This window comes from Oncorhynchus kisutch, linkage group LG15, assembly GCF_002021735.2.
Source record: "Oncorhynchus kisutch isolate 150728-3 linkage group LG15, Okis_V2, whole genome shotgun sequence".
In the NCBI taxonomy this organism is placed as follows: Eukaryota; Metazoa; Chordata; class Actinopteri; order Salmoniformes; family Salmonidae; genus Oncorhynchus; species Oncorhynchus kisutch.
The window spans coordinates 85,327,691-85,394,295 of record NC_034188.2 but is presented as its reverse complement, the minus strand read 5'-3'; the positions used below and the strand labels follow the sequence as shown (position 1 = coordinate 85,394,295).

At 46.5% G+C, this 66,605-nt stretch overlaps 3 protein-coding genes and 1 pseudogene across 3 annotated transcripts; 2 read left to right on the top strand and 2 right to left on the bottom strand.

The window, feature by feature from the left end:
* Positions 1–23,416: 23,416 nt before the first annotated feature.
* On the top strand, positions 23,417–28,244 carry LOC109904921 (extracellular calcium-sensing receptor-like). Its single transcript, XM_031791222.1, has 8 exons — positions 23,417–23,881; positions 24,064–24,150; positions 24,387–24,653; positions 25,066–25,272; positions 25,423–25,695; positions 25,840–26,067; positions 26,340–26,463; positions 26,556–28,244. The coding sequence occupies exons 1-8, from the start codon at positions 23,573–23,575 to the stop codon at positions 27,467–27,469; spliced, it is 2,409 nt and encodes an 802-aa protein (XP_031647082.1). The 5' UTR covers positions 23,417–23,572; the 3' UTR covers positions 27,470–28,244.
* Positions 28,245–28,814: 570 nt separating this feature from the next.
* Positions 28,815–34,253, bottom strand: LOC109904920 (extracellular calcium-sensing receptor-like; annotated as a pseudogene).
* Positions 34,254–52,926: 18,673 nt separating this feature from the next.
* On the top strand, positions 52,927–59,718 carry LOC109906122 (extracellular calcium-sensing receptor-like). The gene is made up of 9 exons (XM_020503784.2): positions 52,927–53,175; positions 53,590–53,884; positions 54,066–54,152; positions 54,407–54,673; positions 55,036–55,242; positions 55,371–55,643; positions 55,818–56,045; positions 57,899–58,022; positions 58,115–59,718. Exons 1-9 carry the CDS (start codon positions 52,964–52,966, stop codon positions 59,026–59,028), a joined length of 2,607 nt encoding a protein of 868 aa, XP_020359373.2. The 5' UTR covers positions 52,927–52,963; the 3' UTR covers positions 59,029–59,718.
* Positions 59,719–59,805: 87 nt separating this feature from the next.
* Positions 59,806–66,312, bottom strand: LOC109904919 (extracellular calcium-sensing receptor-like). Its single transcript, XM_031791221.1, has 10 exons — positions 65,925–66,312; positions 64,975–65,183; positions 64,682–64,785; positions 63,727–63,906; positions 62,788–63,519; positions 62,155–62,364; positions 61,958–62,081; positions 61,644–61,837; positions 61,284–61,565; positions 59,806–61,180 (listed from the first exon to the last, which is right to left on the bottom strand). Exons 1-10 carry the CDS (start codon positions 66,257–66,259, stop codon positions 60,758–60,760), a joined length of 2,793 nt encoding a protein of 930 aa, XP_031647081.1. The 5' UTR covers positions 66,260–66,312; the 3' UTR covers positions 59,806–60,757.
* Between the last annotated feature and the right edge of the window lie 293 nt (positions 66,313–66,605).

Below are 66,605 nucleotides of genomic sequence, written 5' to 3'. Positions count from 1 at the left end.
AAAACAATAGTGAGATGGTGTTATTAACTAAACACAAAGATGAAAATATTTGGACATCATATATTTCTTGGTGGTTTCTAATTTGACATAATGTGTTTCTTGGTGGTTTCTAATTGGACATCATGTGTTTCTTGGTGGTTTCTAATTGGACATCATGTGTTTCTTGGTGGTTTCTCATTGGACATCATGTGTTTCTTGGTGGTTTCTATTTGGACATCATGTGTTTCTTGGTGGTTTCTCATTGGACATCATGTGTTTCTTGGTGGTTCTCATTGGACATCATGTGTTTCTTGGTTGTTTCTAATTGGACATCATGTGTTTTTTGGTGGTTTCTAATTGGACATCATGTTTTTCTTGGTGGTTTCTAATTGGACATCATGTATTTCTTGGTTGTTTCTCTCTGGTCTCAGGAAGATGATGTAACACTTCGGAGCGAAGCTGCAGAGCAGTAACCCAAAGCTGGAAGCTAAGATGTCGAATATCGCCACAGCGTCTAAGTATCTACCAGGAGAGCTGACGTAGTCAGGGACGAATGAAATCCACACACCACAGAAGATCAGCATGCTGAAGTTGATGAGCTTGTCCTCGTTGAAGTTGTCTGGGAGTTTCTTGGCCAGGAAGGCTAAGAGGAGACAGAGGGAGGCCAGCAGGCCAATGTAGCCTAGCACCAGAGAGAAACTGACCACAGAGCCAACCTCACACTCGAGGATGACTTTTGACCCCTTGAGGCCTAGGTCACGGTAAGGCAGGGGAGGCTCACGGACAGCCACACGGCACAAATGATCACCTGTGTTTACAAACACAATTACAAACACAATTTATTTATCTTATAAGTTATTGATTAGTTAGAAACAGGAAGCTCAGCTCCAAGTTTTTTGCCCACACCTGGAAGGGTTACACATACATGGTACCGTATAAGAATACTCAATATGATCCCATTTAACACTTTAATAAAGATCTTACCAGAGGGGTGTTGCGGTGGTACACAAAGAACATAAACACAGCCACTGTTGACACAGCGCCGCACACGGCAACAGTGGTCAGGGTGACGCCCATGACGTCGTTGAAGGAGAGGAACTCGAGCTGACGAAGGATGCAGGCGGTCCGATGGCTGTTGGACCAGAACTCCAGAGGACAGTGGTCACATTGCATAGAGCCTGCGAGATTTAACTCACTACTATAATGATTGAAAAGCATCATTACTCATTCAGTGTAATAAGTCTTAACCTGCTGAGTGTAGGGGGCAGTATTTTGATTTTTGGATGAAAAACATACCCAAATTTAACTGCCTATTTCTCAGGCCCAGAATCTAGAATATGCATATAATTCAGATTAGGATAGAAAAGACTCTAAAGTTTCCGAAATGGTCAAAATATTGTCTGTGAGTATAACAGAACTGATAATAGAACTGATAACAGAACAAAACCTGAGGAACATACAACCAGGAAGTGGCCTCTATTTGGAATGCTCCAATGTTCCATTGAATGCCTTCCCTCCATTTAAAGGGATATCAACCAGATTCCTTTTCCTATGGCTTCCCCGTGTTGTGAACAGTCTTTAGACATAGTTTCAGGCTTTTATTTGTAAAAATTAGCGAGAAAGATCACTTCGCGTCAGTGTATAGCTGGGTGTCACCAGAATTTTGCTTGCAAAACAGTTTGGAGCAGCCATTGTGTCTCTCTCTTTTATTGACAAAGCTAAAGTCCCGATGATATATTGAAAAAACAACCTGAGGATTGATTATAAAAAATGTTTGACATGATTCTGTGGACATTACGGATACTATTTGGAATTTTTGTCTGCGATGTCGTGACCGCTCGAGCCTATGGATTTCTGAACATAACGCGCCAAACAAATGGAAGTATTTTGGATATAAAAATAATCTTTATGGTACAAAAGGAACATTTATTGTGAGTGCAAACATCCGAAGATCATCAAAGGTAAGCGATTTAATAATTTATTGCTTTTCTGACATTCGTGACAAATCTACTTGGCGGCTAGCATTTTGTAATATTTTGTCTACTGAGAGAGATGTTCTTACATAAACGCTTGAAAATGAACTAATTTTAGTAAGTTAATTTGAATTTGGCGCGCTGCGATCCAGCTGATGTTGACGTAAATGATCCCGCTAACGGGATGGGTGCATCAAGAAGTTTTAAGTAATCATTAACACACGACAGACTGTGGGAATAACCACACACCTCAGTGATGTGAGATGGCCGATATTCTGTACACTGACCTGTGGTGTTGCTGACCTCTCCCTCAGCACAGGAGATGCAGTCGAAGCAGCAGACAGGCTCCCCCTTCCTCCTGGCTACACGGGTGCCTGGGGGACAGCTGTCACTGCACACTGACACAGGCACCTGTACATGCCATGTAAATAATTTCATTTGAACAAAACCATTCACTTCATGTTTTAAAAATGGTCTTTCTTACCGTATTAGATACTGTGTTCCACTGGATGGCTGATTGGTTGATGAGGAGATTGGACCCGTCTACACAGCCAATTGTGACAAGTTTGAGCAACCCCTGGGGCGTGGCCTGCCAGGTCAGAAGGTCGTACACAGCAGGGACGTCCGTGCCCCGGAAGTAGAACGGCACCCCAAGTAGAGTGGTGAAGTTAACTTGGTTCAGGTGCTGCAACAGCTTGGAGGAGTGGAGACACAAACATGACCATTACACTGTTAATATGATGTAATAACTCAAAACATATCCCCATAGTGACTATTAAGTGGACATGCATTTTTATGATATTAAATAACAAAAAGGATTACATTGGCATGACGAATTCAATGCAGCATACACAGCCAGGTACACGTTATAGGTTATTCTCAGCTGGGAGGTGTCTGTGAAGGGGCACTGTATCCCCTCCAGAGTCTCTGCCCAACTGCAGGAGGCCAGGCATGGACGAGGGGAACTGGAGGTGGGAGGAGGGGTGTGTGGTAGTGACACAGAGGGGTTTGGAGGAAGGGGAGAGGGAAGCAGAGAAGTGCAAGGGCATGTGCTGCTCCAGGGCTACACCCAATCTCCGTTTCCCAGAGTTCCATCAACAGGACATATCCGGGTGGAGAATTCGAAGGTGAGCAGCAGACTTCGTGAAAATTAATATTTGTGTCTCAAAACTTTTGGATACGACTGTAAATTCAATTCTGCATTTATTTTTTTTGTAAACTGAGCAAGAATTTATAAAGTCAAAGTTAAAATTAGAAGTAAAACTAAAAAATACTTTCATGGCCAGACGATTGTAGTCATTGTCTACAGCGATAGCCCCAACACAGGTCCATGAGTGTACAAAATATTAGGAACACTTTAAGTTGGACCTCCTTTTGCCCTCAGAACAGCCTCAGTTCGTTGGGGCATGAACTCTACAAGGTGTCGAAAGATTTCCACAGGGATGCTGGTCCATGTTGACTCCAATGATTCCCACAGTTGTTCAAGTTGGCTGGATGTCCTTTGGGTGGTGGATCAGTCTTGATACACATGGGTAACTATTGAGCGTGAAAACCCCAGCAGCACTGCAGTTCTTGACACAAACCGGTGTGCCTGGCACCTACTACCATACCACGTTCACAATCTTTTGTCTTGCACATTCACCCTCTGAATGGCCAATATACACAATCCATGTATACATTTTCTCAAGGCTTATTTTTTTAAATCATTCTAACCAGTCTCCTCCCCTTCATCTACACTGATTGAAGTGCCATCAAGAACAGATCTTAACTTTCACTTGGATTCACTTGGTCAGTCTATGTCATGGAAGAGCAGGTGTTCCTAAAGTTTTGTCCACTCAGTATATAACCTGGTTGTTGAGAGAGAGACTAAGGACACAATGACATCAATATGTTTCTTATGAAGTACTAAATAACCTCAAAAATGGTCTCAGTAAATACTAGACTATCTGAAATATGATCAATTAAAGTTTTATGGCAATTGTTCTAGCCATTGCACTTCCAGGTTGTGTGGAGAGAGACTGACCACAGGCACAGAGTGGCTGATGAATGATGGTGTCACGACTTCCGCCGAATTCGGGTCCTCTCTTTGTTCGGGTGGCGCACGGCGGTCGGCGTCGCCGGTCTTCTAGCCTTCGTCGATCCACTTTTCATTTTCCATTTGTTTTGTCTTGTTTTTCAACACACCTGGTTTCAATTCCCTCATTTACTTGTTGTGGATTTAACCCTCTGTTCCCCCCATGTCTTTGTGTGGGATTGTTTATTGTGCTTGTGCACGTTCCCCGGGAGCGCACAACGGATTATTTTGTGCCCATTTTCTTTGTTGTTCTGGATGCAGTTGGTTTTGCTTAATAAATCTCTGGCTATTACCCAGTTCTGCTCTCCTGCACCTGACTTCTCTGCCGCAAATTACTCACCCCGCTACAGAATCCCACACCTCAACATAAGGGTCAGCAGGAGCAGGTGCCCCTGTAAAAGGGGTGGGGGATCGCATCCGGGGGCATGCGGCGATGCGCCACCATTTCGGCGGCGCCATGGACCGCGTTGTCCAAACCATGGACTGCTGGGATAGAGAGGGAGTTCCTCCAGCACCTCCGCCAGCACAACCGGGGTCTCCACTACTCGCTCCCCCTTCAACCGGTCCCAGTGGGATTCGTCTCACCCTTCACAGGGAGTATGATGGGACGGCTGCACGCTGCCAGGGTTTCCTGTTGCAGCTCGACCTCTACCTGGCAACCATCCACCCGGCTCCTTCAGGCCGGGGAAGGTGGAAGGGCGAAGTGCGAGACGAAGGGGGAAGGGCGAGATGAAGGTGTCCGGGGGAAGGGCGAGACAAAGGTGTCCGCCCTCGTCACGTGCCTCTCTGGGAAAGCCTTGGATTGGGCCAACGCCATGTGGGGAGCAGGAGATGCGGCGCTGGACAATTTCTAGGATTTCACTCCCCGCTCCCGGGCAGTCTTCGACCCGAGGGTAGAGTGGCGGGTAATGTCTCTTCCATCTGAGGCAGGGGACGAGGAGCGCCCAGGAGTTCGCCATGGATTTTCGGACCCTGGCCCCCGGCGCGGGATGGAACAATAGGGCCCTGTTCGACCACTATCGCTGCAGTTTGCACGAGGACGTCTGCTGGGAGTTGACCTGCAGGGACACCACCCTCACCTTCAACCAGCTGGTGGACCTGTCCATTCGGCTGGATAACCTGCTGGCTACCCGCAGACGTCCAGTTCTGTTGGTTCCATCCCCCAGCACCACCGCTTCTGTGCCCATGGAGCTGGAAGGTGCTGTGCGTAGGGAGACAGGAGAAGGGAATGGACATGGCTGGGAATTTTATAGACAGATCGTTCGCCCTTAGTTTGGGGATCCCCATTGTTCCCGTGGCTGTGCCCTTCCACGTTCACACTTTAGACAGTCAACCATTAGGGTCAGGGTTGATTAGGGAGGCCACCGCTCCTCTGGGTATAGTGGCGCAGGGGGGTCACATGGAGAGAATCAGTCTCTTTCTCATTGACTCTCCTGTGTTTCCCATGGTGCTAGGCCTACCCTGGTTAGCTTGTCATGACCCCACTGTTTTACGGCAACAGAGTGCTCTCACGGGGTGGTCACGAGAGTGCTGGGAGAGGTGTTAGGGATTTCCGTAGGTGCTACTATGGTGGAAAGACCAGACAAGGTCTCCACCGTGCGCATTCCCCCTGAATATGCCGATTAGGCTTTCGCCGTCTCCAAAAAGAAGGCGACTAAATTACCACCCCATCGACGGGGCTATTGTGCGATAAATCTCCTGGTAGACGCTGCACTTCCCAGGAGTCATGTGTATCCCCTGTCACAGGCAGAGACGTCGGCTATGGAAACATATGTCTCCGAATCGCTGCGTCACGGGTACATTCGGTCCTCCACTTCACCAGCCTCCTCAAGTTTATTTTTTGTGAAGAAGAAGGAGGGAGGTCTGTGCCCGTGTATTGACTATCGAGGTCTAAACCAGATCACGATGAGGTACAGTTAACCGCTACCGCTCATCGCCACAGCGACGGGGTGGGTTTCTTCACCAAAGTAGATATCAGGAGTGCTTACAACCTGGTGCGTATCAGGGAGGGAGACGAGTGGAAGACGGCGTTCAGTACGACCTCAGGGCATTATGAGGACCTCGTCATGCCGTACAGGTTGATGAATGCTCCATCAGTCTTCCAAGCCTTTGTAGACAAGATTTTCAGGTTCCTGCACGGGCAGGGTGTAGTGGTGTATATTGATGACATTCTATACTCCGCTACACGCGCTGAGCATGTGTTCCTAGTGCTCAGGGTGCTTGGTTGACTGTTGGAGCATGACCTGTACGTCAAGGCTGAGAAATGCCTGTTCTTCTAGCGGTCCGTCTCCTTCCTAGGGTACCACATTTCCACCTCGGGAGTGGAGATGGAGAGTGACCGCATTTCAGCCGTGTGTAATTGGCCGACTCCCACTACGGTAAAAGAAGTGCAGCGGTTCCTGGAGTTTGCCAATTACTACCGGTGGTTTATCCAGGGTTTTGGTCAGGTTGCAGCTCCCATTACCTCACTGCTGAAAGGGGGTCCAGTACGTTTGCAGTGGTCGGCTGAGGCGGACAGAGCTTTCGGTTACCTGAGGGCTCTGTTTACCTCGGCTCCCATGCTGGCCCTTACGGATCCCTCTTTGGCATTCATAGTGGAGGTGGACGCGTCCGAGGCTGGGATAGGAGCTGTGCTCTCTCAGCGCTCGGGTACACCAACGAAGCTCCGCCCCTGTGCCTTCTGAAGGAGTGGAGACATTGAGGGGGCTAAACACACTTTTCTCATCTCGACGTACCACCGCAATCTGGAGTATATCCAGGCAGCGAGGAGATTGAACCCTCGCCAGGCAAGGTGGGTCATGTTTTTCACCCATTTTGTTTTTTCCATTTCCAACAGACCAGGTTCCCAGAACGTGAAGGCAGATGCACTGTCCCAGCTGTATGACACAGAGGAGTGGCCCATGGATCCCACTCCCATACTCCTGGCCATTACGTGCACCTGCCCAGAGGGAAGCTACACCCCTTACCCGTTCCACAGAGGCCTTGGTCGCACCTGTCGGTGGATCTCCCCCCTCACAGGGAAAACCACGATCCTGGTTGTTGTGGATCGGTTCTCTAAGTTCTGCCGTCTCCTCCCTCTGCCCGGTCTCCCTACGGCCCTACAGACTGCGGAGGCCTTGTTTAACTATGTCTATAACCATCGTTGATCCACTTTTCATTTCAATTTTTTTGTCTTGTTTTTCCACACATCTGGTTCCAATTCCGTTAGATTTGCTTAATAAATCTCCGGTTATTACCCAGTTCTGCTCTCCAGCGCCTGACTTCTCTGCCGCCAATTACACAACCCGCTACAGATGGTCTGAGTGGACGATGCATCACCAATGACCAGAGGAACAGGGCAGTCACTAGATGGCCATGCTGGACAGGACAGAATACCCATAACATGGTTGTTTAATCAGAACTACATGATACCAAGTACATGAATTACAGTATTTGTTATTAATTTACTGTAGGATCTCCACAATATTAGTGGCTCTTTGGCAAATACATTTCAATACATTTTAATGTTAGGTAAAGATGAGGTTGAGGTTAGTGGTTAAAATCACATTTGAGGTTATAAATCTCTGTAGTTTCTGATGTTCCCCCCTGACACCAGGTACAGTGCCCCTCACAGGCTCCAGGGGTGCTGACTACAGCTGTCCAGGATACGGTAGCCCAGCCGGACCCAGTAGGAAGGGGTTACATCTATGACTAATTGCCCACCACTCCACCATGGACTTGAACAGCCTTTACGACCAGGTACATCTCTACAAGGCAGCAATCCCAACTTTTGCCAGAACCCTGAAGGACATAACCCTAAACCGTAGTCCCTGCACCTCATACAGGAGCAACAGAGAAACGGACACCCCGCCCAGACGAGCGAGACACCCTCCCAGACCTGCAAGTCCCCCTCCCGAAGGACCTGCAGTGAGAGAACCCACACCAAGAGGACCTACACCCAGACCACAGCATCACCAGCCACACCCCAACCAGCTAAGACCACCCCAAGCAAACCCTGGCCAAACCCTATAAAGGACCCCCTATATCATACCTATGCCCCTTCTACCCACCCCATGCCCCTGCCCCTGAGGCAAGGATCTCAACATGACAGCAGACATATGCCCAGACAGACCCAACCCCCACTATTACACCAGTCCAAGCCACATCCTGCAACCTAAGAAGTATGTATCCGATGCTCAACATTCTTTGCTCACACCTACTGTGATGGTTCGGACCTTAACCACAAAAACAGCACTAGACACTATGGAACACAAAGCTTATACTGTCTCATCCTGGAATATACAAGGTCAGGTCAAAGAGAAGGAACCAGACATTGTCATCCTACAAGAAACATGGTTTAAAGGAGACCGAACCACTGGTTGCCCTCTAGGTTACAGAGAGCTGGTAGTACCATCCACCAAACTACCAAATGTGGAAGAGACTAAGGGGGTATGCTAATTTGGGGGAGTGTGCAAAGCTGTCATAAATGCAAAGAGTGGCTACTTTGAAGAATCTCAAATATAAAATATATTTTGGGCGGCAGGGTAGCCTAGTGGTTAGAGCGTTCAAATCCCTGAGCTGACAAGGTACAAATCTGTCGTTCTGCCCCTTTTTTTAAATTTGTAATTTTCTTTTACCTTTATTTAACCAGGCAAGTCAGTTAAGAACAAATTATTATTTTCAATGACAGCCTAGAAACAGTGGGTTGTTAACTGCCTGTTCAGGGGCAGAACGACAGATTTGTACCTTGTCAGCTCGGGGATTCAAACTTGCAACCTTTCGGTTACTAGTCCAACGCTCTAACCACTAGGCTACCCTGCCGCCCCGCTGAACAGGCAGTTAACCCACTGTTCCTAGGCCGTCATTGAAAATAAGAATTTGTTCTTAACTGACTTGCCTAGTTAAATAATAATGTAGTTTTGATGTCTTCACTATTATTCCACAATATAGAAAACTAGCAAAAAGAAACAAAAGCCCTTGAATGAGTAGGTGTGTCCAAACTTTTGACTCAAATACAAATCTTAGATTCAGCTATTAAAGACTACCAGAACCAACTGGATTCTCCAATTACATTAAATGAACTACAGGACAAAATACAATCAATAACAACCCAAAAAGGCCTGCGGGGTTAATGGTATCCTAAATTAAATTATAAAATATACAAACCACAAATTCCAATTGGCTATACTTAAACTCTTTAACCTCATCCTCTGCTCGGGAAAATTCCCCAATATTTGGAACCAAGGACTGATCACCCCAATCCAGAGAAGTGGAGACAAATTTGACTCCAATAACCTCTCTAGGGTATGTGGGATGCTACCATCCCACCTGGCCAACATCCGGTGAAACTGCAGAGCGCCAAATTCAAAAACAGAAAAAACATACAAGTGTTGTGCATCGGCATAACTTCTTGTTAATCCAACCGTTATGTCAGATTTCAAAAAGGCTTTACGGCGGAAGCATACCATGTTATTATCTGAGGACAGCGCCCAGCAGACAAAACATTACAAACAGTTACCAGCCAAGTAGAGGAGTAAGAAAAGTCAGAAATAGCGATAAAATTAATCACTTACCTTTGATGATCTTCATATGGTTGCACTCACAAGACTCCCAGGTACACAATAAATGTTTGTTTTGTTCGATAAGGTCTTTCTTTATATCCAGTAATCCATTTGCGCAAAGGCAGTCACAACAGGCAGACGAAAAATCCAAAAAGTATCAGTAAACTTTGTAGAAACATGTCAAACAAAGTTTATAATCAATCCTCACGTTTTTTTTTGTCACAATAACCGATAATATTGCAACCGGACAATAGCTTCGTCAATATAAAAGAAAAACAAGAATGGCGTGCTCTCGGTAGTGCGCAGCAAACAGCTTTGTGACTTCCCAGGGTCCACTTACTAGAGTGGTCTTACTCCCTTGTTTTTTTGAATACAAGCCTGAAACAATTTCCGAAGACTGTTGACATCTAGTGGAAGCCATAGGAAGTGCAATCTGAGTCCTAAGTCATTGGAGTCGGTATAGGGAGTCAATGGAAAACTACAGACATAAAAAAATCCCACTTCCTGGATGGGTTTTTGTCAGGTATTCGCCTGCCAAATCGTTTTGCTATACTCACAGACATTATTTTAACATTTTTTTCTATCAAAATTGACCAATTAAATGCATATCCTTGCTTCTGGGCCTGAGTAACAGGCAGTTTACTTTTGGCACGCTTTTCATCCGGATGTCAAAATACTGCCCCCTACCCCAGAGAGGATAACGACCTTAGGATATGCGTCAACAGCAACGTTGGGTCAATCCTGCGCATTAGCATAAACAGCAGACTCGTCCTACATAAGGGACACCGATGGCATTACCCGTATGGTTGATGAGGATCTCCATTTTGCAAATCTAAGGTCCATTACTAGACGTCTGCGAGTGTTATTAAAATAGGCCGATGGACTCAGGTTGTGCCCCAGTGCCGGATCTTCCGGGAGTCATCCAATAAAGTCTCTCGGACATTTAGTTTTAGTTTAAGTTTTAGTTTTTAGACGAAACTCGGTGAGCACAGGTTTGGCCAAATGGGCTTTTATCCCAGAAACAAGATGGCATCAAGGCCTCAACGCTTTTTGAGTTAACTTGTTATGGCTCCAATCCCGCTAACGGGATCGATATGACAACTACCAGTGAAAATAGAGGGCACCAAATTCAAACCACAGAAATCTCATAATTACAATTCCTAAAACATCTAATAGAATTTTAAAATTAATCTTGTTGTTAATCCCACCAAAGTGTCCGATTTCAAATAAGGTAAATGCCCATTGTAAGACATTGCAAATGGACAGCAGTGCACCTGGTAACGTGAACAGGTTACTAGGAGAAAATATTTTAACTGTTTTTTTAATGCCTTTAGGGGGGTGCAAGGGGTCCATGGCTGGGTAGGGAGCATTTTGGACATTTTTCACAAAATCTTTAAAAAATGACAAAGTCCCACTTCTCTCTCATTGCACCAACGAGCAATGGAGAGGAACCATTATCACTGCCCGGCCATCCCGAGTTCAACGGGCCAGTCAATTGGGCATTTCCAGCAATAAATTAGAACATGGCAAATTCTTGATGGTCAATGCACATTGTAAGACATCTTTAAGAGTGTGTGTTTTCTTACTGTCGTCCAGTCCCTGCTGCGAGGCCACAGAGTTAGTGAAAACAACCAGGTCTGACAGATCTCTACTCAGCTTCATTGTCTTCCTCTTCCTCCCTCCCCTACAGCAAGATGAAACCACAGAAAGAGTATGAAGGAGGAAGGAGAAGTAGAATGGGGAAAGAGGCATAGAGTAGAATGCAGAAAAATTCATAGGGTAGAATGGGGAAAGATGCAGAGAGTAGAATGGGGAAAGATGCAGAGAGTAGAATGGGGAAAGTGGCATAGAGTAGAATGGGGGAAGAGGCTTCGAGTAGAATGGGGAAAGAGGCATGGAGTAGAATGGGGGAAGAGGCTTAGAGTAGAATGGGGAAAGATTCATAGAGTAGAATGGGGGAAGAGGCATAGGGTATAATGGGGGAAGAGGCATTGGGTAGAATGGGGAAAAGAGGCATAGAGTAGAATGGGGAAAGATGCAGAGAGTAGAATGGGGGAAGAGGCTTAGATTAGAATGGGGAAAGAGGCATAGAGTAGAATGGGGGAAGAGGCATAGTGTAGAATGGGGAAAGAGGCAGGGGGTAGAATGGGGAAAGAGGCATAGAGTAGAATGGGGGAAGAGGCATAGGGTAGAATGGGGAAAGAGGCAGGGGGTAGAATGGGGGAAGAGGCATAGAGTAGAATGGGGGAAGAGGCATAGAGTAGAATGGGGAAGAGGCTTAGAGTAGAATGGGGGAAGAGCCATAGGGTAGAATGGGGGAAGAGGCATAGAGTAGAATGGGGAAGAGGCTTAGAGTAGAATGGGGGAAGAGGCTTAGAGTAGAATCGGGGAAGAGGCTTAGATTAGAATGGGGAAAGAGGCATAGAGGAGAATGGGGGGAGAGGCATAGGGTAGAATGGGGAAAGAGGCAGGTGGTAGAATGGGGGAAGAGGCATAGAGTAGAATGGGGGAAGAGGCTTAGAGTAGAATGGGGGAAGAGGCATAGGGTAGAATGGGGAAAGAGGCATAGAGTAGAATGGGGGAAGAGGCATAGGGTAGAATGGGGAAAGAGGCAGGGGGTAGAATGGGGGAAGAGGCATAGAGTAGAATGGGGGAAGAGGCTTAGAGTAGAACGGCGAAGAGGCTTAGAGTAGAATGGGGAAAGAGGCATAGAGTAGAATGGGAAAGAGGCATAGGGTATAATGGGGGAAGAGGCATTGGGTAGAATGGGGAAAAGAGGCATAGAGTAGAATGGGGAAAGATGCAGAGAGTAGAATGGGGAAAGTGGCATAGAGTAGAATGGGGGAAGAGGCTTCGAGTAGAATGGGGAAAGAGGCATGGAGTAGAATGGGGGAAGAGGCTTAGATGAGAATGGTTGAAGGAGGCATAGAGTAGAAAGGGGGAAGAGGCTTAGAGTAGAATGGGGGAAGAGGCTTAGAGTAGAATGGGGGAAGAGGCATAGAGTAGAATGGGGGAAGAGGCTTAGAGTAGAATGGGGGAAGAGGCTTAGAGGAGAATGGGAAAGGAGGCATAGAGTAGAATGGGGAAGAGGCTTAGAGTAGAATGGGGGAAGAGGCTTAGATTCGAATGGGGGAAGAGGCATAGAGTAGAATGGGGGAAGAGGCATAGTGTAGAATGGGGAAAGAGGCATAGGGTAGAATGGGGAAAGAGGCAGGGGGTAGAATAGGGGAAGAGGCATAGAGTAGAATGGGGGAAGAGGCTTAGAGTAAAATGGGGGAAGAGGCTTAGAGTAGAATGGGGGAAGAGGCTTAGAGTAGAATGGGGGAAGAGGCTTAGAGTAGAATGGGGGAAGAGGCTTAGAGGAGAATGGAGGAAGAGGCTTAGAGTAGAATGGGGGAAGAGGCTTAGAGTAGAATGGGGGAAGAGGCTTAGAGGAGAATGGGGAAGGAGGCATAGAGTAGAATGGGGGAAGACGCTTAGAGTAGAATGGGGGAAGATGCTTAGAGTAGAATGGGGGAAGAGGCATAGAAGAGAATGGAGGAAGAGGCTTAGAGTAGAATGGGGGAAGAGGCTTAGAGGAGAATGGGGAAGGAGGCATAGAGTAGAATGGGGAAGAGGCTTAGAGTAGAATGGGGGAAGAGGCTTAGATTAGAATGGAGAAAGAGGCATAGAGTAGAATGGGGGAAGAGGCTTAGAGTAGAATGGGGGAAGAGGCATAGTGTAGAATGGGGAAAAAGGCATAGGGTAGAATGGGGAAAGAGGCAGGGGGTAGAATAGGGGAAGAGTGATAGAGTAGAATGGGGGAAGAGGCTTAGAGTAGAATGGGGGAAGAGGCTTAGAGTAGAATGGGGGAAGAGGCTTAGAGTAGAATGGGGGAAGAGGCTTAGAGTAGAATGGGGGAAGAGGCTTGGAGGAGAATGGGGAAGGAGGCATAGAGTAGAATGGGGGAAGAGGCTTAGAGTAGAATGGGGGAAGAGGCTTAGAGTAGAATGGGGGAAGAGGCATAGAGTAGAATGGGGGAAGAGGCTTAGAGTACAATGGGGGAAGAGGCTTAGAGGAGAATGGGAAAGGAGGCATAGAGTAGAATGGGGAAGAGGCTTAGAGTAGAATGGGGGAAGAGGCTTAGAGTAGAATGGGGAAAGAGGCATAGAGTAGAATGGGGGAAGAGGCATAGTGTAGAATGGGGAAAGAGGCATAGGGTAGAATGGGGAAAGAGGCAGGGGGTAGAATAGGGGAAGAGGCATAGAGTAGAATGGGGGAAGAGGCTTAGAGTAAAATGGGGGGAAGAGGCTTAGAGTAGAATGGGGGAAGAGGCTTAGAGTAGAATGGGGGAAGAGGCTTAGAGTAGAATGGGGGAAGAGGCTTAGAGGAGAATGGAGGAAGAGGCTTAGAGTAGAATGGGGGAAGAGGCTTAGAGTAGAATGGGGGAAGAGGCTTAGAGGAGAATGGGGAAGGAGGCATAGAGTAGAATGGGGGAAGACGCTTAGAGTAGAATGGGGGAAGATGCTTAGAGTAGAATGGGGGAAGAGGCATAGAGTAGAATGGAGGAAGAGGCTTAGAGTAGAATGGGGGAAGAGGCTTAGAGGAGAATGGGGAAGGAGACATAGAGTAGAATGGGGAAGAGGCTTAGAGTAGAATGGGGGAAGAGGCTTAGATTAGAATGGGGAAAGAGGCATAGAGTAGAATGGGGGAAGAGGCATAGAGTAGAATGGGGGAAGAGGCATAGTGTAGAATGGGGAAAAAGGCATAGGGTAGAATGGGGAAAGAGGCAGGGGGGTAGAATAGGGGAAGAGGCATAGAGTAGAATGGGGGAAGAGGCTTAGAGTAGAATGGGGGAAGAGGCTTAGAGTAGAATGGGGGAAGAGGCTTAGAGTAGAATGGGGGAAGAGGCTTAGAGTAGAATGGGGGAAGAGGCTTGGAGGAGAATGGGGAAGGAGGCATAGAGTAGAATGGGGGAAGAGGCTTAGAGTAGAATGGGGGAAGAGGCTTAGAGTACAATGGGGGAAGAGGCTTAGAGGAGAATGGAGAAGGAGGCATAGAGTAGAATGGGGAAGAGGCTTAGAGTAGAATGGGGGAAGAGGCATAGGGTAGAATGGGGAAAGAGGCATAGAGTAGAATGGGGGAAGAGGCATAGTGTAGAATGGGGAAAGAGGCAGGGGGTAGAATGGGGAAAGAGGCATAGAGTAGAATGGGGGAAGAGGCATAGGGTAGAATGGGGAAAGAGGCAGGGGGTAGAATGGGGGAAGAGGCATAGAGTAGAATGGGGGAAGAGGCATAGAGTAGAATGGGGAAGAGGCTTAGAGTAGAATGGGGGAAGAGGCATAGGGTAGAATGGGGGAAGAGGCATAGAGTAGAATGGAGGAAGAGGCTTAGAGTAGAATGGGGGAAGAGGCTTAGAGTAGAATGGGGGAAGAGGCTTAGAGGAGAATGGGGAAGGAGGCATAGAGTAGAATGGGGGAAGACGCTTAGAGTAGAATGGGGGAAGATGCTTAGAGTAGAATGGGGGAAGAGGCATAGAAGAGAATGGAGGAAGAGGCTTAGAGTAGAATGGGGGAAGAGGCTTAGAGGAGAATGGGGAAGGAGGCATAGAGTAGAATGGGGAAGAGGCTTAGAGTAGAATGGGGGAAGAGGCTTAGATTAGAATGGAGAAAGAGGCATAGAGTAGAATGGGGGAAGAGGCATAGAGTAGAATGGGGGAAGAGGCATAGTGTAGAATGGGGAAAAAGGCATAGGGTAGAATGGGGAAAGAGGCAGGGGGTAGAATAGGGGAAGAGGCATAGAGTAGAATGGGGGAAGAGGCTTAGAGTAGAATGGGGGAAGAGGCTTAGAGTAGAATGGGGGAAGAGGCTTAGAGTAGAATGGGGGAAGAGGCTTAGAGTAGAATGGGGGAAGAGGCTTGGAGGAGAATGGGGAAGGAGGCATAGAGTAGAATGGGGGAAGAGGCTTAGAGTAGAATGGGGGAAGAGGCTTAGAGTAGAATGGGGGAAGAGGCATAGAGTAGAATGGGGGAAGAGGCTTAGAGTACAATGGGGGAAGAGGCTTAGAGGAGAATGGGAAAGGAGGCATAGAGTAGAATGGGGAAGAGGCTTAGAGTAGAATGGGGGAAGAGGCTTAGAGTAGAATGGGGAAAGAGGCATAGAGTAGAATGGGGGAAGAGGCATAGTGTAGAATGGGGAAAGAGGCATAGGGTAGAATGGGGAAAGAGGCAGGGGGTAGAATAGGGGAAGAGGCATAGAGTAGAATGGGGGAAGAGGCTTAGAGTAAAATGGGGGAAGAGGCTTAGAGTAGAATGGGGGAAGAGGCTTAGAGTAGAATGGGGGAAGAGGCTTAGAGTAGAATGGGGGAAGAGGCTTAGAGGAGAATGGAGGAAGAGGCTTAGAGTAGAATGGGGGAAGAGGCTTAGAGTAGAATGGGGGAAGAGGCTTAGAGGAGAATGGGGAAGGAGGCATAGAGTAGAATGGGGGAAGACGCTTAGAGTAGAATGGGGGAAGATGCTTAGAGTAGAATGGGGGAAGAGGCATAGAGTAGAATGGAGGAAGAGGCTTAGAGTAGAATGGGGGAAGAGGCTTAGAGGAGAATGGGGAAGGAGACATAGAGTAGAATGGGGAAGAGGCTTAGAGTAGAATGGGGGAAGAGGCTTAGATTAGAATGGGGAAAGAGGCATAGAGTAGAATGGGGGAAGAGGCATAGAGTAGAATGGGGGAAGAGGCATAGTGTAGAATGGGGAAAAAGGCATAGGGTAGAATGGGGAAAGAGGCAGGGGGGTAGAATAGGGGAAGAGGCATAGAGTAGAATGGGGGAAGAGGCTTAGAGTAGAATGGGGGAAGAGGCTTAGAGTAGAATGGGGGAAGAGGCTTAGAGTAGAATGGGGGAAGAGGCTTAGAGTAGAATGGGGGAAGAGGCTTGGAGGAGAATGGGGAAGGAGGCATAGAGTAGAATGGGGGAAGAGGCTTAGAGTAGAATGGGGGAAGAGGCTTAGAGTACAATGGGGGAAGAGGCTTAGAGGAGAATGGAGAAGGAGGCATAGAGTAGAATGGGGAAGAGGCTTAGAGTAGAATGGGGGAAGAGGCATAGGGTAGAATGGGGAAAGAGGCATAGAGTAGAATGGGGGAAGAGGCATAGTGTAGAATGGGGAAAGAGGCAGGGGGTAGAATGGGGAAAGAGGCATAGAGTAGAATGGGGGAAGAGGCATAGGGTAGAATGGGGAAAGAGGCAGGGGGTAGAATGGGGGAAGAGGCATAGAGTAGAATGGGGGAAGAGGCATAGAGTAGAATGGGGAAGAGGCTTAGAGTAGAATGGGGGAAGAGGCATAGGGTAGAATGGGGGAAGAGGCATAGAGTAGAATGGGGAAGAGGCTTAGAGTAGAATCGGGGAAGAGGCTTAGAGTAGAATGGGGGAAGAGGCTTAGAGTAGAATGGGGGAAGAGGCTTAGAGTAGAATGGGGGAAGAGGCTTAGAGGAGAATGGGGAAGGAGGCATAGAGTAGAATGGGGGAAGAGGCTTAGAGTAGAATGGCGGAAGAGGCTTAGAGTAGAATGGGGGAAGAGAAATAGAGTAGAATGGAGGAAGAGGCTTAGAGTAGAATGGGGAAAGAGGCTTAGAGGAGAATGGGGAAGGAGGCATAGAGTAGAATGGGGAAGAGGCTTAGAGTAGAATGGGGGAAGAGGCTTAGATTAGAATGGGGAAAGAGGCATAGAGTAGAATGGGGGAAGCGGCATAGTGTAGAATGGGGAAAGAGGCAGGGGGTAGAATGGGGAAAGAGGCATAGAGTAGAATGGGGGAAGAGGCATTGGGTAGAATGGGGAAAGAGGCAGGGGGTCGAATGGGGGAAGAGGCATAGAGTAGAATGGGGGAAGAGGCATAGGGTAGAATGGGGGAAGAGGCATAGAGTAGAATGGGGAAAAGGCTTAGAGTAGAATGGGGGAAGAGGCTTAGAGTAGAATCGGGGAAGAGGCTTAGATTAGAATCGGGGAAGAGGCTTAGAGTAGAATGGGGGAAGAGGCTTAGAGTAGAATGGGGGAAGAGGCTTAGAGTAGAATGGGGGAAGAGGCTTAGAGGAGAATGGGGAAGGAGGCATAGAGTAGAATGGGGGAAGAGGCTTAGAGTAGAATGGCGGAAGAGGCTTAGAGTAGAATGGGGGAAGAGGCATAGAGTAGAATGGAGGAAGAGGCTTAGAGTAGAATGGGGGAAGAGGCTTAGAGGAGAATGGGGAAGGAGGCATAGAGTAGAATGGGGAAGAGGCTTAGAGTAGAATGGGGGAAGAGGCTTAGATTAGAATGGGGAAAGAGGCATAGAGTAGAATGGGGGAAGCGGCATAGTGTAGAATGGGGAAAGAGGCAGGGGGTAGAATGGGGAAAGAGGCATAGAGTAGAATGGGGGAAGAGGCATAGGGTAGAATGGGGAAAGAGGCAGGGGGTCGAATGGGGGAAGAGGCATAGAGTAGAATGGGGGAAGAGGCATAGGGTAGAATGGGGTAAGAGGCATAGAGTAGAATGGGGAAGAGGCTTAGAGTAGAATGGGGGAAGAGGCTTAGAGTAGAATCGGGGAAGAGGCTTAGATTAGAATGGGGAAAGAGGCATAGAGGAGAATGGGGGAAGAGGCATAGGGTAGAATGGGGAAAGAGGCAGGGGGTAGAATGGGGAAAGAGGCATAGGGTAGAATGGGGGAAGAGGCATAGGGTAGAATGGGGAAAGAGGCATAGAGTAGAATGGGGAAGAGGCTTAGAGTAGAATGGGGGAATAGGCATAGGGTAGAATGGGGAAAGAGGCAGGGGTTAGAATGGGGAAGAGGCATAGAGTAGAATGGGGGAAGCGGCTTAGAGTAGAATGGGGGAAGAGTCTTAGAGTAGAATGGGGGAAGAGGCTTAGAGTAGAATGGGGGAAGAGGCTTAGAGTAGAATGGGGGAAGAGGCATAGGGTAGAATGGGGAAAGAGGCAGGGGGTAGAATGGGGGAAGAGGCATAGAGTAGAATGGGGGAAGAGGCTTAGAGCAGAATGGGGGAAGAGGCATAGGGTAGAATGGGGAAAGAGGCATAGAGTAGAATGGGGGAAGAGGCATTGGGTAGAATGGGGAAAGAGGCAGGGGGTAGAATGGGGAAAGAGGCATAGAGTAGAATGGGGGAAGAGGCATAGGGTAGAATGGGGAAAGAGGCATGGGGTAGAATGGGGGAAGAGGCATAGAGTAGAATGGGGGAAGAGGCATAGAGTAGAATGGGGGAAGAGGCTTAGAGTAGAATGGGGGAAGAGGCTTAGAGTAGAATGGGGGAAGAGGCATAGGGTAGAATGGGGAAAGAGGCAGGGGGTAGAATGGGGGAAGAGGCATAGAGTAGAATGGGGGAAGAGGCATAGGGTAGAATGGGGAAAGAGGCAGGGGGTAGAATGGGGGAAGAGGCATAGAGTAGAATGGGGGAAGAGGCATAGAGTAGAATGGGGGAAGAGGCTTAGAGTAGAATCGGGGAAGAGGCTTAGATTAGAATGGGGAAAGAGGCATAGAGGAGAATGGGGGAAGAGGCATAGGGTAGAATGGGGAAAGAGGCAGGGGGGGAAGAGGCATAGGGTAGAATGGGGAAAGAGGCATAGAGTAGAATGGGGGAAGAGGCATTGGGTAGAATGGGGAAAGAGGCAGGGGGTAGAATGGGGAAAGAGGCATAGAGTAGAATGGGGGAAGAGGCATAGGGTAGAATGGGGAAAGAGGCATGGGGTAGAATGGGGGAAGAGGCATAGAGTAGAATGGGGGAAGAGGCATAGAGTAGAATGGGGGAAGAGGCTTAGAGTAGAATGGGGGAAGAGGCTTAGAGTAGAATGGGGGAAGAGGCATAGGGTAGAATGGGGAAAGAGGCAGGGGGTAGAATGGGGGAAGAGGCATAGAGTAGAATGGGGGAAGAGGCATAGGGTAGAATGGGGAAAGAGGCAGGGGGTAGAATGGGGGAAGAGGCATAGAGTAGAATGGGGGAAGAGGCATAGAGTAGAATGGGGGAAGAGGCTTAGAGTAGAATCGGGGAAGAGGCTTAGATTAGAATGGGGAAAGAGGCATAGAGGAGAATGGGGGAAGAGGCATAGGGTAGAATGGGGAAAGAGGCAGGGGGTAGAATGGGGAAAGAGGCATAGGGTAGAATGGGGGAAGAGGCATAGGGTAGAATGGGGAAAGAGGCATAGAGCAGAATGGGGGAAGAGGCTTAGAGTAGAATGGGGAAAGATGAATGGAAAAACATGCACAGAAAGAAATGCACAGTGACAACAGCATGGGAAGTAAATGGGAGTGTCCATCAAAGTGACAGTTTACACTCCACAGTGTCACCGTTTACACCCCACAGAATCATGGTTTACACCCCACAGCATCACAGTTTAAACCCCACATCATCACAGTTTACATCCCACAGCATTACAGTTTACACCCCACAGCATCACAGTTTACAACCCACAGCATCACAGTTTACACCCCACAGCATCGCAGTTTACATCCCACAGCATCACAGGTACACCCCACAGCATCACCGTTTACACCCACAGGGAAGATTATCACAGTTTACACTCCACAGGGAAAAGCATCACAGGGAAGATCATCACAGTTTACACCCCACAGGGAAAAGCATCACTGGGAAATGCATAATACAGACCAGATCAAACACCTTTCATTGACACACTAAAGGGATATGGAGGCAGGCCAACAACACACACATACACACACTCACACAAACACACACACACACACTTCCAAAAAATGACATGCAAAACCACACTTCTTAAATATGCATATTAATATTTGTGTTACTATTTGTAAGGAAACACTTTGAAGTTTGTGGAAATGTGTTATTAATGTCGGAGAATATAACACATTAGATCTGGTAAAATAGATTACAATGAAAAACATGCATCTTTGAAATGCAAGAGAAAGGCCATACTTTCAAATAGGAGTCTAGGTGTCATTTAGATGTTGGCCACCAGATGGAACCAGTGTGTGTACAAAGTTTCAGACTAATCCAGTGAAGAATTACATTACTGCACAATATGTTGTATTAAGTCTGCTAGGTGTTTGGCAAAATCTGCCGAATTGGTCAATTGATATTTGTTCAAGTACTCAACTATAGATAACATACAAAAATGCTATAGTAATATATATTTTTTTGTTTACACACTCCCAGAAATGTCATACATGACGGATCATTAGCTTATACACTAACTTTCACAAATCTAGATAGCCGGGCAGGGTGGGTGTGGAGCCAGAGACAGAAGTAAGGTCAAACTGTAGAACCCAGATCCTACATTTGAACATATAAATAGATTTTTATCAAACAAAATGATGTTACATTTTATCTCTGGGACCCTCAGGATGACAAGTCAGAGCAAGATTACTGAATGTAAGTACATTATTTACCTTCAGAGGTGAATGTATCAAACCAGTTTCTATGATAAAAGTGTTTTGTTGTTGTGCACTCCCCTCAAACAATAGCATGGTATTTTCTCACTGTAATAGCTACTGTAAATTGGACACTACTGTTAGATTAACAAGAATTTAAGCTTTCTGCCCATGTCAGATATGTCTATGTCCTGGAAAGTTGGCTGTTATATACAACGTCATTCTAGTTACATTAGCGCACATTAGCAACAACAGTCCCGGTTTAGGGGCACCCATCTTGTAGAGGGTAAGAATCTTACCTTCTTATGAATCGTACTCTTTTTTTCCATTATCACCTAAAAGGACATACCCAAATCTAACTGCCTGTAGCAAGGATATGCATATTCACTCTCCCGCTTAAGCCAGCTTTACCAATGTGCGGGATGAAACACCATTCAACTGATGTCCTAAGTCAGCCTACAATCAACCGGCCCGCGATGAGCCAAGTGAAGACCCCCCCAGGCCAAAAAGTCCCGTAACACGGTAGACGCAGGGCCAATTGTGCCTTGCCCGATGAGACTCCCAGTTACAGCCCGTTGTGACACAGCCTAGGATCGAACCCGGATCTGTAGTGACGCCACAAGCACTGAAATGCAGCACCTCAGACCAACTTTTTTTATTAATATATTGTCCATAATATTCAAACACACATTTCATTCACACAATTTTTGACATTGCTTGATCTAATATTTGTATATTTCTTAATTCCTTGGTGTTGTTGCATGAATTGTTTTGTATTGTTATCTATTACTGCACTGTTGGAATATAAGCATTTCATTACACCCACAATAACATTTAGCGAAATATGTGTATGCAATCAATCAAATTAGATTTTATTTTGATTTGTGTGTGTGTCTCTCGATTCATCACAGCCTCATTATTAGCTTGGAGCTAAAGTCCCCTTAATAACAGACACCAAGCAATGAACTGGTACATCTGTGAAGGACGGAGAGAGCGGGAGAGAGGGAGAGAGAGGGAGAGAGAGGGAGAGGGAGGGAGAGAAAGGGAGTTAGAGAGAGAGAAAGATGGAGAGAGGGAGAGGAAGAGAGGGAGAGGGAGAGGAAGAGGAAGCGAAAGAGGGAGAAAAACAGCTCCCCTACAGGACTCATGGTGGAATAACTTGGTGTGTAATAAATCTTTCAATTAAATTCAAAAGGTTTTATTGGCATGGGAATCATATGGTCACACTGCCAAAGCAAATTAAATTGATTATAAACAAAAGTGAGAGAAAAAAATCTGACATTAAAATCACAAACTTTTCAAAGGAACAGAGTCATTTCATATGTCATATTATCTCTATATACATTGCAAAACTACCATTCCAGTATTTTACTTGCTATATTGTATTTACTTTGCCATCATGGCCTTTTTTGCCTTTACCTCCCTTCTCACCTCATTTGCTCACATTGTATATAGACTTGTTTATACTGCATTATTGACTGTATGTTTGTTTTTACTCCATGTGTAACTCTGTGTCGTTTTATCTGTCGAACTGCTTTGCTTTATCTTGGCCAGGTCGCAATTGTAAATGAGAACTTGTTCTCAACTTGCCTACCTGGTTAAATAAAGGTAAAATAAAAAATAAATAAATATACGGTGTTGTAACGATGTGCTAATAGTTAAAGTACAAAAGGGAAAATAAATAAACATGAATATGTATTTAGAATGGTATTTGTTCTTCACTGGTTTCCCTTTTTGCGTGGCAACAGTTCATATGTTGTCTTTCTCTGACACTCCCACGTCTCATCTCCTACCTGCGACTCTGACCCCCCCCCCCCCAACATCCCTCCCCCTGCAATCCCTCCACCCCGCATTCCCCCGCCACCTCACCCCAACTCCCTCCCCCTGCAAACTCCCGCCACTCCTCTCCCTGCCATATAGTGTCAACCTCCAATGACACTATAAAAGAGAGGTAAAGAGAGTAAGAAAGAGAGAGAGGGGGAGAGACAGAGTACAGCTATGAGGGTCAGGCAATATATTAACCTTTACCTATCTATAGTCATGATGCTGAACTCCTCATCTCTGAGCCTTCTATTGAACTACTCCTCTGCCTCGTCCACTTCCTCGTCCTGTCGTCTGCGGGAGCATTTCAGTCTGAATGGGATGTACCAGAAGGGTGATGTGATCCTGGGAGGTCTGTTTGAGGTCCACTACTTCACTGTGTTCCCTGAGCTATCTTTCACATCAGAACCCCAGCAGCTCTACTGTGAGGGGTGAGTATTCATCTACTGGACTGGACTGGACTGGATGTGTGTCTGCACCTCTCCTAAAAAGGACAGATAGACATCCCTACTATAAGAAGCCTCACTATGATCAGTGTTAACCAACCCTGGTGCCGGAGACCTACTGGGTTCTTGTTACATTGGTGAATAGTACATTGCGGTTTCAAAATTTATGTGAATAAATTGTGTGTATTCAATTGTTTTCTATCATTATTCCTGTTTTCTAAGCAAATTTACCTTTAAGCTAAAGCTATTTTATTATCTATCCTTGACAAAAGTAACTTGTTTTCTCCTCTCAACCCCTTATGACAACACTCTCTCACACACCACTTAAGAGGTGCACAGGGTTCAACACCTCTAGAGCGATTTAAAACATTTACAAATTGATTGAATGTTCCTTTTCAGTTTTACCAGTTGTGGTTTCCAGCAGGCCCAGACTATGGCGTTTGCTGTAGATGAGATCAACAGAGACCCTGACCTTCTGCCAAACATCAAGCTCGGATACCAGCTCTATGACGACTGCCAGAAGTTGGGAGTATCGCTCCGTGCTGCCATGTCATTGGCCAGTGGGACAGAGAAAGAGTTCTTATTGGATGAGAATTGTTCTGGGTCACCCCCGGTGCTAGGGATTGTGGGAGACCCAGGGTCCACAAACTCCATCGCCATCTCCAGTGTCCTAGGTCTGTTCCGGGTTCCCATGGTAAATCAGAAAGAATAGAAAGATGACATCATTATTGGAAATGTCCTTCTTGTATTCCAAAACCCCACTTTGAGTGAGAAACAGCATGTTTAGGTCTTACATGTGTCTAGGTATGAAACATTTCTATTATATTAATTCATTGAAGAATAACAAATGAATCATTGTATATTTCTCTCCCTCAGGTGAGTCATTACGCCACGTGTTCCTGTCTAAGCGACCGGGGAAAATACCCATCCTTCTTCAGAACCATCCCCAGTGACGCCTTCCAGGTCTGTCTCTAGAAGGCTACAATGACATAATTACACAGTGAACCGTCAGCTCCCATATATACTCACTATACACTTCATACTGTGTAATGGCATTACAGTTAAATAAGAAAAAAATCTTAGGTAAGGTTAAATAAAAGGTGACAAAAATAATGTATGTAGTTTATGTTGATCTCTCTATACTCTTCAGTCTCTGTAATAACACCAGTAATGTCTAATCTCTGTTGATGTGTTCTCAGGTGCGAGCCATGATCCAGATCCTACGTCGTTTGGGTTGGACCTGGGTGGGACTGCTGTTCAGTGATGATGACTACGGAGTTCATGCTGCCCGGTCCTTCCACTCAAGCCTGGCTGAGTCAGGGGGCTGTGTGGCCTATTCCCAGGTCCTGCCCAAAGACAACCGCCCCACTGAGCTGCAGAGGATCGTGGGAGAGATCAAGAGCTCCTCTGCTCGTGTGGTGGTGGTGTTCTCCAATGAGGCCTACCTGCTCCCTCTGGTGGATGAGGTTCAGAGATGATTTTATCTTGACAGTTGATCTAAAATAACTCTTACAATACATTCACATTTTAGTATCAGAGACTCTAATCCAGAGAGAGTTACACTTCATAATAATAATATTAGTAATACCATTTAGCAGATGCTTTTATCCAAAGACACTTACAGTCAGTGATGTGTGCATATATTTTACATATCGGTGTCCCTGGACAGTTAGTGCATCCATCCTAAGATATCTTGGGGACACCCACATATCACAGTCATAGTAAGTATGTTTTATCATCAAATGCATTCTACAGACATTATTACAGCCATAACAGCTGTAGGATGTTACCCCTCTCACAAACAACAGTGTATAAAAGTGTTACAGCGTATTACCATTGGGGTGGTCTGATTATAAAATATAAATCCCGTTATACAAGGTGGTGGTGCAGAATGTGAAGGGTCTCCAGTGGATCGCCAGTGAAGCCTGGACCACCTCCTCTGTGTTTCACACCCCCCGTCTCATGCCCTACCTGGGGGGTACCCTGGGTATTGCCATCCGCCGTGGAGAGATACCCGGCCTCAGGGACTTCCTGTTTAGCATCCGCCCCAACAACCAACCTGACAATAACCCTGGAAACAACATGGTGAAGTAATCTTTTAACTCCAACAATTTATTTAATTACTTCATACATTATGTTTAAAACGTTAAAAGGGCTACTTTGCCTATAAATTCTACAATATAGAAGAAAACAACTAGTGTCCCTCTAAAAAAATCCTTTCTCTGTTCTGGTAAGGTGAGACAGTTCTGGGAGGCTGTGTTTGGGTGCAGGTTGGAGCCCCCAGCAGGTTGGGTGGAGGCTGGGGGTGATGTATGTACAGGTCAGGAGGACCTGAGGGATGTGGAGACCAACTGTGGGGACGTGTCTGAGCTCAGGCCGGAGTATAACGTGTATAAGGCAGTATACGCCCTGGCCCATGCCCTGCATGACCTACTGCAGTGTGTGCCAGGGAGAGGACCTTTCAGTGGGAACCGCTGTGCAAGTCTAGAGAGACTGGAGCACTGGCAGGTGGAATATATTTATACTCGAGCACACAAACACTGTTTTCTATGTCAAGCCCCCTGACTTCATACTGTCTTTTGTCCATAATCTCCTCCTCTTTCCTCTCTTCCCTCTGTTCCCTCCATCCCTCCATCCCCCTCCTCTGTCCAGCTGGTCCATTACCTGGAGAGGGTTAACTTCACCACAGGGTTTGGTGATCGCATTTCTTTCGATGACAACGGGGACGCCCTGGCCATCTATGACATCCTGAACTGGGCGTGGCTCCAGGACGGGAGTGTTCAGGTGGAGAATGTGGGTGTGATTGACGAATCAGCCCCCGCAGGACAAGAGCTCACACTGGACGAGGACAGAATTTTCTGGAACTTTGAGTCAAGAAAGGTTATTTGTAAAGTTATATAGCTACAGAGCATATTTCACTACTGCAACAGAAACAGTGTGAACTTATACCAATGTAGAGCAAAGAAGCATTAAATATGGGTGTGTAAATATGGGTGTGTAAATATGGGTGTGTAAATATGGGAGTATAAATATGGGCGTATAAAAGTCTTACATTCTCCCTCCTAGGACGTCATTGTAAATAAGAATTTGTTCTTTAACTGACTTGCCTATTAAAATAAAGGTTAAATTCCCCCTCACCTTCATCCTTATAGCCCCCACGATCAGTATGCAGTGAGAGCTGTCCCCCAGGCACCCGTGTAGCCAGGAGGAAGGGGGAGCCTGTCTGCTGCTTCGACTGCATCTCCTGTGCTGAGGGAGAGGTCAGCAACACAACAGGTCAGTGAAATTAATACCATTTAAAGTATTTGAGGGTGGTTTGGGGCTGATGAAAAGGTTGTCCACATTTTCTTTGTCTGTCTTTCTGTCAGACTCGGCCGAGTGCTTGAAATGTCCAGAGGACTTCTGGTCCAGCCCGGAGCGTGATCTCTGCATCCCTAAGGGGGTTGAGTTCCTCTCCTACCAGGAATCCCTGGGCATCTCCTTGATGACCGCCTCGTTGTTAGGAGCCCTCATCTGTGCAGTGGTCCTCGGAATCTTCACCCACTACCGGAACACGCCTGTTGTCAAGGCCAACAACTCTGAGCTCAGCTTCCTGCTTCTTCTGTCACTCAAACTCTGCTTCCTGTGCTCGCTGCTGTTCATTGGCCGGCCACGGCTGTGGACGTGTCAGCTGAGGCATGCAGCATTTGGTATCAGCTTTGTTCTCTGTGTCTCCTGTATACTGGTGAAGACTCTTGTGGTGCTGGCTGTGTTCAGGACCTCTAAGCCTGGGGGGAAGGCAAGCCTGAAGTGGTTTGGTGCTGGGCAGCAGAGAGGAACAGTTCTGGTTCTCACCTCATTCCAGGCTGCTATCTGCACAGCCTGGCTGGTTTCAGCCTCTCCAACTCCACACAAAAACATGCGCTACCATAATGATAAGATTGTATATGAGTGTGTGGTGGGGTCGGTAGCAGGGTTCGGAGCGTTGTTAGGCTACATCGGCCTCCTGGCGTTCCTTAGCTTCTTCTTGGCTTTCCTGGCTAGGAATCTTCCAGACAACTTCAACGAGGCCAAGTTCATCACCTTCAGCATGCTGATCTTCTGTGCTGTTTGGATCTCCTTCGTCCCTGCCTACATCAGCTCTCCTGGGAAGTATGCAGATGCTGTGGAGATATTCGCCATCTTAGCTTCCAGCTTTGGCATCCTGGTGGCTCTGTTCGGCCCAAAGTGTTACATCATCCTGCTGAGGCCAGAGAGGAACACCAAGAAGGCTCTGATGGGCCGGGCCTCAACCAAGACATAGGGAGAATCTTTGTTCCATTTCCTTGATTTCTCACGACCTCTCTCCTCGCTTTCATCTCAAAACCAATTAGATTAGAAGGTCAGGAGGGGCGGGATATCTAACCTTCTCATTCATTGGGTTTTGAAAAGGAGACCGAGGAGAGAGGACACGAGGAATCACGGAAATGTCATTGAGATTCTCCCATAGGCTCAATACCATAACAGCAGTTTACAGTGGATTCCTCTTCTCGTCTTCTTCATGTCCTCTGTGCTGATCTGAAATATGAACACTAGGTGGGGGTACTATGCCTGCTAGGGATTTGCTTCACACTCTGTCATGCAAAGAAAGGAAAGGAGAAATGTATAGTAAAAGAGTTTGATGGTCTCAAATAGTTTGAAGTAGCTCCGTTTTGTTTTCACTTCTGTTTGTAGTTTGATGGCAATAAATTAAATTAAATCAAAGAGATTTTATTGTTTTGTTAGCACTCTAGTGATGTGTAGTAGCATGTTATTGATTATAATTATGATGTTCTGTGACTAAATATTATTTCCTTGGCCTGTTAAGTAGGCTTTGAATGTATTTAATTTGTCTGTGCGTGGCTTTAATCTTCTATGGGATAGGTTATCCCCGATGAGTGGGTTTCTGCATTGAAAAGCTTTCAATTTAATCATCACATTGTGTGGAACAGCTTAACTTCCCTCTTCCTTCTCAAGGATTCTGCTGCCACACTTATTCACCCATTAATTAAATATTCATTCATGCACATTTTCATTTAATAAAACAGTTTGACTTGAAAGGAGTTGCAGAACGTGTTTTTATTGAACAGTTGAAATTTAGCGATATATTTTATAAAAATTTCAGGGAACTGTGTCATATTGGAATAGAGAATTACACACCTCATGAAATGTGAAAGGAGAAAACATTTTTCATTAACCATATCTAATTGAACAGATTTTTTTCAGAACTGACATTCAGGGGAGAAATGGATGTCATTAAATTGATGGGAAAGAATAGTCATATTGTGATTCAGAGGAAGACTTACTAAGTGTTGATTCACTGTTGACTAACTATTGATTCACTGTTGACTGAACCATGAGTCAATGCTGACTCACTATTGAATCATTAGAAACATACACTCCCAGCAGGGTAGAAAAGTCATGTTCATTTGTGTCCATCAACGTTAGGTATTGTCTGTTAAATATGTAACTTGCTGGTAAGTATTATACAATGTATCATGTCATTCTTTAAGTTTTTACCATACAAAACAAGTGAGATGGTGTTATTAACTAAACACAATGAAGACTATATTTGGACATCATATATTTCTTGGTGATTTCTAATTGGACATCATGTGTTTCTTGCTGGTTTCTAATTGGACATCATGTGTTTCTTGGTGTTTCTCTCTGGTCTCAGGAAGATGATGTAACACTTCGGAGCAAAGATGCAGAGCAGTAACCCAAAGCTGGAAGCTAAGATGGCGAATATCTCCACAGCGTCTGCGTACTTCCCAGGAGAGCTGATGTAGGCAGGGACGAATGAAATCCACACAGCACAGAAGATCAGCATGCTGAAGGTGATGAGCTTGGCCTCGTTGAAGTTGTGTGGGAGTTTCCTGGCCAGGAAGGCTAAGAGGAGACAGAGGGAGGCCAGCAGGCCGATGTAGCCCAGCACCAGAGAGAAGCCAACCACAGAGCCCACTTCACACTCCAGGATGACCTTTGACCCCTTGAGGCCTAGGTCACGGTAAGGCAGGGGAGGGCTCATGGACAGCCACACGGCACAAATGATCACCTGCATTTACAAACATATTTAAATATCTTATAAATGACTGATTAATTCAGTTAGGTGACTTGGAAAGTTATTTTAATGTTAAAGCGCTCACCTGAACACTGGTGTTAAAAATTTCCTTATCTATAATGACCAATTATGTATACATTTCAATCAGGATGTACTAATCAGAATACTATTATGCTACTGTACATGTATGAATTCTCTCTTGAGCCCAGTATTGAATAAAGATAATGTAGTCAAGAGTTTAGAACAATGACGGTCTGTTCCTTGGTACAAATGATTGAGCTATGATTCCAGACTGTCTAGAATGCTTATCTACACTGACTGACCTTGGCTCTAGGCGTGGAGGGAAGGCTTGAGCTATAGAGCCTTTCTCCCAGTGTCAAGAAGAGACGGAACATATAGAAAACACTGACATCATTTTCAGTTTATAACCTGTGGTAAAATGTGTATGAACTCAGTACTCTTGAATAAAGGCTGTTACTTGACTTTAAGACCGGGACTCTGTCCATTCCTATAAAATAAGGTTCTTGCAAATCCTTATGAATTCAGTGTGTTAATTTTAATTGGGAATTAAAACAGAGGAATTAAATTCCTTCAACAACTGGTAAAGAGGAAGACACTCCCTCTCTGCTGAACGGGTCCAAAACACCTCATCAGCTGCCCAGCACCGGGCCTGGCTGAGCAGAACGCAGCCAGAACCACGATGGTCTTGACCAAGAGGCAGGAGAGGCAGAGCACGAAGATGACCCCAAATGCTGCCTGGCGGATCCGACACGCCCACACAGAGGGACGGCCAATGAACACCAACGAACACAGGAAGCAGAGCTTGAGTGGCAGGAGAAGCAGGAAGCTCAGGTCCGAGTTGATGGCCCGCACCTGGAAGGGTTACACACACATGGTACCATATAAGAAATCTCAATTTGATCCCATTCAACACTTTGTTAAAGCTCTTACCAGAGGGGTGTGGCGGTGGTACACAAAGAACATAAACACAGCCACTGTTGCCACAGCACCGCACACGGCAACAGTGGTCAGGGTGACGCTCATCACGTCATTGAAGGAGAGGAACTCGAGCTGACGAGGGACCCAGGCGGTCCGATGGCTGTTGGACCAGAACTCCAGAGGACACTGGTCACATTGCAAAGAGCCTGGGAGAAAAGCATCATTAATTATTCAGTCTAATAAGTCTTAAGTAAGCATTAACACACAACAGACGGTGGGAATAACCACCCACCTCAGTGATGTGAGAAGACTGATGATATTCAGTTCACTGAACTATGGTGTTGCTGACCTCTCGCTCAGCACAGGAGATGCAGTCGAAGCAGCAAACAGGCTCCCCCTTCTTCCTGGCTACACGGGTGCCTGGGGGACAGCCGTCACTGCACACTGACAGGCACCTGTACATCCCATGTAATTAATTGCAATTGAATTAATTTCAACAAAACCATTCACTTCATGTTTTAGAAATGGTCTTTCTTACCGTATTAGATCCTGTGTTCCACTGGATGGCTGATTGGTTGATAAGGAGATTGGACCCGTCTACACGGCCAATTGTGACAATTGTGCCAGTTCACAAGGTCGTACACAGCAGGGACGTCCGCGCCCGGAAGTAGAACGGCTCCCCAAGTGGAGTGGTGAAGTTAACTTGGTTCAGGTGCTGCAACAGCTTGGAGGAGTGGAGACACAAACATGACCATTACACTGTTAATATGATGTAATAACTCAAAACATATCCCCATAGTGACTGTTAAGTGGACATTTATTGATATTAAATAACAAAAAAGGAATACATTGGCATGACCAATTCCCCCCCTGATTTATTTGTGTTTGCAAATCATCTCTAATTAACACGGGCAATAGATGAGTACCTCCGCTGAGCTGATGTTGTAAGGAAGGGAGCAGGTGAAGCTGCTGCCCCAGGTAGGGCTGTGTCTCTGGGGGCAGGACAGCAGGCTGTGGAGGGCGTGGGCTGCAGCATACACAGCCAGGTACACATTATAGGTTATTCTCAGCTGGGAGGTGTCTGTGAAGGGGCTCTGTACCCCCTCCAGAGTCTCTGCCCCACTGCAGGAGGCTAGGCGTGGACAAGGGGAACTGGAGGTGGGAGGAGGGGTGTGTGGTAGTGATATAAGGAGGAAGGGGAGAGAGACGTGCCGTGTCCATGTGCTGCTCCAGGGCTACACCCAAACACCAAACACCCAAACACCATTCCTTGAACAGGACATCTCAGGGACGACGAGAGGGGTTGAGACTTCGAAGGTGGGCCTCAAAGCCAGGAATAGGTGCCAGGAATAGCCACACCCACGACGCCCTGAGCAACGTTAAAGAGGGCGGGGTTTCTCAGGAGCTGTCCGCTGGTGCTCCATGCCTCACTGGCCAGGAACTGCCTGTCCATCACGTTTCTCCTCCCCAGCTCCAGGAGTAACGCCCCCATGTCAGTGTACCAGAGGAAGACCAGGATCACCCGCGCTGTCGAGGCCTGGACCGTGTCTGCTGCTCGTTTCACATCCCTCACCAGGTTCGCCCGGTTGAGGGTCTCAAACACCAGGCACACCCCCGTCCCCTGAATCTCCTCAAACACCTGGGGATCAAAATTGTCACAATACTGATACTAAGTTGATGAAAATAATTTTTTAAAGTATCCAGTATTAGATATAATGTAAATAAACAAAATACAGTTTTCTATACAATTGTTTTGTGATGTAAATTCAATTCTTGTTACGGCTTTCTAGTGGTGAAGGAGAGTCGGACCAAACTGCAGCGTGTCGATTGCGATCCATGTTTATTTAAACAAACGTAAACACGACTAAACACTAACACTACAAAAACAATAAACGAAACAAAAAACGAAAACAGCCTATACTTGTGTCAACTAACATCAAACAAGGACATCAAGACACTCAGGACAAATAGGACAATCACCCACGACAAACTTAAAGAATATGGCTGCCTAAACATGGTTCCCAATCAGAGACAATGATAAACACCTGCCTCTAATTGAGAACCACTCCAGACAGCCATAGACTTCGCTAGATAACCCACTACGCTACAATCCCAATACTAACACCAAAACCCCAAGACAAAAACCCCATGCCACACCCTGGCCTGACCAAATACATAAAGATAAACACAAAAAACTTTGACCAGAAATTCTGCATTTCTTTTTCTGTAAACTGAGCAAGAATTTATAAAGTCATAGACAAAATTCAAAGTAAAATAAGGAAACACCTGTATGGCCAGACGACCGTTGTAACGGTTTTCTTCATCTGAAGGAGAAGCGGACCAAAATGCAGTTCACCAGACATAATAACAAAAAGACAAACACGAACACTACAAAACAATAAACGTGGAAAAACAAAAACTGCCCTATCTGGTGCAAAACACAGAGACAGGAACAATCACCAACAACCACACAGTGAAACCCAGGCTACCTAAATATGGTTCCCAATCAGAGACAATGATTAACACCTGCCTCTGATTGAGAACCATATCAGGCCAGACATAGAAATAGACAAACAAGACATCCAACATAGAATGCCCACTCAGATCACACCCTGACCAACCAAAACATAGAAACATACAAAGCAAACTATGGTCAGGGTGTGACAACCGTAGTCATTGTCTACAGCAATAGCCCCGACCCAGGTCCATCCCAAGAGCCAGGTGAGCCGGGCCATGGTGAGGGCCTGGTAGACATCACTGGGGATGGTCCTGAAGAAGTTAGGGAACTCCTGTCTGTCACTGAGACAGCCACAGCTGGCCTGGTAACTGATCTGAGGACAACGCCATTGAATCAATCATTTCTCACTAAATACCAGACCAGATTAATTATAATTAATTAAAGCATTATCGCAATCTTTCTAGCTGAGTATACAAAACATTAAGAACACCTTGAGTTGCACCCCCATTTGCCCTCAAAACAGCCTCAATTCGTTGGGGCATGGACTCTACAAGGTGTCGAAAGCGTTCCATAGGGATGCTGGTCCATGTTGACTCCAATGCTTCCCACAGTTGTTTCAAGTTGGCTGGATGTGGTGAATCATTCTTGGTACACACGGCATTGCAGTTCTTGACACAAACCTGTGTGCCTGGCACCTACTACCATACCACGTTCACAATCTTTTTTCTTGCACATTCACCCTCTGAATGGCCAATATACACAATCCATGTCTCAATTTTCTCAAGGCTTAAAAAACATATTTGAAATCCTTCTTTAACATGTCTCCTCCCCTTCATCTACACTGATTGAAGTGGATTTAACAAGTAACATCAATAATGGATCTTAGCTTTCACTTGGATTCACTGGGTCAGTCTATGTCATAGAAGAGCAGGTGTTCCTAAAGTTTTGTCCACTCAGTATATAACCTGGCTGTTGAGAGAGAGACTAAGGACACAATCACATCAATATTTTTTTAATGAAGTACCAAATACCCTCATATAATATCTCAGTAAATACTAGACTATCTGAAATATGATGAATTAAAGTATTATGGCAATTTTTCTAGCTATTGCACTTCCTGGTTGTGTGGAGAGAGACTGACCACAGGCACAGAGAGAGGCCCCAGGGTCCTGGCCAGGATGATGGTCTGAGTGGATGATGCATCACCAATGACCAGAGGAACAGGGCAGTCACTAGATGGCTGTGCTGGACAGGACAGAATACCCATAACATGGATGTTTATTCAGAACCACATGTTACCAAGTACATGAACTACAATATTTGATATTAATTTAGTGTAGTGTCTTCACAATATTATTGGCTATTTGGCAAATACATTTCATTAAATTTTAATTTTAGGGAAACATGAGGTTGAGGTTAGTGGTTAAAATCACATTTGAGGTTGTAAATCTCTGTAGTTTCACATCTGATGTCCCCCCCTGACACCAGGGACGGTGCCCCTCGCAGGCTCCAGGGGTGCTGACTACAGCTGTCCAGGATACGGTAGCCCAGCCGGACCCCAGGCAGCAGGAAGGGGTTACGTCTTTGACTACCTGTGTAGAAAAGGCCCATGGAGTTGGTGGAATAATCCTTTAATTCATTGCCACTTACTCAACTGGGCCAGGGGCGCTTTAATTAGGTCAGGTGAAAATGTCTGACAGCTCTCAACTCCATAAAAGGAGGAAATTGCCATTGCCTGATCTCGCTGCTTTCTCTTCCTTAAAACATGTTGGGGCTAGGGGGCAGCATTTTCACTTTTGGATGAAAAGCGTGCCCAGAGTAAACTGCCTCCTACTCTTTCCCAGATGGGAATATATGCATATTATTAAACACTCAGAAGTTTCTAAAACGGTTTGAATTATGTATGTGAGTATAACAGAACTCATATGGTAGACAAAAACCTGAGAAGAAATCCAAACAGGAAGTGAGAACTCGATTTTCAAAACAGTGCCATTTGAAGTTCAGCTTAGATATGGTTGTGCATGCATTTCCTTGGGCTTCCACAAGATGTCATCGTCTTTAGATTCTGGTTGTATGATTCTACTATAAAGGAGGGGCTCATAATAGCTCTTTGAGTGGGTGGTCTGGCAGAAAGCCTCGGTCTCAATGCGCAAGGTCACGAGAGAGTGTTCTTCCGTTCCAATGAAATTCTCCTGTTGGAACCTTATTGCTGATTAATGTTTAAAACATCCTAAATATTGATTGCATACATCATTTGACTTGTTTCTACGACCTGTAATGGAACTTTTTTAGTTTTTGTCTGGAGGAATTGCTCATGCTTTTTGAGGATTGAATGCTGGGCTGAACAAGCTAGCAACAAGTGGCTAAATGATGGCCTTTATGGAACTTTATGGAACAAATCAGTCATTTATTGTCGAACTGGGATTCCTGGAACTGCCTTCTGATGAAGATATTCAAAGGTAAGTGAATATTTATAGTGTTTTTTGTAGCTTCTGCTGACGCCAAAATGGCGGCTATTTCTTTGGGTACTGAGCGCCGTTCTCAGATAATTCCTTTTCCATAAAGTTTTTTTGAAATCTGACACAGCGGTTGCATAGAGGATACGTTTATCTTTAATTCTGTGAATAACACTTGCATCTTTTTTCAATGTTTAATGTTAGTATTTCTGCAAAACCACCGGATGTTTTGGAAACAAAACATTACTGCACGTAACGCCCCAATGTAAACTGAGATTTTTTATATATATGCACATTATCGAACAAAACACACAATACATGTATAACATGATGTCCTATGAGTGTCAAAGGTCAGTGATTCATTTTATCTATATTTCTGCTTTTGTGACTCTATCCTTGGCTGTGAAAGATGTCTGTGTGTGTTTTTGAATTTGGTGGTGATCTAACATAAATATATGTTGTGTTTTCGCTGTAAAACATTTTAAAAATCGGACACGATGGTAATTACCTTCTTAGAGATAGGGGGCAGCATTTCTACTTTTGGATAAATAGCGTGCACAATTTCAACTTTCTGCTACTCATGCCAGGAATATATTATATGCATATGATTAGTAGGTGTGGATAGAAAACACTCTGGAGTTTCTAAAACTGGTTCAATCATGTCTGTGACTATAACAGAACTTATGTAGCAGGCAAAACCCCAAGGAAAAACTATTCAGAATTAAAAAAATGTTTTCCTCTGACAGTTCCCTCAGTTGTCTTTGCCATGGGAAATTAGATAGCGCCCATTTTACAGTTCCTACGACTTCCACAGGATGTCACCAGTCTTTGGAATGAGGTTGAAGTTAATCATTGGTGAAACGAAGAAGAGGCACATCCTGTAACAACGTTACACTGTTGATAGTTACGCAAGAGGGAAAATGGTGCATGTTTTGTTTACTTGCTCTATCGAATACAGGTCTACAATTTGATCGATTATTAACGTTTAAAAATACCTAAAGTTGTATTACAAAAGTAGTTTGAAATATTTTGGCAAAGTTTATAGGCAACTTTTGAAATGTTTTGTAGTGACGTTATGTTTTGGAAAGCTGTTTTTTTTTCGGATCAAACCTGCTTTTAAAAATTGACATTTTGGGTATACATGGACGGAATTAATTTTTAAAAAGGACCAATTGTGATGTTTATGGGACATATTGGAGTGCCATCGAAGAATCTCGTCAAAGGTAATGTTCAGGGGGTGCATGCTATCAGATAATAGCTTCTCATGCTTTCGCCGAAAAGCATTTTTTAAATCTGACATGTTGGCTGGATTCACAACGAGTGTAGCTTTAATTGAGTACCCTGCATGTGTGATTTAATGAAAGTTTGAGTTTTAACGCGTTTTATTTGAATTTGGCACTCTGCATTTCCCGAGGCTATTGGCCACTTGAGACGCTAGCGTCTCACTATCCCTAAGAGGTTTAACAAGATATTTATCTTTCATTTGCTGTATTGGACTTGTTAATGTGTGAAAGTAAAATATTTCTAAAGAATATTTTTGGAATTTCCCGCGCCACCTTTTCAGCTGAATAGGAGGGGGTGTTCCCTTTAGGGGAACCAGAAGTGATCCAGAAGTTCTGTGCGTCCATGAATCCACGTAAGTCCACCGACTCTGTTACCTTTCATCTGAACTATCTGTTAGATCTGGAGAGTGGGCCATCAGTTATTGTTTATAGTTATTACCGTGGAGCGGGACTTGGAGCGCACGCTTCAAACATATTGTGTAATGTGAATGGTCAATGATCACGGCCCTACGGATCCTCGTAGGACAATTATGCAATCGATATGGTTAATATGTAATGAAATTGATTACATGTACACATGAAGAAAATGGAAAGGGTGAAATGAGAAACGTCGTTGTTTGCCTAAATGACTCACGGATGATTACTATTGACTTCTTAATTAATTGGATTGTTGACTTCCCTAATTATGTTAATCATGAATGATTGTTATATGATCTTTGGGATGATGACTTTGATCAGATACATGTTATTTGTTTCCCTTTGTTATGCAGCACAGACTACTCAGTAAATATACCACTTTATGGTTAAAGGAATTCCTGCCTCAGTCTCATCCATTCCTCTGTCAACAATTCTGGCTGCCACAAATGGAGGGTCTGGGACAGTAGGGGACCGGCCCAATGAGGCCACAGTGGGCTCATCAGAAGTCCCGGGTTTATCCTTCACGCAACCAGAAGAGGGAGCCAACATTATGAAACTTCTAGTAGCCTCAGCCTATGGAATTCCCAGACCAAAACTGCCATACTTTGAGAGCGGAAAGGAGAGGGAATTTGTCCTTTTGGAAATGGCATTGGAGAGCCTACTGGGTATTCACAGTCATCTGTCAGAACGCTACAAATACCAAGTACTAATGGATAATTTATGGTTTCCCAGTGCATACAGGCTGGCCCAATCCTTTATGCACTCCGCAACACCATACACTGCCGCTATCCAGGCCCTGAAGGCGAGATATGTTGAGCCACGCCAGCTATTCCAGAATGAACTAAACAACATCCTGAACACATCTTCAATTAAAATGGGAGACAATGCTGCCTTCCAAGAGTTCTCCCTGGCTGTCCAATCCCTGACCGCGATGCTCCAATCGATTGAGGCGGAGGAGGCACATGAAGAACCAAGGCTTCTTAGCAAACTTCCAGGGTACTTCAGAGACAGATTAATTGAACATTGTTTGAATAAGGGCATCCTGAAAGAGGGCTCGAAAAGGACCTATACTCTCAGAGGCCTGGCTGCATGGTTGGAGGTGAAGGCAAAGGCGGAGAGCATCGCTCACCAGGCCACAATCTCAGCCATAGCCACCAGGGGAGGGAAGGAGTTTGAACACCAGCAGGGACAGAAAAGGCCAAATCCCACTACCATGTACTTAAATAGTGAAGCCGGGGAGGAACCCGGGAAGAAGACCCCTCTCAAGAGCAAGAACATCAAATTCCAGCCTTACTGCCCATATTGCAATAGTAAGGGGCACTTCCTTGGCTCATGCCCCAGGGTAAAAAAGCTCACTCAACCTCAATTGAAGGCCTGGATCACTTCAGGCAAGCGATGCTACAAGTGTGCCCGTAGCCATAAGGCGGAGACCTGCACTTTGAGGAAATCCTGCAATCGCTGTAAGGAAATCCATCTCACCGTGTTGCATGATGTATTTCCCCAAGCACAGAAGGAGCAGAGTTTGCTCATGGTAGGAGCTGCAAAGGAGCTGTACCTCGACCAGCAGAACCGGTCTCCAAGGGTCATGTTGAAGGAGGTCGAGGTCACGCTGCAAAGTGTAGGGAGAAGCATTGATACATTCACCGTTCTAGATGATGGGTCAGAAAGAACAATCATTCTCACGGTGGCCACCCGTCAGTTTAACCTGGAGGGGACCCCCGAGATCCTTAATCTCAGAACGGTGCGACATGATGTTACCCAAATGAAAGGCTCTGCTGTGACCTTTAGCATTTCACCTTCAGGAAACAGGGACGTGGCCTATAACATCACCAATGCCTTCACAGCAGATGGCTTGAATCTCGCAGAGCACTCCTGCCCGGTAAGTGTTCTACAGAAACAATATCCTCATCTACGAGGATTGCCTCTTCCTAACCTGGCCAGAGTAGCGCCACTTATCCTAATTGGGTCAGACCACCCACATCTGGTCACCCCGACTGAGCCTATACGAGCTGGACCAGAAGGAGGGCCCATTGCTGCCCATACTTCCTTGGGTTGGGCTGTGCAAGGTCCAGCCCATCTACTTCTCTCCACCCAAGCTGTACAGTCACAGCAAGTCCTCTTCACCAGAAGCAATCCAGATCCATCCCCCTGTGCAGCCACAGACCTCCTTCGGAATGTTGAGATGCTCTGAAAGATGGACACCTTCTCCAACCGGAAGCTACAGGAGGTCACTCGCTCGAAACATGACTCCTATGCATTAGATCTCCTGGAGAAGAGCACCACCACCACTGAAATGGATGGCGTTCACAGGTATGCGAACCCACTGCTACGGGTGCCCAACCATCCTCCTCTGGCAACCACAACATGGGCTGTACTCCCACTACAGCGTGGAACGGAGCGACGCCTGGTGAAGAATCCTGAGCTTGCAGAAGTTCATAACCTAGAGATTCATAACCTTGTGAAGGCAGGCTATGTCACTAAAGCGACAGCTCATGAAGAGGGAAGCGCACTCCGTGAATCCTGGTATATCCCTCACCATGTTATCCAGCAACACGGTGGGAAGTACCGACTTGTCTTCAACTGTTCATTCCAAGCTGCTGGTCAAAGCCTGAATGACTGTCTACTCCCCGGACCAACCTTAGGTCCTTCCTTGCTCGGTGTCCTTCTCCGGTTCCGGCAGCACTCTACAGCCATCAGTGGAGACATCAAAGCCATGTTTCATCAGATTCGTTTACTGCCGTCCGACACCACACTGCTCCGGTTCATATGGCAAGATATGGAACGAGACGCCGAGCCCACCGTCTATGAATGGCAAGTACTCCCATTTTGCACCACCTGCAATCCTTGTTGTGCCATATAAGCTCTGCAGAGACATGCATGGGAGCACCCAGACAGTGACCCAGAGGTCTGGGATTCAGTGGAAAATGCCTTCTATGTGGATAACTGCTTACAGAGCATCCCATCCACGGCTGAAGCGAAAGCACTCCTTGATAAAGTATGGAATCTCCTGTCCAAAGGGGGATTTGAGGGCCGACAGTGGGCGAGTAACAGAGCCGAGGTTATCCAGCACCTCCTGCCACAAGCCAGGTCCAGTAGCAGTGAACTATGGCTATCACAGTCTGGTGCTAACCCAGAAGAGCCCACTCTAGGACTGAGGTGGAGCTGCATACCGGATACCCTGGGGTATAAGCACCGCTCATCCCTGAGTACCGAAACCCCCACTCTGCGCACCATCTATCGGACCCTGGCCTGTCAATACAATCCCCTTGGGTATATCCTGCCATACACAACCCGGGCCAAAGTCTTAGTCCAGGACCTGTGGCAGACCAAGAGGGACTGGGATGAACCGATCCACCCGGCTGACCTAGTGGAATGATGGATCTGTTGGGAAACAGAATTATCGGAGCTCTCTGATGTCCAAATGCCAAGATGTTATGTACCACCTGCTGACCAACTAGGATCATGCCTGGAACTTGTTACTGTAATTTAAATATAACAATGTGTTTTCATTAATTGAATTCCCTTAATATATTTCATGAGAATTTGTAAGATTCTTGTTTGCATAAAATAGACGGAGACCAGTCTTATCAATAATAGGTAACAGAATGTATTCTCGGAGCGTGCTGCCACGTTACCACGAGCAACAGTTTATATACAATAACATGACGTCATTTCATTGCTTAACAGAATCCTCTCCTCCAGACCGGGTCAAAGGGAACTTTAAAGGTTCATTCTGAGTTCATTCTGACCCCCCTAGCACATACACAGGACACACAACACAACTGAATTAACTTTTGACCTAGTTTCTGCCTAGTTGGAATGGTGTTCCTTAACTTTAATTACTCCTTGTCTGTGTCACACAATCCCTTCTTATGAACTCATATTGTTAATCAGATATAATAAAACAGAGTATAAGTTTACTTAGTTACAGTTCCATTTAAAATTATTTGTTCAGTCATTTAATCATAATTTTCCTAACAAACTGCATGTGTTCTGTGCCGCTTTCGGAGTGAGCTTATGGGGTGGTTTCCTATCTAAGAGTGGAGGATAAGGCAGGCCACACCCATGTCTCCTTTGTCATGGCCAGGTCCAGGGTCGCAACCAAGAAGCAGTTGTCAATGCCTAGGCTGGAACTCAGTGCCGCCCTTTCCGGAGCCCTGTTGGCCTCTAACTTGCGAGCCGAGCTCACCTTGCCAATCCAAAGGGTCATCTACTGGAGTGATTTGACCACTGTATTGACCTGGCTCAAGTCGGAGTCCTGCAGGTATAAGGTCTTTGTCGGAACTCGCATTGCGGAAATCCAAGACCTAACCGAAGTCCAGGACTGGAGGTATGTTGATAGCATAAACAATCCTGCTGATGACGTTACTCACGGTAAAACCCTTAAAGAACTGGCTCAACCCCATCGCTGGAGCTTGGGACCACCATTCTTGGTGGTCTCCCTAAGTATGGTCTACCTAAGTATGGTCTACTTAAGTCTACCTAAGAAAAGGCTACCTAAGTATGGTTCTCAATCAGAGACAACGATAGACAGCTGCCTCTGATTGAGAACCACACCCGGCCAAACACACAGAGAATAAAATATAGAACCAACAACATAGAATGCCCACCCCAACTCACGCCCTGACCAAACCCAAAATAGAGACATAAAAGGATCTCTAAGGTCAGGGTGTGACAGAGTTGACAGTATTCCCTAACACATGTGCCCCCCTAGACACAACTACGCCAACAAAAAGTCCTGCAGCTCTGTTGGACACTGGGTAAGTACATTGTCAATGGTAGGCTTTAAGGGGACTCCTATAGCTCATCTCTTGGCAGTAGCACTGTAGACAACTTCATCACTGACCTCAACCCAGTGTATCTTAGAGCGTTCTGTCAGTCAGTCCACTGACACCCCTATAAAATCACACTCTACTTGAACAGAGCTATGCTCAATCATGAGGCATCAAAGCCAAAGGAACTGAATATATTAAGAAATGCTGTAGATGGAAGGAAAGTAGTGTAGAAACCTACCAAAACCAAAGAGGCAACAACAAATTAAATCCCTCCTGGACAAAATGTTGCACTGAAATAGTGAAGGTGCAAACTTACCAGTAGAAAACCTTAACAATATATTTGATCTTGTCACGTTCTGACCTTAGTTGTTTTATTATGTCTTTGTTTTTATTATGTCTTAGTTTTAGTATGGTCAGGGCGTGAGATGGGTGGGTTGTCAATGTTCTTTTTAAAAATAATTGTCACGCCCTGGACGAAGTATATTGTGTTTGTCTTTATTTATTTGGTCAGGCCAGGGTGTGACATGGGTTTATTGTGGTGTGTTTTGTCTTGGGGTTTTGTTAGGTATTGGGTGTGTGGCTTAGTGGGGGTATCTAGCAAAGTCTATGGCTGTCTGGAGTGGTTCTCAATCAGAGGCAGGTGTTTATCGTTGTCTCTGATTGGGAACCATATTTAGGCAGCCATATTCTTTGAGTGTTTTGTGAGTGATTGTTCCTGTCTTTGTGTTTGCACCAGATAGGGCTGTTTTGGTTTTCACATTTAATTATTTTGTAGTTTCTTCATGTATAGTTTTTTCCTTCATTAAAATAACATGAATCATCATCACGCTGCATTTTGGTCCGACTCTCCTTCACCACAAGAGAACCGTTACAGAATCACCCACCACAACAGGACCAAGCAGCGTGTCAACAGGCAGGAGCCGCAGGAGAAGCAACAAAGGCAGCAACAGCAGAGAAAAGAGGAATGGACATGGGAGTACGGTTTGGACTACAAGAGTATGGACTATACTTCTTGGGAGGAGATAGACAGGTGGGCGGTCGACCCAGGGAGAGTGCCGGAGCCCGCCTGGGATTCGATGGAGCAGTGCGTGGAAGGTTATAGGATAATGGAGTTGGCGAAGCAAGCACGGCGGCGCGGACGGAAGCCCGAGTGTCAGCCCCCAAAATTTCTTGGGCGGGGGCTCACAGGGAGTATGGCTACGCCAGGTAGGAGACCTGCGCAAACTCCCTGTGCTTACCGGGGGGCTAGTGAGACCGGGCAGGCACCGTGTTATGCAGTGGTGCGCACAGTGTCCCCAGTGCGGGTGCATAGCCCGGTGCGGTATATTCCAGCTCCTCGTATCGGCCGGGCTAGAGTGGGCATCGAGCCAGGTAAGGTTGGGCAGGCTCGGTGCTCAAGAGCTCCAGTGCGCCTGCACGGTCCGGTCTATCCAGTACCACCTTCACGCACCAGCCCTCCGGTGGCAGCTCCCCGCACCAGGCATCCTGTGCGTGTTCTCGGCCCAGTACCACCAGTGCCAGCACCACGCATCAGGCCTACAGTGCGCCTCGCCTATCTAGCGCTGCCAGAGCCTTCCTCATCTCCAGCGCTGCCGGAGCCTTTCTCCTCTCCTGCGCTGCCGGAGTCTCCCGCCTGTTCAGCGCAGCCAGAGCCTTCCTCCTCTACAGCGCTGCTGGAGTCTACCGCCTGTTCAGCGCTGCCAGAGCTGCCAGCCTGCACGGAGCTGCCAGTCTGCATGGAGCAGCCAGAGCTGCCAGTCTGCAAGGAGCTGCCAGTCTGCAGGGAGCTGCCAGTCTGCAGGGAGCTGCCAGTCTGCAGGGAGCTGCCAGTCTGCAGGGAGCTGCCAGTCTGCACGGAGCCTCCAGAGCTGCCAGTCTGTAAGAAGCCGCCAGAGCTGTCAGCCTACATGGAGCAGCCAGAGCCGCCAGTCAGCATGGAGCAGCCAGATCCGTCAGTCTGCCAGGATCCGCCAGTCAGCCAGACTCTTCCAGATCTGCCAGTCAGCCAGACTCTTCCAGATCTGCCAGTCAGCCAGACTCTTCCAGATCTGCCAGTCAGCCAGACTCTTCCAGATCTGCCAGACTCTTCCAGATCTGCCAGTCAGCCAGACTCTTCCAGATCTGCCAGTCAGCCAGACTCTTCCAGATCTGCCAGTCAGCCAGGATCTGCCAGAACCACCAGCCAGCCAGGATCTGCCAGATCCAACTACCTGCCTGAGCTTCCTCTCAGTGCTGAGCTTCTTCTCAGTGCTGAGCTGCCCCTCAGTCCCGAGCTGCCCCTCAGTCCCGAGCTGCCCCTCAGTCCCGAGCTGCCCCTCAGTCCCGAGCTGCCCCTCAGTCCCGAGCTGCCCCTCAGTCCAGTGGGGTTCTGGGTGAGGACTACTAGGCCATGGTCGGCGGCGAGGGTGGACAATCCTAGGACGCGAGGAGGAGGGACTAAGACATTGATAGAGTGGGGTCCACGTCCCGCGCCGGAGCCGCCACCATGGACAGACGCCCACCCGGACCCTCCCTATTGTTTTGATGTGCGTCCGGGAGTCCGCACCTTAGGGGGGGGTTCTGTCACGCCCTGGTCGAAGTATATTGTGTTTGTCTTTATTTATTTGGTCAGGCCAGGGTGTGACATGGATTTATTGTGGTGTGTTTTGTCTTGGGGTTTTGTTAGGTATTGGGTGTGTGGCTTAGTGGGGGTATCTAGCAAAGTCTATGGCTGTCTGGAGTGGTTCTCAATCAGAGGCAGGTGTTTATCGTTGTCTCTGATTGGGAACCATATTTAGGCAGCCATATTCTTTGAGTGTTTTGTGAGTGATTGTTCCTGTCTTTGTGTTTGCACCAGATAGGGCTGTTTTGGTTTTCACATTTCATTATTTTGTAGTTTCTTCATGTATCGTTTTTTTCCTTCATTAAAATAACATGAATCATCATCACGCTGCATTTTGGTCCGACTCTCCTTCACCACAAGAGAACCGTTACAATAATTAGGGATTTTCTGTGTTTGGCCTGGTATGGTTCTCAATCAGAGGCAGCTGTCGATCTTCACTTTTGAGTTGTGGGTGTTTATTTTTCCGTGTTAGTGTTTGTGGCACAAGGGACTGTTTCGGTTTTGATTACATCACGTTTATTGTTTTGTTCAGTGTTCGTTATTCATTAAAAAAACTATGAACACTTACTACGCTGCGCATTGGTCCTCTGAACCTTCATACTACTCCTCTTCGTCAGAAATGGAGATACCTACCTAACTTAAAAACATAGACCTAGAATATCAGAGTTTACGCCTTCACTATGGTGAATCACTAAAACAATAAAGAAATACACTGCAAAAAAAGAAAAGGCACGTCAGAAATCAGCTCAATTGAAGAATCCATAGAATCTAACCACTTCTAGGAAAATTTGAAAAAATACATATTTTATATTTGAGATTCTTTCCCTTGATGACAACTTTGCACACTCTTGGCATTCACTCAAACAGCTTCATGAGGTAGTCACCTTGAATGCATTTCAATTAACAGTTTATTTTTTATTTGTTTTATTTCACCTTTATTTAACCAGGTAGGCTAGTTGAGAACACCTTTATTTAACCAGGTAGGCTAGTTGAGAACACCTTTATTTAACCAGGTAGGCTAGTTGAGAACACCTTTATTTAACCAGCTAGGCTAGTTGAGAACACCTTTATTTAACCAGCTAGGCTAGTTGAGAACACCTTTATTTAACCAGCTAGGCTAGTTGAGAACACCTTTATTTAACCAGGTAGGCTAGTTGAGAACACCTTTATTTAACCAGCTAGGCTAGTTGAGAACACCTTTATTTAACCAGGTAGGCTAGTTGATAACACCTTTATTTAACCAGGTAGGCTAGTTGAGAACACCTTTATTTAACCAGGTAGGCTAGTTGAGAACACCTTTATTTAACCAGCTAGGCTAGTTGAGAACACCTTTATTTAGCCAGGTAGGCTAGTTGATAACACCTTTATTTAACCAGCTAGGCTAGTTGAGAACACCTTTATTTAACCAGGTAGGCTAGTTGAGAACACCTTTATTTAACCAGGTAGGCTAGTTGAGAACACCTTTATTTAACCAGGTAGGCTAGTTGAGAACAAGTTCTCATTTGCAACTGCGACCTGGCCAAGATAAAGCATAGCAGTGTGAGCAGACAACACAGAGTTACACATGGAGTAAACAATTAACAAGTCAATAACACAGTAGGAAAAAAAAAGAGAGTCTATATACATTGTGTGCAAAAGGCATGAGGAGGTAGGCGAATAATTACAATTTTGCTGATTAACACTGGAGTGATAAATGATCAGATGGTCATGTACAGGTAGAGATATTGGTGTGCAAAAAAGCAGAAAAGTAAATAAATATAAACAGTATGGGGATGAGGTAGGTAAAAATTGGGTGGGCTATTTACCGATAGACTATGTACAGCTGCAGCGATCGGTTAGCTGCTCAGATAGCAGATGTTTGAAGTTGGTGAGGGAGATAAAAGTCTCCAACTTCAGCGATTTTTGCAATTCGTTCCAGTCACAGGCACCAGAGAACTGAAACGAAAGGCGGCCAAATGAGGTGTTGGCTTTAGGGATGATCAGTGAGATACACCTGCTGGAGCGTGTGCTACGGGTGGGTGTTGCCATCCTGACCAGTGAACTGGGATAAGGCGGAGCTTTACCTAGCATGGACTTGTAGATGACCTGGAGCCAGTGGGCCTGGCGACGAATATGTAGCGAGGGCCAGCCGACTAGAGCATACAGGTCGCAGTGGTGGGTGGTATAAGGTGCTTTAGTAACAAAACGGATGGCACTGTGATAAACTGCATCCAGTTTGCTGAGTAGAGTGTTGGAAGCTATTTTGTAGATGACATCGCCGAAGTCGAGGATCGGTAGGATAGTCAGTTTTACTAGGGTAAGTTTGGCGGCGTGAGTGCCTTATTAAAAGTGAATTAGTGGAATTTCTTTCATTCTTAATGCATTTGAGCCAATCAGTTGTGTTGAAGGGGTGGTATACGGAAGAAAGCCCTATTTGGTAAAACACTGTAAGGGGTGCGTAACCGGTGGCAGGGAAGTCCGACACAGGAGAGCAGAACTAGGTAATTGCCAAAGCAGTTTAATAGCAAAACCAATGGCATAAAGAGTAACAAGACATGGGTACAAAACCCGTCGAGGACCAGTCAACATGTGCACAAGCTCTTACAATAAACAATTCCGCACAAAGACATGGGGGGCAACAGAGGGTTAAATACACAACACGTAATGAGGGAATGAAAACCAGGTGTGTGGGAAAACAAGACAAAACAAATGGAAAATTAAAAATGGATCAGCGATGGCTAGAAGACCAGTGACGTCGACCGCCAAACACCGCCCGAACAAGAAGAGGAACCGACTTCGGCAGAAGTAGTGACAATACCCCCCCCCCACCCCCACCCCCTTGACGCGCGGCTCTAGCAGCGCGCCAACACCGGCCTCGGGGAAGACCTGGAGTGTGAGGTGCAGGGCGATCCGGATGGAAACGGTGGAACTCCCGCAGCATTGAAGGGTCCAACACATCCTCCACCGGAACCCAGCATCTCTCTTCCGGACAATTCCCCTCACAGTCCACAAAGTACTGAAGGCCCCTCTCCCGACACCTCAATTCCATTATGGAGCGAACGGAGTACGCCGGGGCCCCCTCGATGCCCAGAGGGGGCAGAGGAACCTCCTGCACCTCAGACTCCTGGAGTGGACCAGCCACCACCGTCCTGAGGAGAGACACATGATACGAGGGGTTAATATGGTAATCGGGGGAAGCTGTAACCTGTAACTCATCTCGTTCAGTTTCCTCAGGCTTTCTGGCGCAGCACGGCACGCTGAAGGTGAACATGGGCGGCGTCCCATGTTTCCTCCGCACGCCGGAACCAGTCATCCCCCGCAGGAGTCTTGGTCTGACTCTGATGCCAAGGAGCAAGAACCGGCTGATACCCCAGTATGCACTGGAAGGGGGAGAGGTTAGTGGAGGAGTAGCGGAGCGAGTTCTGGGCCATCTCTGCGCAGGGCACGAACGCTGCCCACTCCCCCAGCCAGTCCTGGCAATAAGATCTCAGAAACCTACCCACATCCTGGTTAACTCTCTCCACCTGCCCGTTACTCTCGGGGTGAAAACCCAAGGTAAGGCTGATCGAGGCCCCCAGACCTTCCATGAACGCCCTCCAGACCCTTGAAGTGAACTGGGGACCCCAATCAGACACTATGTCCTCAGGCACCCCATAGTGCCAGAAGCAATGTGTAAACAAGGCCTCGGCAGTCTGTAGGGCTGTAGGGAAACCGGGCAGCGGGCAGCGGGAGGAGACGGCAGGATGCATGGGATGACCAGAGGAGGGTGAAGTGTGGGCCCAATAGATCAGCCGATCACGGACAGTAGACGGAACTTACAGACGCCCACCGGGACTCTGGAGGGGAGTGGGCTCTGCACATAGCACCTGCTCAATGTCTGCGTCCAGCTCCCACACTACCGGCGCCACCAGGCAGGAGGCCGGGAGTATGGGGGTGGGATCCATGGAACGCTCCTCTGTGTCATACAGCCAGGACAGTGCGTCTGCCTTCACGTTATGGGAACGTGGTCTGTAGGAAAGAGTGAAAACAAAATGAAAAACATGGCCCACTTTGCCTGGCTAGGGTTCAGTCTCCTCACCGCCTGGATGTATTCCAGATTTCGGTGGTCAGTCCAGATGAGAAAAGGTATTTAGCCCCCTCAAGCCAATGTCTCCACGCCTTCAAAGCCCTGATGACAGCCAACAGCTCCCGGTCCCCCACGTCATAGTTTTGCTCCGCAGGGCTGAGCTTCCTCGGGAAGAAAACACAGGGGCGGAGCTTTGGTGGCGTACCCGAGCGCTGAGAGAGCACGGCTCCTATCTCAGCCTTGGACGCGTCCACCTCCACTATGAATGCCAAAGAGGGATCCGGATGGGCCAGCACGGGAGCCGAGGTAAACAGAGCCCTCAGGTGACCAAAAGCCCTGTCTTCCTCAGCCAACCACTGCAAACGAACCAGTCCCACCTTCAGCAATGAGGTAATGGAAGCAGCTACCTGACCAACACCCCGGATAAACCTCCGGTAGTAATTGGCAAACCCTACAAACCTCTGCACGTCCTTTATCATGGTGGGAGTCGGCCAATTCCGCGCGGCTGAGATGCGGTCACTCTCCATTTCCACCCCCAAGGTGGAAATGCGATACCCTAGTAAGGAGACGGACTGTTGGAAGAACAGGCATTTCTCTGCCTTGGCGTACAGGTCATGCCCCAACAGTCGACCAAGCACCTTGCGCACCAGGGACACATGCTCGGCGCGTGTAGCTGAGTATATCAGAATGTCATCAATATACACCACTACACCCTGCCCGTGCAGGTCCCTGAAATTCTTGTCTTCAAAGGCTTAGAAGACTGATGCAGCATTCATCAACCCGTACGGCATGACGAGGTACTCATAATCCCCTGAGGTCGTACTGAATGCCGTCTTCCACTCATCTCCCTCCCTGATACGCACCAGGTTGTAAGCACTCCTGAGATCTAGTTTGGTGAAGAAGCACACCCCGTGCATTGACTCAAACGCTTCGGCGATAAAAGGTAGCGGTTACCTGTACCTCACCATTATCTGATTTAGGCCTCAGTATTCAATACACGAGCGCAGACCTCTCTCCTTCTTCTTCACAAAAAATAAACTCGAAAAGGCGGGTGAAGTGGAGGACCGAATGTACCCCTGACGCAGGTATTCGGAGACATATGTCTCCATAGCAGCCGTCTCAGCCTGTGAAAGGGGATACACTTGACTCTTGGGAAGTGCGGCGTCTACCAGGAGATTTATCGCACAATCCCCTCATCGATGGGGTGGTAATTAAGTAGCCTTCTTTTTGGAGAAGGCGAGAGCCAAATTGGCATATTCGGGGGGAATGCGCACGGTGGAGACCTGGTCAGGACTTTCAACCATAGTAGCACCTACAGAAACCCCTAAACACCTCCCCGAGCACTATCGCAACCACCCCGTGAGAGCCCTCCATTGCCATGAAACAGTGGGGTCATGACAAGCTAAACATGGAAGGCCTAGCACCACCGGAAATGCAGGAGAGCCAATAAGAGACTGATTCTCTCCTTGTGACCACCCTGCGTCACCATACCCAGAGGAGCGGTGGCCTCCCTAATGAACCCTGACCCTAATGGTCGACTGTCTAAAGCGTGAACTGGGAGCAACATAGCCACAGGAACGATGGGGATCCCTAGACTATGTGCAAATGATCTGGCTATAAAATTCCCAGCCGCTCCTGAATCGACAAGCGCCTTATGTTGCGGGGAAAACTCAGGAAAAGCAAGAAACAAATACAAGTGTGCAACAGAGAGCTCTGGGTGAGAATGGTGTCTTGTCACCTGGGGTGACGCCAGAGTGCCCTTCCTGCTGCCTCGACCCTCAGAGGAACCAACCCGGCACCGACCGGCAGCGTGACCTCAGTGGCCACAGACGGTGCACGAGACGAAACCTCCTCCGGTCTCCCTGGGCGCAGCACCTCCCAAATCCATGGGCATCGGAGCGGTGGTGCTCGGGGATGGAACCGACAGACCCCGATCTTGACGTCACGGTAGCCAGCAGGTTATGCAGCCGAATGGACAGGTCCGCCAGCTGGTCAAAGGTGAGGGTGTCCCTGCAGGCCAACCCTCGACAGCGTCCTCGATCAAACTGCAACAAAAATGGTCGATCAGGGCCTTGTCATTCAATCCCGCTCCGGCGAGGGCCAGGGTCCTAAAGCCCAAAGCGAACTCCTGTGACTCCTCGTCCCCTGCCGCAGGTGGAAAGGACGTTCACCCACCTCTCTACCATCGGGCGTGTGGTCGAAGACTGCCCGGAAACGACGGGTGAACTCCTTAAAGTGGTCCAGCACCGCATCTCCTTCCACCCACACGGCGCTGGCCCACTCCAGGGCTTTCCCTGAGAGGCATGAGACGAGGGCGGGCACCCTTTCACGGCCCGAAGCCTCCAGTGATGATCCATGGCCCGAAGCCTCCTGTAATGATCCATGGCACGAAGCCTCCAGTGATGATCCATGGCACGAAACCTCCAGTGATGATCCATGGCCCGGAGCCTGCAGTGATGATCCATGGCATGGAGCCTCCAGTGATGATCCATGGCACTGAGCCTTCAGCGAGGGTTCCAAGTCCAGAGCCTTCAGCGAGGGTTCCCAGTCCAGAGCCTTCAGCGAAGGTTCCCAGTCCAGAACCTTCAGCGAGGGTTCCCAGTCCAGAGCTTCCAGCGAGGGTTCTCAGTCCAGAGCATTCAGCGAAGGTTCCCAGTCTAGAGCCTTCAGCGAGGGTGCCCAGTCCAGAGCTTCCAGCGAGGCTTCCCAGTCCAGTGCCTTCAGCGATGGTTCCCAGTACAGAGCCTTCAGCGAGGGTCACCAATCCGGAGCCTCCAGCGACAGTCCACAGTCCGGAGCCTCCAGCGTCGGTCCACAGTCCGGAGCCTCCAGCGACGGTCCCCAGTCCGGAGCCTCCAGCGACGGTCCCCAGTCCGGAGCCTTGAGCGGCGGTCCGCAGTCCGGAGCCTCCTTTCAACGGCCCGCAGCCCGGAGTCTCCAGCGACGGTCCGCAGTCCGGAGCCTCCAGCGGCAATCCGTAGTCCCGAGCCTCCAGCGGCGATCTGCAGTCCCGAGCCTCCAGCGGCGGTCTCCAGTCCAGAGCCTCCGGCGATGTTCTACAGTTTGGAGGTCCCGGCGACGATCCCTGCACCGGAGGCTGCACCGAAGTGGGGGGAGCCTAAAGCGGAGCGGGGTCTGCGTCCCGCACCGGAGCCCCCACCGAGAGTAGATGCCCACCCGGACTCTCCCCTATAGGTTCAGGTTTGAGGCCGGAGTCCGCACCTTTGGGGGGGGTACTGTCACACCCTGACCTTAGAGATCCTAATTTATTCTCTATGTTTGGTTAGGTCAGGGTGTGACTCGGGTGGGAGAATCTATGTTTTCTATTTCTTTGTTGTTTTGCCTAGTGTGGTTCCCAATCAGAGGCAGCTGTCTACCATTGTCTCTGATTGGGGATCATATATATCATTTCTGTTTGGGTTTTGTGGGGTGTTGTTTTCCGTTTAGTATTTGTGGACGGAAATGTTTTGTATTCGTTATTTTTGTTTGAGTGATTGTTGACAATAAAAATCATGAACACTTTCCGCGCTGCGCTTTGGTCCACTCTTCCTTACGAAGACGAGCGTTACAGATCCGCTTCGGGAAAATCGTATTTCTGGTCACAATATTGGTAATTTGATGTTTCTCTTATATCCAATAGTTGCTCCCAGCTGTATGCAACAAAACTTAAGATTGGGGTAACAGTGTAAGAAATAAGCCATACAAAAAACATAATACTGCATAGTTTCCTAAGAGCGCAAAGCGAGGCGGCCATCTCTGTCGGCGTTGTTGTTGCCTGTATTGTTTTGCATTGTTACTGCACTGTTTGAACATAATCATTTCATTACACCGACAATAACATTTAGAAAAATATGTGTACACAACCTACCAATCAAATTTTATTTTATTTTGATTTCTCTGTGTGTGTCTCTTGATTCATCACAGCCTCATTATTAGCCTGGAGCTAAAGACCCCTTAATAACAGACACCAAGCAATAAACTGATACATCTGTGAAGGGGGAGAGAGAGAGGGAGAGAGAGAGAGAGAGAGAGAGAGAGAGAGAGAGAGAGAGAGAGAGAGAGAGAGAGAGAGAGAGAGAGAGAGAGAGAGAGAGAGAGAGAGGAAGCGGGGGAGGGAGAAAAACAGCTCACCTACAGGACACATGGTGGAATAACTTGGAGGTGTGTAATAGTTTTTTCAATTAAATTCAAAAGGTTTTATTGGCATTGGAATCATATGACCCCATTTCCAAAGCAAGTGAAATATATAATAAACAAAAGTGAAATAAAACATTTTACTCAGAAAAGTTTCAAAGGAACAGAGACATTTCAAATGTCATATTATGTCTCTATACGGTGTTGTAACAATGTGCCAATACTTAAAGCACAAAAGGGAAAATAAATGAACATGAATATGGGTTGTATTTAGAATGGTGTTTGTTCTTGCCTGGTTGCCCTTTTCGTGTGGCAACAGTTCACATATCGTCTTTCTCTGACACTCCCACGTTTCAGCTCCTACCTGCAACTCTGACCCCCTCCCCCTAACAACCCTCCCCTACCCCTGCAATACCTCCACCCTGCATACCCCCTGCCACCCCACCCCCCCAACTCCCTCCCCCTGCCACTCCTCTCCCTGCTTTACAGTGTCAACCTCCGCTGACAATATAAAAGAGAGGGAGAGAGAGTAAGCAAGAGAGAGAGGGGGAGAGACAGAGTACAGCTATGAGGGTCAGGCAATATATTAACCTTTACCTATCTATAGTCATGATACTGAACTCCTCATCTCTGAGCCTTCTATTGAACTACTCCTCTGCCTTGTCCACTTCCTCGTCCTGTCGTCTGCGGGAGCATTTCAGTCTGAATGGGATGTACCAGAAGGGTGATGTGATTCTGGGAGGTCTGTTTGAGGTCCACTACTTCACTGTGTTCCCTGAGCTGTCTTTCACATCAGAACCCCAGCAGCTCTACTGTGAGGGGTGAGTATTCATCTACTGGACTGGACTGGATGTGTGACTGCACCTCTCCTAAAAAGGACAGATAGACATCCCTACTATAAGAAGCCTCACTATGATCAGTGTTAACCAACCCTGGTGCCGGAGACCTACTGGGTTCTTGTTACATTGGTGAATAGTACATTGCGGTTTCGAAATATATGTGAATAAATTGTGTGTATTCCATTGTTTTCAATCATTATTCCTGTTTTCTAAGCAAATTTACCTTTAATTAAGATAAAAGCTATTTTATTATCTATCCTTGACAAAAGTAACTTGTTTTCTCCTCTCAACCCCTTATGACAACACTCTCTCACACACCACTTAAGAGGTGCACAGGGTTCAACACCTCTAGAGCGATTTAAAACATTTACAAATTGATTGAATGTTCCTTTTCAGTTTTACCAGTTTTGGTTTCCAGCAGGCCCAGACTATGGCGTTTGCTGTAGATGAGATCAACAGAAACCCTGACCTTCTGCCAAACATCACGCTCGGATACAAACTCTACGACAACTGCCAGAAGTTGGGAGTATCGCTCCGTGCTGCCATGTCATTGGCCAGTGGGACAGAGAAAGAGTTCTTTTTGGATGAGACTTGTTCTGGGTCACCCCCGGTGCTAGGGATTGTGGGAGACCCAGGGTCCACACACTCCATCGCCATCTCCAGTGTCCTAGGGCTGTTCCGGGTTCCCATGGTAAATCAGAAAGAATAGAAAGATGACATCATTATTGAAATGCCCTTCTTGTATTCCAAAACCCCACTTTGAGTGAGAAACAGCATGTTTAGGTCTTACATGTGTCTAGGCATGAAACATTTCTATTATATTAATTCATTGAAGAATACAAAAAAAATCATTGTGTATTTCTCTCCCTCAGGTGAGTCATTACGCCACGTGTTCCTGTCTGAGCGACCGGGGAAAATACCCGTCCTTCTTCAGAACCATCCCCAGTGACGCCTTCCAGGTCTGTCTCTAGAAGGCTACAATGACAAGATTACACAGTGAACCGTCAGCTCCCATGTATACTCACTATACACTTCATACTGTGTAATGGCATTTACTGTCAAATATAAGGGTAAATGAAAAAAATTAAAAGGCCTAGATAAGGTTAAATAAAAGGTGACAAAAATAATGTATGTAGTTTATGTTGATCTCTCTATACTCTCCAGTCTCTGTAATAACACCAGTAATGTCTAATCTCTGTTGATGTGATCTCAGGTGCGAGCCATGATCCAGATCCTACGTCGGTTGGGTTGGACCTGGGTGGGACTGGTGTTCAGTGATGATGACTACGGAGTTCATGCTGCCAGGTCCTTCCACTCAAGCCTGGCCGAGTCAGGGGGCTGTGTGGCCTATTCCCAGGTCCTGCCCAAAGACAACCGCCCCACTGAGCTGCAGAGGATCGTGGGAGAGATCAAGAGCTCCTCTGCTCGTGTGGTGGTGGTGTTCTCCGTCGAGGCCTACCTGCTCCCTCTGGTGGATGAGGTTCAGAGATGATTTTATCTTGACAGTTGATCTAAAATAACTCTTACAATACATTCACATTTTAGTTTCAGAGGCTCTAATCCAGAAACACTTACAGTCAGTGATGTGTGCATATATTTTACATATCGGTGTCCCTGGACAGTTAGTGCATCCATCCTAAGATATCTCAGGGGGGACACCCACATATCACAGTCATAGTAAGCACGTATTTTCCCCATACTATCATCAAATGCATTCTACAGCCCTAACAGCCATAACAGCTGTAGGATGTTACCCCTCTCACAAACAACAGTGTATAAAAGTGTTACAGCGTATTACCATTGGGGTGGTCTGATTATAAAGTATAAAACCTGTTTTACAAGGTGGTGGTGCAGAATGTGAAGGGTCTCCAGTGGATTGCCAGTGAAGCCTGGTCCTCCTCCTCTGTGTTTCACACCCCCCGTCTCATGCCCTACCTGGGGGGTACCCTGGGTATTGCCATCCGCCGTGGAGAGATACCCGGCCTCAGGGACTTCCTGCTTAGCATCCGCCCCAACAACCAACCTGACAATAACCCTGGAAACAACATGGTGAAGTAGTTTAATTACTTTATACATTATGTTTAAAACATTTAAAGGGCTACTTTGCCTGTAAATTCTACAATATAGAAGAAAAAACTAGTGTTCCTCTATAACATTTCCTTCTCTGTTCTGTTAAGGTGAGACAGTTCTGGGAGGCTGTGTTTGGGTGTAGGATGGAGCCCCCAGCAGGTTGGGTGGAGAATGGGGGTGATGTATGTACAGGTCAGGAGGACCTGAGGGATGTGGAGACCAACTATGGGGACGTGTCTGAGCTCAGGCCGGAGTATAGCGCGTATAAGGCAGTGTACGCCCTGGCCCATGCCCTGCATGACCTTCTGCAGTGTGTGCCAGGGAGAGGACCTTTCAGTGGGCACAGCTGTGCCAGTCTAGAGAGACTGGAGCCCTGGCAGGTGGGACACACACACAATCACACACAAACAGATGCAGACGTACACTTTGCCAACTGTTTACTTCCTTTTCCTGTTTTCTAAGTCAAGGTCCCCTGACCTCATACTGTCTTTTGTCTACATAATCTCCTCTTTCCTCTCTTCCCTCTGTTCCCTCCATCCCCCTCCTCTGACCAGCTGGTCCATTACCTGGAGAGGGTTAAGTTCACCACAGGGTTAGGTGATCGCGTTTCTTTCGATGACAACGGGGATGCCTTGGCCATCTATGACATCATGAACTGGGTGTGGCTCCAGGACGGGAGCGTTCAGGTGGAGAATGTGGGTGTGATGGACGAATCAGCCCCCGCAGGACAAGAGCTCACACTGGACGAGGACAGAATTTTTTGGAACTTTGAGTCAAAAAAGGTTATTTGTAAAGTTATATACAGTTGAAGTCAGAAGTTACATTCACCTTAATCCAAATACATTTAAACTCAGTTTTTCACAATTCCTGACATTTAAGCCTCATAAAAATTCCCTGAATTAGGTCAGTTAGGATCACCACTTTATTTTAAGAATGTGAAATGTCAGGATCATCACATTCCCAGTGGGTCAGAAGTTTACATACACTCAATTAGTTTTTGGTAGCATTGGCTTCAAATTGTTTAACTTGGGTCAAATGTTTCGGGTAGCCTCCCACAAGCTTTCCACAATAATTTGGGTGCATTTTGGCCCATTTCTTCTGATGGAGCTGGTGTAACTGAGTCAGGTTTGTAGGCCTCCTTGCTCGCAAATGCTTTTTCAGTTCTGCCCACAAATTTTCTATAGGATTGAGGTCAGGGCTTTGTGATGGTCACTCCAATACCTTGACTTTGTTGTCCTTAAGCCATTTTGCAACAACTTTGGAAGTATGCTTGGAGTCATTGTCCATTTGGAAGACCCATTTGCGACCAAGCTTTAACTTCCTGACTGTTGTCTTGAGATGTTGCTTCAATATATCCACGTAATTTTACTACCTCATGATGCCGTCTATTTTGTGAAGTGCACCTGTCCCTCCTGCAGCAAGCACCCCCACAACATAATGCTGCCACACCCGTGCTTCACGGTTGTGAAGGTGTTCTTCGGCTTGCAAGCATCCCCCTTTTTCATCCATACACAACGATGGTCATTATGGCCAAACAGTTCTATTCATGTTTCATCAGAACAGAGGACATTTCTCCAAAGAGTACGATTTGTCCCCATGTGCAGTTGGAAACCGTAGTCTGGCTTTTTTATGGTGGTTTTGGAGCAGTGGCTTCTTCCTTGCTGAGCGGCCTTTCAGGATATGTCGATATAGGACTCGTTTTACTGTGGATACTTTTGTACCTGTTTCCTCCATCATCTTCACAAGGTTTTTTGCTGTTGTTCTGGGATTGATTTAGATTTTTCGCACCAAAGTGCATTCATCTCTAGGAGACAGAACACGTCTCCTTCCTGAGCAGGATGACGGCTGCGTGGTCCCATGGTGTTTATACATGCCTACTATTGTTTGTACAGATGAAGGTGGTACCTTCAGGCATTTGGAAATTGCTCCCAAGGATGAATCAGAGTTTTTGAGATCTACAAAAAAAAATCTGAGATCTTGGCTGATTTCGTTAGATTTTCCCATGATGTCAAGCAAAGAGGTACAAAGTGTGAAGGTAGGCTTTGAAATACATAAACAGGTACACATCCAATTGACTCAAATTATGTCAATTAGCCTATCAGAAGCTTCTAAAGCCATGACATAATTTTCTGGAATTTTCCAAGCTGTTTAAAAGCACAGTCAAGTTAGTGAATATAAACTTCTGACCGACTGGAATTATGATACTGTAAATTATAAGAGAAAAAATCTGTCTGTAAACAATTGTTGGAAAAATGACTTGTCATGCACAAAGTAGATGTCCTAACCGACTTGCCAAATTCTATAGTTTGTTAACAAGCCATTTGTGGGGTGGTTGAAAAACAAGTTTTAATGACTCCTACCTAAGTGTATGTAAACTTCCCACTTCAACTGTAGTTATATTTCACTACTGCAACAGAAACAGTGTCAAATTATACCAGTGGAGGGCAAAGAAGCATTAAACATGGGTGTATAAATACGGGTGTATAAACATGGGTGAATAAATATGGGTGTATAATTATGGGCATATTAAAGTCTGATTCTCCCTCCTTGGTCGTCTTTGTAAATAAGAATGTGTTCTTTAACTGATTTGCCTATTTAAATAAAGGTTAAATTCCCCTCACCTTCGTCCTTATAGCCTCCACGATCAGTGTGCAGTGACAGCTGTCCCCCAGGCACCCGTGTAGCCAGGAAGAAGGGGGAGCCTGTCTGCTGCTTCGACTGCATCTCCTGTGCTGAGGGAGAGGTCAGCAACACCACAGGTCAGTGAAATTAATACCATTTAAAGTATTTGAGGGTGGTTTGGGGCTGGAGAAAATGTTATCCACATTTTCTACGTTTGCATTTCTGTCAGACTCGGCCAAGTGCTCGAGGTGTCCAGAGGACTTCTGGTCCAGCCCGGAGCGTGACCTCTGCATCCCTAAGAGGGTTGAGTTCCTCTCCTACCAGGAAGCACTGGGCATCTCCTTGATGACCGCCTCGTTGCTAGGAGCCCTCATCTGTGCAGTGGTCCTCGGAATCTTCACCCACTACCGGAACACGCCTGTTGTCAAGGCCAACAACTCTGAGCTCAGCTTCCTGCTTCTTCTGTCACTCAAACTCTGCTTCCTGTGCTCGCTGCTGTTCATTGGCCGGCCCCGGCTATGGACGTGTCAGCTGAGGCATGCAGCATTTGGTATCAGCTTTGTTCTCTGTGTCTCCTGTATACTGGTGAAGACAATGGTGGTGCTGGCTGTGTTCAGGTCCTCTAAGCCTGGGGGCAATTCCAGCCTGAAGTGGTTTGGTGCTGGGCAGCAGAGAGGAACAGTCCTGGTTCTCACCTCATTCCAGGCTGCTATCTGCACAGCCTGGCTGGTTTCAGCCTCTCCAACTCCACACAAAAACACGCGCTACCATAATGATAAGATTGTATATGAGTGTGTGGTGGGGTCGGTAGCAGGGTTCGGAGCGTTGTTAGGCTACATCGGCCTCCTGGCGTTCCTTAGCTTCCTCTTGGCTTTCCTGGCAAGGAATCTTCCAGACAACTTCAACGAGGCCAAGTTCATCACCTTCAGCATGCTGAATTTCTGTGCTGTCTGGATATCCTTCGTCCCTGCCTATATCAGCTCTCCTGGGAAGTATGCAGACGCTGTGGAGATATTCGCCATCTTAGCTTCCAGCTTTGGCATCCTGGTGGCGCTGTTCGGCCCAAAGTGTTACATCATCCTGCTGAGGCCAGAGAGGAACACCAAGAAGGCTCTGATGGGCCGGGCCTCAACCAAGACATAGGGAGAATCTTCGTTCCATTTCCTTGATTACTCACGTCCCCTCACCTCGATTTCATCTCAAAACCAATTAGATTAGAAGGTCAGCAGGGGCGGGATATCTAACCTTCTCATTAATTGAGTTTTGAAAAGGAGACCGAGGAGAGAGGACACGAGGAATCACGGAAAAGTAATTGAGATTCTCCCATAGGCTCAATACCATAACAGCGGTTTACAGTGGATTCCTCTCCTTGTCTTCTTCATCTCCTCTGTGCTGATCTGAAATATGAACACTAGGTGGGGGTACTATGCCTGCTAGGGATTTGCTTCACACTCACACTGTCATGCAAAGAAAGGAAAGGAGAAATGTATAGTAACAGAGTTTGATGGTCTCAAATAGTTTGAAGTAGCTCCTTTTTGTTTCCACTTCTGTTTGTAGTTTGATGGCAATAAATTAAATCAAAGAGATTTTATTGTTTTGTTAGCACTCTAGTGATGTGTAGTAGCATGTTATTGATTATAATTATGATGTTCTGTGACTAAATATTATTTCCTTGGCCTGTTAAGTAGGCTTTGAATGTATTTAATTTGTCTGTGTGCGTGGCTTTAATCTTCTATGGGATAGGTTATCCCCGATGAGTGGGTTTCTGCATTGAAAAGCTTTCAATTTAATCATCACATTGTGTGGAACAGCTTAACTTCCCTGTTCCTTCTCAAGGATTCTGCTGCCACACTTATTCACCCATTAATTAAATATTCATTCATGCACATTTTCATTTAATAAAACAGTTTGACTTGAAAGGAGTTGCAGAACGTGTTTTTATTGAACATTTGAAATTTAGCAATATATTTTATGAAAATTTCAGGAAACTGTCATATTGGAATAGAGAATTACACACCTCATAAAATGTGAAAGGAGAAAACAACATTTTTCATTAACCATATCTAATTGAACTGATTTGTTTTCAGAACTGACATTCAGGGGAGAAATGGATGTCATTAAAGTCTATTGAAAAGAAGAGTCATATTGTGATTCAGAGGAAGACTTGCTAAGTGTTGATTCACTGTTGACTAACTATTGATTCACTGTTGACTCAACCATGAGTCACTTTTGAATCATTAGAAACATACACTACCAGCAGGGTAGAAAAGTCCTGTTCATTTGTGTCCATCAACGTTAGGTATTGTCTGTTAAATATGTAACTTGCTGGTAAGTATTATACAATGTATCATGTAATTCCTTGTTAAGGTTTTACCATGCAAAACAATAGTGAGATGGTGTTATTAACTAAACACAAAGATGACAATATTTGGACATCATATCTTTCTTGGTGGTTTCTAATTGGACATCATGTGTTTCTTGGTGGTTTCTAATTGGACATCATGTGTTTCTTGGTGGTTTCTAATTGGACATCATATATTTCTTGGTGGTTTCTAATTGGACATCATGTGTTTCTTGGTGGTTTCTAATTGGACATCATATATTTCTTGGTGATTTCTAATTGGACATCATGTGTTTCTTGGTGGTTTCTAATTGGACATCATATATTTCTTGGTGGTTTCTAATTGGACATCATGTGTTTCTTGGTGGTTTCTAATTGGACATCATGTGTTTCTTGGTGGTTACTAATTGGACATCATGTGTTTCTTGGTGGTTTCTAATTGGACATCATGTGTTTCTTGGTGGTTTCTAATTGGACATCATGTGTTTCTTGCTGGTTACTAATTGGACATCATGTGTTTCTTGGTGGTTCCTATTTGGACATCATGTGTTTCTTGGTGTTTCTCTCTGGTCTCAGGAGGATGATGTAACACTTCGGAGCGAAGATGCATAGCAGTAACCCAAAGCTGGAAGCTAAGATGGCGAATATCTCCACAGCGTCTGCGTACTTCCCAGGAGAGCTGATGTAGGCAGGGACGAATGAAATCCACACAGCACAGAAGATCAGCATGCTGAAGGTGATGAGCTTGGCCTCGTTGAAGTTGTCTGGGAGTTTCCTGGCCAGGAAGGCTAAGAGGAGACAGAGGGAGGCCAGCAGGCCGATGTAGCCCAGCACCAGAGAGAAGCCAACCACAGAGCCCACTTCACACTCCAGGATGACCTTTGACCCCTTGAGGCCTAGGTCACGGTAAGGCAGGGGAGGGCTCATGGACAGCCACACGGCACAAATGATCACCTGCGTTTACAAACACAATTACAAACACAATTTAAATATCTTATAAATGACTGATTAATTCAGTTTGGTGACTTTGAAGTTATTTTAATGTTAAAGCGCTCACCTGAACACTGGTAAAGAGGAAGACACTCCCTCTCTGCTGAACGGGTCCAAAACACCTCATCAGCTGCCCAGCACCGGGCCTGGCTGAGCGGAACGCAGCCAGAACCACGATGGTCTTGACCAGGAGGCAGGAGAGGCAGAGCACGAAGATGACCCCAAATGCTGCCTGGCGGATCCGACACGCCCACACAGAGGGACGGCCAATGAACACCAATGAACACAGGAAGCAGAGCTTGAGTGACAGGAGAAGCAGGAAGCTCAGCTCCGAGTTGTTGGCCCGCACCTGGAAGGGTTACACACACATGGTACCATATAAGAATTCTCAATTTGATCCCATTCAACACTTTGTTAAAGCTCTTACCAGAGGGGTGTGGCGGTGGTACACAAAGAACACAAACACAGCCACTGTTGCCACAGCACCGCACACGGCAACAGTGGTCAGGGTGACACCCATCACGTCATTGAAGGAGAGGAACTCGAGCTGACGAGGGACGCAGGCGGTCCGATGGCTGTTGGACCAGAACTCCAGAGGACACCTGTCACATTGCAAAGAGCCTGGGAGAAAAGCATCATTAATTATTCAGTCTAATAAGTCTTAAGTAAGCATTAACACACAACAGACTGTGGGAATAACCACCCACCTCAGTGATGTGAGAAGATATTCAGTTCACTGACCTGTGGTGTTGCTGACCTCTCCCTCAGAACAGGAGATGCAGTCGAAGCAGCAGACAGGCTCCCCCTTCTTCCTGGCTACACGGGTGCCTGGGGGACAGCTGTCACTGCACACTGACACAGGCACCTGTACATGCCATGTAATTAATTTCATTTGAACAAAACCATTCACTTCATGTTTTAAAAATTGTCTTTCTTACCGTATTAGTTCCTGTGTTCCACTGGATGGCTGATTGGTTGATGAGGAGATTGGACCCGTCTACACGGCCAATTGTGACAAGTTTGAGCAACCCCTGGGGCGTGGCCTGCCAGTTCACAAGGTCGTACACAGCAGGGACGTCCGCGCCCCGGAAGTAGAACGGCTCCCCAAGTGGAGTGGTGAAGTTAACTTGGTTCAGGTGCTGCAACAGCTTGGAGGAGTGGAGACACAAACATGACCATTAAACTGTTAATATGATGTAATAACTCAAAACATATCCCCATAGTGACTGTTAACATGACCATTACACTGTTAATATGATGTAATAACTCAAAACATATCCCCCATAGTGACTGTTAACATGACCATTACACTGTTAATATGATGTAATAACTCAAAACATATCCCCATAGTGACTGTTAACATGACCATTACACTGTTAATATGATGTAATAACTCAAAACATATCCCCATAGTGACTATTAAGTGGACATGAATATTTATTGATATTAAATTTCAATTATTTTCAATAATTTCAATAATTTTCTAATATTACATTGGCATGACCAATTCACCCCCTGATTTATTTGTGTTTGCAAATCATGTCTAATTAACACGGGCAATAGATGAGTACCTCCGCTGAGCTGATGTTGTAAGGAAGGGAGCAGGTGAAGCTGCTGCCCCAGGTAGGGCTGTGTCTCTGGGGACAGGACAGCAGGCTGTGGAGGGCGTGGGCTGCAGCATACACAGCCAGGTACACATTATAGGTTATTCTCAGCTGGGAGGTGTCTGTGAAGGGGCTCTGTACCCCCTCCAGAGTCTCTGCCCCACTGCAGGAGGCCAGGAGTGGACGAGGGGAACTGGAGGTGGGAGGAGGGGTGTGTGGTAGTGACACAGAGGGGGTTGGAGGAAGGGGAGAGGGGAGCAGAGACGTGCCGTGTCCATGTGCTGCTCCAGGGCTACACCCAAACACCGTTTCCCAGAGTTCCTTCAACAGGACATCTCCGGGACGACGAGAGGGGTTGAGACTTCGAAGGTGGGCCTCAAAGCCAGGAATAGGTGCACTGCGGATAGCCACACCCACGACGCCCTGAGCAACGTTAAAGAGGGCGGGGTTTCTCAGGAGCTGTCCGCTGGTGCTCCATGCCTCACTGGCCAGGAACTGCCTGTCCGTCACATTTCTCCTCCCCAGCTCCAGGAGTAACGCCCCCATGTCAGTGTACCAGAGGAAGACCAGGATCACTCGCGCTGTCGAGGCCTGGACCGTATCTGCTGCTCGCTTCACATCCCTCACCAGGTTCGCCCGGTTGAGGGTCTCAAAGAACGCCAGGCACACCCCCGTCCCCCGAATCTCCTCCTCAAACACCTGGGGATCAAATTGTCACAATACTGATACTAAGTTGATGAAAATATATTTTTAAGTATCCAGTATTCGAGATAATGTAAATAAACAAAATACAGTTTTCTATACAATTGTTTTGTGATGTAAATTAAATTCTGCAGTTCTTTTTCTGTAAACTGAGGAAGAATTAATAAAGTCGTAGAAAAAATTTGATGTAAAATAAAGAAACACCTGTATGGCCAGACGACCGTAGTCATTGTCTACAGCAATAGCCCCGACCCAGGTCCATCCCAAGAGCCAGGTGAGCCGGGCCATGGTGAGGGCCTGGTAGACATCACTGGGGATGGTCCTGAAGAAGTTAGGGAACTCCTGTCTGTCACTGAGACAGCCACAGCTGGCCTGGTAACTGATCTGAGGACAACGCCATTGAATCAATAATTTCTCACTAAATACCAGACCAGATGAATTATAAGTCATTAAAGCATTATCACAATCTTTCTAGCTGAGTGTACAAAACATTAAGAACACCTTGGGTTGCACCCCCATTTGCCCTCAAAACAGCCTCAATTCGTTGGGGCATGGACTCTACAAGGTGTCGAAAGCGTTCCATAGGGATGCTGGTCCATGTTGACTCCAATGCTTCCCACAGTTGTTTCAAGTTGGCTGGATGTGGTGAATCATTCTTGATACACACGGGTAACTTTTGAGTGTGAAAAACCCAGCTGCATTGCAGTTCTTGACACAAACCTGTGTGCCTGGCACCTACTACCATACCACGTTCACAATCTTTTTTCTTGCACATTCACCCTCTGAATGGCCAATATACACAATCCATGTCTCAATTTTCTCAAGGCCTAAAAAATATATTTTACATCTTTTAACTTGTCTCCTCCTCTTCATCTTTACTGACTGAAGTGGATTTAACAGGTGACATCAAGAAGGGATCTTAGCTTTCACCTGGATTCACTGGGTCAGTCTATGTCATAGAAGCAGGTGTTCCTAAAGTTGTGTCCACTCAGTATATAACCTGGTTGTTGAGAGAGAGACTAAGGACACAATGACATCAATATGTTTCTTATGAAGTATTAAATACCCTCATATAATATCTCAGTAAATACTAGACTATCTGAAATATGATCAATTTTTCTAGCCATTGCACTTTCTGGTTGTGTGGAGAGAGACTGACCACAGGCACAGAGAGAGGCCCCAGGGTCCTGGCCAGGATGATGGTCTGAGTGGACGATGCATCACCAATGACCAGAGGAACAGGGCAGTCACTAGATGGATGTGCTGGACAGGACAGAATACCCATAACATGGATGTTTATTCAGAACCACATGATACCAAGTACATGAACTACAATATTTGATATTAATTTAGTGTAGTGTCTTCACAATATTATTGGCTATTTTGGCAAATACATTTCATTACATTTTAATTTTAGGTAAAGATGAGGTTGAGGTTAGTGGTTAAAATCACATTTGAGTTTCGAAATCTCTGTAGTTTCACATCTGATGTTCCCGCCTGACACCAGGGACAGTGCCCCTCGCAGGCTCCAGGGGTGCTGATTACAGCTGTCCAGGATACGGTAGCCCAGCCGAACCCCCGGCAGTAGGAAGGGGTTACGGTTAATCTCGTCCACCGCAAACACCAGCGCATGTGCCCATTGCAATGGTTCCTCTTGGAAACTGAGAGCAGGGATGTGAAACATGAGACAGGAGAGAGAGCGAGAATGACAGAGAAACATTCATCATGTGTAATTGAGGATGATGTAAGCCTGTAATCAGATTCATGTCATTTATTGTTGGAGAAACAACATTCAACATAAAACAGCACAACAAAAATATATTTCATGCTGAACACGATGGATAAATACCACAATCTGTGACAGCAATATTATTTAGGTGTTTGCATTTACAAGAAATATGCCATGCCTCATTGTACTCAGAGAAATAGAGCACTGTGTTACAGCAAATACAGTCTCTCTCTCTGAAATGACACACATTAGAATTGAAGAGAGAAGTTGGACAAAAACAAAGATTGAAATTGTTTTGCAGACAATTTGTTAACATCAGATTTGAAATTGTCTGCAAAACAATTTTACAATTCATTTTGAAGTGATTATGATTCTGTGTCAACAGCAAAACATTTAGCATTTCAATTTTAATTGATTAAGATTCTGTGTAAAAGGTACAAGTCCAATGGTCCATTTTCCAGTCTTCTGAAGAGAACAACATTTAGATCAAGTCTGACATGAAACAACAATAAGGAAAAGAAAGAAAGAAATGTGTCATGTTGTTCCAAAATGAAAGAAAATGACAAGAATAAAAACAAGGATTAAAATCTCATTTCAACAAGCTTTGAAAAGAAAGGCGCAAGAAAAGTGTGATACAAAAAGTTAGAGAACAGAAATAAATGAAATAACTTACTTGACACAGGCCTGCAGGTCAGGGGGTTGGCTGAAGCTCAGGTCTGGAGCAGGAGGGAGGTTATGGAAGGGGATGAGACCACCGATCACCACTTCACCTTCCTGGGAGAGACCACGGTCATCCAGACCAACCGAACGATCCCACCGTGAACACACAGTTGCCTGAACCATCCCTGACCCATCCCTGACCAGCCAGGGCAGTAGCAGGGGAATGGCCGGTGTCAGCCAGGTTAACCAGGGGGACATGAAGGGAGCTCCTCTGGACAAACAGACAGGAAGGCAGTTGACCAGACCAAAACCTGTCCCAATGTAATTTCTAAATACTGAATAAAACATGAAAAACTACACCACAGTTGTAATGATGAAACATACAGATGAGTCAAAAAGAGTGTAAAGATTATGATCAGAAATTCTCCCAGTCTTTACATCCAGCCTGGTGGGGGAAAGTTAATGGACTTTGCTCCCAGATGTTTTATGTAGCACAGATCAGCCTCAGTGGTTCTTCGTCAGGTGAAGACAAGCTTCAGTAGTCGACCAGTCTCTATCTCCCAGCGCTTGGTATGGCAGCAGGCTCCTCTGATCTGGCCCAGTGGAGGATAAGGGAGGGTATTTATAATGACCAGAGATCATAGAGAAGACACAGAGTAAACAAGATGACACACTGAGACCCTAAATCACAGGC

Bases quoted from the DNA above. Each gene is read 5' to 3' on its own strand.
- LOC109904919 (XM_031791221.1), bottom strand. From the start codon at position 66,259: ATGTTTTATTCAGTATTTAGAAATTACATTGGGACAGGTTTTGGTCTG. The intron at 63,520-63,726 runs GTGTTTCTTTAT...TTTGATCCCCAG, and splicing joins ACGGTCGTCTGGCCATACAG to GTGTTTGAGGAGGAGATTCG. The intron at 61,566-61,643 runs GTAAGAGCTTTA...TAACCCTTCCAG, and splicing joins ACCACCGCCACACCCCTCTG to GTGCGGGCCAACAACTCGGA.
- LOC109904921 (XM_031791222.1), top strand. From the start codon at position 23,573: ATGTTCCTTTTCAGTTTTACCAGTTGTGGTTTCCAGCAGGCCCAGACT. The intron at 24,654-25,065 runs GTTCAGAGATGA...CCGTTATACAAG, and splicing joins TGCTCCCTCTGGTGGATGAG to GTGGTGGTGCAGAATGTGAA. The intron at 26,464-26,555 runs GTCAGTGAAATT...TCTTTCTGTCAG, and splicing joins AGAGGTCAGCAACACAACAG to ACTCGGCCGAGTGCTTGAAA.
- LOC109906122 (XM_020503784.2), top strand. From the start codon at position 52,964: ATGATACTGAACTCCTCATCTCTGAGCCTTCTATTGAACTACTCCTCT. The intron at 56,046-57,898 runs GTTATTTGTAAA...TCGTCCTTATAG, and splicing joins GGAACTTTGAGTCAAAAAAG to CCTCCACGATCAGTGTGCAG. The intron at 58,023-58,114 runs GTCAGTGAAATT...CATTTCTGTCAG, and splicing joins AGAGGTCAGCAACACCACAG to ACTCGGCCAAGTGCTCGAGG.